The following is a 72,089-nucleotide window of genomic DNA, read 5'->3' as shown; positions in this document are numbered from 1 at the left end:
AATACAATCGGGGACGCCCAAATCTCAACATTTGGATCGACCTTAGAGATGGTCGCCCTTAGAGATGGACGACATTGGTTTTCGCTGATAATGGAAACTAAGGACGCCCATCTCAAAAACGTCCAAATCCAAGCCATTTGGTCGTGGGAGGAGCCAGCATTTGTAGTGCACTGGTCCCCCTGACATGCCAGGACACCAACTGGGCACCCTAGGGGGCACTGCAGTGGACTTCAGAAATTACTCCCAGGTGCATAGCTCCCTTACCTTGGGTGCTGAGCCCCCAACCCCCCCCCCCCCAGGTCTGCCTGCCTGAAGTACACTGCACCCACTACAACTGCTCCAGGGACCTGTATAGTGCTGCGATGGACATGAGTATGGCATTTGAGGCTGGCATAGAGGCTGGCAAAAAAGTATTTTTAACCTGTTTTTTATGGTGGGAGGTGGTTAGTAACCACTGGGGGAGTAAGGGGAGGTCATCCCTGATTCCCTCCGGTGGTTGTCTGCTCACTTCGGGCATCTTTTCATGGCTTGGTCATGAAAAAAAATGGACCAAGTAAAGACGGCCAAGTGCTCGTCAGGGACGCCCTTCTTTTTTCCATTATCAGCTGAGGATGCCCATCTCCTAATCACGCTCCAGTCCCGCCCCAGTCCCACCTTCGCTACCCTGCCAACACACCCCCGTGAACTTTGGTCGTCCCTGCGACGGAAAGCCATCGAGGGTGTCAAAAAATCGGCTTTCGATTATGTCGATTTGGGCGGCCTTGTGAGAAGGGCGCCCATCTCCTGATTTGTGTCGAAAGATGGGCGCCCTTCTCTTTCGAAAATGAGCTGGATGGGCATTAAGGGGACTCTTGAATCAGCGGACACCAATTTGAAATTTGGAGTCAGTGAGGCAGAGTAACTGGTGATTGTTCTTAGAGTCCCTGTGGCTGGTTTTTAAAGTAAAAAAGGGGAAGGTGGGTGGGGGAGAGATGGGATTAACAGAGCTGGGGGCTTTACTGTAATTGTTGGCGTGCACATGTGTCTCTATGTGCATGGAAAAGCTTGGGAAAGGGTATTGTTTGGTGAAGGGATTTCAGTTTAGGGATAGCCTAATCCTTTCTTGGCTATAGCACGGAGGCAAATTCAATTAAGACCTTCTCACAGGTCTCTCACTTAGCCATCTCTCTCCTCTTCAATCTGTTCAAAATTCTGCTGCACGACTAATATTCCGCCAGTGTCGTTATGCTCATATTAGCCCTCTCCTCAAGTCACTTCACTGGCTTCCTATCCGTTTTCGCAAACGGTTCAAACTCCTCTTATTGACCTATAAGTGCATTCACTCTGCAGCTCCTCAGTACCTCTCCACTCTCATCTCTCCCTACATTCCTCCCCGGGAACTCCGTTCACTGGGTAAATCTCTCTTATCTGCACCCTTCTCCTCCACCGCTAACTCCAGACTCCGTTCCTTTTATCTTGCTGCACCATATGCCTGGACTAGACTTCCTGAGCCGGTACGTCAAGCTCCATCTCTGGCCGTCTTCAAATCTAATCTAAAAGCCCACCTTTTTGATGCTGCTTTTAACTCCTAACCCTTATTCACTTTGTTCAGAACCCTTATTTTATCATCCTCACTTTAATATTCCCTTATCTCTTGTTTGTCCTGTTTGTCTGTCCTAATTAGATTGTAAGCTCTGTCGAGCGGGGACTGTCTCTTCATGTTCAAGCGTACAGCGCTGTGTACGTCTAGTAGCACTTTAGAAATGATAAGTAGTCCCTGTCCATCTTCAAATCTCTGCTAAAAGCCCATCTCTTCAATGTCGCCTTCGGCACCTAACCACTATTCAAGAAATCCAGACTACCCCAACTTGTCATTTCATCCTTTAGATTGTAAGCTCCTTTGAGCAGGGACAGCCCCCCCTTTTTTTGTTAAATTGTACAGCGCTGCGTAACCCTAGTAGCGCTATAGAAATGTCAAGTAGTAGTAGTAGTAGGATTACCTTCCTTTACTGTGCCCCTTTTCTCACTAGAGCTCTGCCGTTCTTGATGATTGACCAGCTTTATTTCATCTTGATCATTCTAACTGAACATCCCCATCCTTGCTATTCCAGCTGGCACCACTACTGTTTTAATTTTGTAACCAGCAGGATAAGCTAGACCATGTTACACAGTCAATCTAAACAGCAAGGTCAACATCCTTGGAGACTGGTCTTACCTGTGAATTTTGCATTAAAATAATGTGTCTTGTAAACATTTCACTTTGCAGTTATAGATTGAGTCCTTGAAGGTCTACTCAAATTAAACATATTGGTGTTTCAGCTGGGTCTTCCAAGGTTAAAAAAACAGACTGACAGTTCCTTTGCTTTTTTTTTTTTTGTAATACCATTGATTATTTCTGTGTTTTTCCTATTCTTTTTTAAGTGTTTTATGTGGCTAAAGCGAGATTTTAGAATCAGAGAAGTGAGCATTTTACATAGTAACATAGTAGATGACGGCAGAAAAAGACCTGCATGGTCCATCCAGTCTGCCCAACAGGATAAATTCATATGTGTATACCTTACCTTGATTTGTACCTGTCTTTTTCAGGGCACAGACCGTATAAGTCTGCCCAGCAGGATTCCCCACCTCCCAACCACCAGTCCCGCCTCCCATCACCGGCTCTGGCACAGACCGTATAAGTCTGCCCTCCACTATCCTCGCCTCCCAACCACCAACACCTCTTCCCCCCACCTGCTCCGCCACCCAATTTCGGCTAAGCTTCTGAGGATCCATTCCTTCTGCACAGGATTCCTTTATGCATATCCCACGCATGTTAGAATTCCGTTACCGTTTTCATCTCCACCACCTCCCGCGGGAGGGCATTCCAAGCGTCCACCACCCTCTCTGTGAAAAAATACTTCCTGATATCTTTCCTGAGTCTGCCCCCCTTCAATCTCATTTCATGTCCTCTCGTTCTACCGTCTTCCCATCTCCAGAAAAGGTTCGTTTGCGGATTAATACCTTTCAAATATTTGAACATCTGTATCATATCACCCCTGTTCCTCCTTTCCTCCAGGGTGTACATGTTCAGGTCAGCAAGTCTCTCTTCATACGTCTTGGATCGCAAATCCTGTACCATCCTCGTAGCTTTTCTTTGCACCGCTTCCATTTTTTTAACATCCTTCGCAAGGTACGGCCTCCAAAACTGAACACAATACTCCAGGTGGGGCCTCGCCAATGACTTGTACAGGGGCATCAACACTTCCTTTCTTCTGCTGATCACACCTCTCTCTATACAGCCTAGCAACCTTCTGGCTACGGCCACCGCCGTAGCATTTTAGACTAGCTCAGATGCTGCACATTTAGAAATGGGTACTGGCAGGGAATGGTCTCAGTACTACTTTGACTCAAGGACGAAATGACAATACCTACCTCAAAGCATTTTTCTTATCCATTGTAGAACTAAGTAACAGAGGCGAGATTAAAGATGACCTGTATTCCCCTATTCCTGAAATTGTGTTGGTCAGACCAATTAGCTGATGCTGCCTGTTCTCAGGTTGCCAACTGAACGATAAAGGTCATGTGCGGTGAAATTTTTGCGTTGTTTTATTGCTTTCCATGATTTCTTCTCAACTAAAAACAAGTGACGAAAACATAAACCCTAATGAAATCTTAACGGAAAACTTTTACAGAGGGTAGTTTTCAAATCTATTTCTGCAATGTTTTACCCATTTAAATGAAAACTACGTTCTCTGCACATAGCTAAGAATATGGACCAGTGGCTAGGTGGAGCCAGGGGGGCCTGGGTCCCCATAGAATTGGCCCTGGACCCCCCTGCCGACAACCCTCTCGACTCCCCTCCCACTGACAACCCTCGCCCGCCGCCGCCATCGGCTACCTTTGCTGGCGGGGGCCCCCAACCCCCGCCAGCTGAGGTCCTCTTCTACCGGCACAAGGCTTCGTTCTGCTTCTGTGAGTCTGACGTCCTGCCGATGGCGGGGGAGAGTTGGCCGCGGGAGGGGAGTCGAGAGGGTCGTCGGCGGGGGGGGGGGGGTCAAAGTTGGTGGTGGTAGCGGCGGCGGCGGTGGGGGGTCTAAAATGGCGGTTGGGGGGGTCTGCGGCACCAGGGGGGGGCTAAAATGTGCCCCCTCACCTCAGGCTCTGGACCCCCCTCCCGCTGCAGTTTGGCTACGCCCATGATATGGACATAGATAAATGTAGGTGTGTATGTTTGGCTAATGTAAGCAGTTGTAGAAGTATCCATAAGAAAACGACACAAAAAATGTCTGACAAAACTGGAAGGAAAGATGGCAAATCTTAATTATATATTATAAACACATATAACCTATCATAATCAAGACATCTGTTAATCTCATTGGTCTATATAAAATGTAACCTAGTTCTATATAAACTGCATGGAATCTACTACAGATGCCCATTGTTCCATATAACTTCTAACCTTATTCTATACAATCTGTAACCGATTTACTCCAGAATTATGTAAGTCACATTGAACCTACCAATAGGTGGGAAAATGTGGGATAGAAATGCATAAAAAAAATAAATTAAGATTTTCTCACCCTCAAGTTCTCCGCCTCCTTCTTTTTACTTTTCACCTACCTATCAACTTTCACTCTCCTCTCAGTCCTAACAGATGATTTTAGGAGTGGGCGGGCTGGCCTTCTCACTTACACTGGTCATGCCTGTCCCTTCATATACAAAGTATCAAGGAAGGCTCTCCACAGAGTGGATGAACACAAAATCCCACGGGGTACAGAAACAGAAAAACAAAGTGGGAAGTGGGCCAATGACTTTAGGACGCCGAGACTAAAATGATATAAAGTAGAATAAACTTTATTGTAGACTCGACACAGTACTGTGTTTCGGCCACAGGCCTGCCTCAGGAGTCTTAAGCGGTGTAAATAATTTTCTGAATCACTGTCTCGTCTTGGACGTTACCAAAACAAATTTTGTATCCCACACTAATCAAAGACTTTTGAAGCTACAAGCGTTTTCGTACTGCTACACCTTTGTTGGTGGGGCGGGGCGTGGTTATGAGATGGCCGGCTTCGCCCGATAATGCAAAAAAGATGGCCGGCTCTGACGAGCATTTCGCCGGCTTCACTTGGTCCATTTATTTTCAGGTCCAAGTCTCAAAAAAGTGCCCCAATTGACCAGATGACCACCAGAGGGAATCAGGGATCACCTCCCCTTACTCCCCCAGTGGTCACCAACCCCCTCCCACCCTAAAAAAATAAGAAAAAATGTTTTTTTGCCAGCCTGTATGCCAGCCTAAAATGTCATACCTGGCTCCTTGACAGCAGTATGCAGGTCCCTGGAGCAGTATTTAGTGGGTGTAGTGCACTTCAGGCAGGTGGACCCAGGCCCATCCCCCCTACCTGTTACACTTGTGGTGGTAAATGTTGAGCCCTCCAAAACCCCCCCAAACCCACTGTACCCACATTTAGGTGCCCCCCTTCACCCCTTACGGCTATGGTAGTGGTGTACAGTTGTGGGGAGTGAGTTTTGTGTGTGGGGGATTTGGGGGGCTCAGCACCCAACGTAAGGGAGGTTTACACCTGGGAGCAATTTTTGAAGTCCACTGCAGTGCCCCCTAGGGTGCCCGGTTGGTATCCTGGCATGTCAGGGGGGCCAGTTCACTGCAAATGCTGGCTCCTCCTATGACCAAATGCCTTGCATTTGGCCGGGTTTGAGATCGCTGGCATTAGTTTCCATTATCACCGGAAACTGATGCCGGCCATCTCTAAAGCCGGCCCAAATGCTGACATTTGGCCGGCTTCAACCGTATTATCGAAACAAAAGATAGCCGGCTATCTTTTTCGATAATACGGTTCGGCCACCGCTTTACAGCGCCGGTCATAAAGATGTCCGGCCATCTATTTGGCCGGCGCCATTCGATCAAGCCCCTCCACAACAAACAACATGTAACGTAAAGATGTTCCTGATTAGGTTTCTTGTTCCCTAACTCTTTAACCAGAGAGATTATCATTACAGAGGAGGATATACTTTAACCTCAATTGGCTCAAAAATTGGCATTATTTCAACCTTTATTTTACAACGACAAAACAGAGAATCATAGAAGGGCAAGACATAAAGAGGTTTGACTCCTGAGGAAGCTAACAATGAAACGGAGGCTCTCTGTTGAGCAAACCAAATTATACCATACTCGATTCAGCTAGTGCCCTTGAACCGGTTTGTTCTGGATAACAGATAATGGTTCATTTTGATATAGTAAACATTGATGTTGAAATAAGAAAAAAGAAGGTAAAATTTCAATTCAATTATGGAAGGTTTTTAAGACTGATGAGGAAGCTCGCCCGGCATCCATATTGGTAATCACACCATTGAGAGCTGAGCGTCTGAAGTCTATTCCTCCGTTAAGTAAATACATCAAATATAAACAGGAGGGGGTGACACTTGCGTAGTTCAGCGGATCCTAGTTCTAGGAGGGAAATTTTAGGCCAGTTTTGGATTTCTGATAACCCCATCCTGATTCAATGTGATTTTTGCAGCTTCTGCTACCCATTGAAATCCCATAAAACATCATGGGACTTACAACATTGATTTCAAATGGTAGCATCAGGGACTACAAATTAGGGGTGTGCAGCTTAAAAAGTTTTGTGTTGTGTTGTTTTTTTGTTCCATTTACAGGAATGTTCATTTTATTTTGGGGGGGGGGACAGGGCCGCCGAGAGGGGGGGGGGGGGGACAAAATTCCCCGGGCCCGGGCCTCCGGGGGGGGGGGGGGGGGGTCCAGCGCCACCCGCCCTCCGTCTCTCCCTGGCACTGAACTTAAGCGCCTCCCTCACCTTCGAAAGCACAGCAAGCAGCGGCAGACCACTCCTTCCTTCCGTGTCCCGCCCTCGCCTGATGTAACTTCCGCGAGGGCAGGGCACGAAAGGAAGGAGTGGTCTGCCGCTGCTTGCTGTGCTTTCGAAGGTGAGGGAGGCGCTTAAGGTCAGTGCAGAGGGCCCGGGGGTGGAGAGAGGGCCCGGCCCGGTGGCGGGTGGAGGGGGGGCCCAGTGACCTCGGGTGGGGGGGCCCCAGGGGCGGCCCTGGCCCAGTCTCTCGGCAGCCCTGGGGGAGGGAGGGTGGAGGGCATTTTTTCAGTTTGGGAACAAAGTCATTAAAAATGTGCACTCTTTTGGAACAAGCATACACTCTTCTGAAAGAGTGCACAGTCTTTGCAAATAGCGTACAGTCTTCATGAATAGGAAACGAATGCACCACTCATAACACATGAAAATATCCCCACAAAATCTCATGACTTTTTTCCCCTATTGTTTTTGTTTAAAAATAACATAGAACAGCATGGGGGATGCTGTTGACATTTCCTGTATTGTTTCAAATGAATGCGCATTCCTTCTAAAAATACAATACTGTTTTCGGAAAGAAGTTCAAAACTGGTCAAAAAGTCTTCCTACTGGAACTGAGGAACTTGGCAGCTCTGAATCTCCGTGGTTAACGAACAACAAAGTGAAGAAGTGAATCCAGAAAAAGAGATTATGTTTTTTTTGTTACAAAGGCATGAAACCTCTTCTAAAAATTTGGGTGTGGATTATAGAGTGAGAACTCCCTTGCTGTCCATAGTAAAATAAAGACAATGAGAAATTGTTTCAGGAATTCTTTCAGTCTCTCTGATCAGGGTCAGTTTTAGCAACCGTGTCCTGTACCAATCTGTCCGTCTACATATAGATTGATTTACAAGTCAACATGCTTTTGCGGGTCCTTTCCATTTGAAGACCATTATGTCCTCCAAGGGACTGTATACACGCTATACAAAAAATAAAAATAAAAAAACAACTTTAGCTGCTTTTAGTGACTAGAGTTTATAATTTTATTGCATTTTCTCAATTAACTTTATATATATAGTAGTGGAACCATTTCCTCAACAATGAAACGGGCCCTAGGAAGGCTGTCATGTAAGCTTTTTTTTTCTCTCTCCCCTGCCCTCCCCTCCGTCCAGCGATTCTCCTCTTCCCTGCCCTCCCATCCGTGTTCCGTGATTCTCTCCTCTACTGTCCTCCCATCCCATTGGTGTCCATCAATTCTCCTTTGCCCTGCCCTCCTCTTCCCTTCCTGCCTCCATTCCCTTGATGTCCCGTGAATCTCTCCTCCCCTCGATTTGTACCTGAACGTTCACTGGCTGGCTGGCGCTGGCTTCCGTTCTGTTCGTAACATCCCTCCTGACGTCAGTTTGCCTCCAGCGTTCCCTTCCCTCTCACTGTTACGCCCTCTGATGTCATTACGTCTTGACGCGAGGGCCGGACAGTGAGGGGGAATGGAACACTGGAGGCTGGCTGACATCAGGAGATGTTACGAACCCAGGCAGCCAGACATGGAATGTTGGAGGTGCAAATTATTATATAGGATAGCATGACAAGTTATTGATGGATCTCATCAATTAGAGGGACCCAGGTGTAGTGAGAAGGCCGAGGTCTACTGAGAGGCTCCCAGTGGAGATGGCACCCCTGGGCTCTGAATGATTGGCATGATATTTCACCTTTGGTGACTGCCTTTCCTTTGGGTTGAATCTCCCATTGCTGGCATCTAGGAGCACGAGTCCAAGGAGACATACTGAACACTGTGGAATCCTAGAGTAGAAAGCAGGGAGGAAAAGTCAATGTTACTCACCGAGAAGTCTTGGCTAGGAGCAAGGCTGGATCCTAGCACAAGCATTGGTACTAGAACAAGGATGCTTCAAAGCTCTCCACTGTGGTATCCCCTCATACCTTGCTGCTCTTGCCATTCCATATGCCTCTCCAAGACTTCTCCACTCCCTTAATGGCCACCATTTCCATATTCCATCAGCAAGAAATGTCACATTAGAATCAACCTGAATCAGTACAACTACATTCTACTGCACTTCCTCTTTTGAATGCCCTTCCTTCCCAAGTTCACCTGGAACTTTCCGATCCAAAATTGTAGACTGTTACCTCAAAACTTTCATATTTTTAATATCAAAGGCTTTTGGATATACAGTGATTACTAGTGATATAGTACTTTGAATCTCCTGACCCACCATGCCCTAATATCTTTCTTAATGTCTCCCTCCCCTCCCCATTTCCTCTCCTCCTGGTCTCTTTGTTGAATGAATACTTTCCTGTCTTTAATGATTTTCCTTTCTACTTTTCATATTAAAAAAAAATCTTTATTTTTGAAGTTTAAAAAAAGATACAAAAAGTAAATGTATGATTATAAGATATGAACAAGTACAATACAGTAAAATCGGTCAATTACCAAACACTTTTAAAAACTAAAATAAAAAACAATAAAATAAACCTATCAGTAGATTATCAAAAATAAAGTAAAACAGTAAATGTGCAAACCACCCTGTGATGCTTGCAGGAAGAGTGATGTATTAAGTTTTAAATAAACCATAAACCATAGTTCATAGTACAGAAAGGAAACAGTATGGAATTCAAACACAAGGTGGAGTAGTGCAGACCTAGTTCTGACAAAGAGGCCAAACAAAGACAAATAGAAATCCAACAGGAAGAAAGAGGCCTGTGAGAGGAAGTGGTACTACTACTACTACTACTATTTAGCATTTCTATAGCGCTACAAGGCTTAAGCAGCGCTGCACAAACATAGAAGAAAGACAGTCCCTGCTCAAAGAGCTTACAATCTAATAGACAAAAATAAAGTAAGCAAATCAAATCAATTAATGTGTACAGGAAGGAGGAGAGGAGGGTAGGTGGAGGCGAGTGGTTACAAGTGGTTACGAATCTTGCATGGAATCTTGTCACTCTTTAGGATTCCAGAATCTTGCTATTCTTTGGGGTTCTACATGGAATGTTGCTACTCTTTGAGATTCTGCATGGAATCTTGTCACTCTTTAGGATTCCAGAATCTTGCTATTCTTTGGGGTTCTACATGGAATGTTGATACTCCTTGAGATTACTACTACTACTACTATTTAGCATTTTTATAGCGCTACAAGGCATATGCAGCACTGCACAAACGTAGAAGAAAGACAGTCCCTGCTCAAAGAGCTTACAATCTAATAGACAAAAAAATAAAGTAAGCAAATCAAATCAATTAATGTGTACAGGAAGAAGGAGAGGAGGGTAGGTGGAGGCGAGTGGTTACAAGTGGTTACGAGTCAAAAGCAATGTTAAAGAGGTGGGCTTTCAGTCTAGATTTAAAGGTGGCCAAGGATGGGGCAAGACATAGGGGCTCAGGAAGTTTATTCCAGGCGTAGGGCGCAGCGAGACAGAAGGCGCGAAATCTGGAGTTGGCAGTAGTGGAGAAGGGAACAGATAAGAAGGATTTATCCATGGAGCGGAGTGCAAGGGAAGGGGTGTAGGGAAGGACGAGTGTGGAGAGATACTGGGGAGCAGCAGAGTGAGTACATTTATAGGTTAGTAGAAGAAGTTTGAACAGGATGCGAAAACGGATAGGGAGAAATGAAGCAGACCAAGGCAACCAGTCAGTGGAACCTGCTGACACCTACTGGCTGGAAATCAGAGATTTATCTAGGCAAGGTTCTTCCAGAAGCTAACCCGTGCAGCCTGGCGGTGAAACTTAACACTACCACAGGTACAAGTGATTATGTTTCATATGTATCTGAATTCATAATTTAATTTTAGTATCTAAAAAATTCTGAATATACAAAAGTAGTAAACTTTGTTTTCAAGTTAAGGTGTTTTATAGGCGGAGCGGGAATGGATCTGAGGAAACTTCGGATTTTAAATGTATTTTCTGGCTTAAATATTAGATGATGAGGGATAAAAGGATAGTTATAAGGAAAACAAAATTGTTCACAATGAATGGTGCAAAAGAGGGTGTGAACTGACTATTACATGAGTGTCTCTGATATTTCATTTTGTTGAGTTTATATTTTCATATCTTGAATACTGAGCCAAGTTTAGAGATGGGAGGAATAGACTAGGGCAGTGATGGCAAACCTTTCAGAGACCGAGTGCCCAAACAGCAACCCAAAATCTAATTATTTATCGCAAAGTGCCAACAGGGCAATTTAACCTGAATAACAGAACTTTAAAAGCATTTGGCATACTTTTGAATAATTAATGTGATTTTTGCTGTTGCATGCATGCTGATAACTCCCTTCCCCTCCATCCATGTGCATCTCCTTCCTGTCTTCCCTTCCTTCACCTCCCCTCCATCTGTCCAACAATTTCCCTCCCCTCCATCCACCCATGTCCAGCAACCCTCCTCTCTCCTGCCCTCCCCTCCATTCACCCATGTCCAGCAACCCTCCTCTCTCCCCTGCCCTCCCCCCATGTCCAGCAACCCTCCTCTCCTCTCCTCTCCCCTCCCCTCCTCCTCCCATCCATGCCCTGCACGTAAATCTTTTTTATTACCTCCGTCGAAGCGGCCGCGTCTTTGAAAGCCCTGCCCGTCTCTAGCCTTCCCTTCGTGAGTTCATTCCCTCAGAGTCAGTCCCGCCCTCGCGGAAATGATGTCAGAAGGCAGGACTGACTCTGAGGGAACGAACACACGAAGGGAAGGCTAGAGACGGGCAGGGCTTTCAAAGACACGGCCGCTTCGACTAAGGTAATCAACGCCGGCGGGGAGGACATGCGAGGGGATGTTGATACACATGTTGATATCACAAAGATCAACATGTGTAATTGCATAATCTTTTGAACTTTTAGTACTGTCTTATGTCTTTTGCTTTAACACCATCATGTAATTCACCACCATGTAACACAAACCCTCTGTAAACCTAATGTATATTCACTTCTATTTCCAGTACCCATGATGTATTGTGAGCCACATTGAGCCTGCAAAGAGGTGGGATAATGTGGGATACAAATGCAATAAATAATAATAATAATAATAATGTTGGGTGGGCAGGCCTGGAGAGAAAGTGGCTGGGCCTGGGCCTGTCCAGGGCCCGCCCGTGCGCGCGTGCCAACAGAGAGAGCTCTGCGTGCCCTCTCTGGCACGCGTGCCATAGGTTCGCCATCACTGGACTAGGGCTATGAATTGGTTTTGTTTCTCTATTAAATATTACGAGTTAAGGAAGAATGTGCAAGGAATACAACGGACATGAAGATTGGTCTATGTTTTGTACAACTATAGGGTTCTAGAGTGTAGACTAGTAGAGGGTACAGTGTTCTCGAGCATGATTTCCACATCTGAAAAGGCATTTATGGGATCTCAAGACCTTGTGTATATCATGTTCAGATAATTCTTCTTTTGCTCCATTAAAATGTATCATAACATTTAGGATTCTGCAGAGGGGCTATAAAATCAAACCTGTTTCTTCAGATCCAGATTAGTATTTCTTAAAGCTTAAAATCAATTCCAGACCTTCTATCTACGGAAAAGTTACAAAACAAATAACAAGGAAGGCAGCATTTTCCTTAGGAAGCAAAACAAATTAAGAAATAGAGCGGTATTTTTAGAAAGGATTCACAAATTGGCATTGAGGCATCCAGCTCAGGATGTGTCATGTTCTGCTAGTAGCCTGTTCAAAACATTTGTGCAGATTATGTGCAATGGGAGCATTCATTTTAGAACCATAACAACTAAAATGTCAGTGGGGTTGGCACCAGTGCCGTAGCGAGGGCAGCTGACACCCGGGGCGGGTCGTCGCTGCGCATCCCCCCCGGGTGCAGCACGGCACCCCCTCTGGAGCGCTCACATCCCCCCCCCCCGGAGCGCACATTCCCCCTCCCCCCTCTGGAGCGCATACTTACAGCGGAGAGCGGCGAGGGACGGGCGGGAGGGCCGATCCGCCCCGACTGCACGTTACTGGGAGCTGCATCGGCTCTGCTGGTTCCCTCCTCTCTCTGCCCCGGAACAGGAAGTAACCTGTTCCGGGGTAGAGAGAGCAGTGAACCAGCGGAGCCGGCACCCCCCCAGCAGCGTGCACCCGGGGCGGACCGCCCCACCGCCCCCTTCCTACGCCACTGGTTGGCACGGCAACATAAACGTGTATGTGTCATAGTTCAGGAAAGCTGAGCCCCTTGGGCTGCAGGCAAATTGGTGCTACCCAGTCAACCCAAAAGTTAGCTGGGCCCCGACCGGCAGCAGACAGGTCACCCAGGCAACGCACAGGACAAGGCACAGTAGGCAACCAGAGTCTAGACTAATTGAAACAGAAGAAAAGGCTGGAGTTTGAAGGCAGAACTAGAGCTTGGAGGCAGGGCTGTGACAGAACTGGAACTTGTAGTCAGGGATGGAGCTGGAAGGCAGGGCTGGAGCTTGAAGGCAGGACTGGAGTTAGAAGGCAGGGCTGGAGCTTGAAGACAGGGCTGGAGGACTGGAGTTTGAAAGCAGGGCTGGAACAAGGCAGGAAGCAGGACAGGAGCAGGACTGGAGACGAGGCAAGAACAAGTTGAGGCAGGGTTGGAGCCAACAGGAACAAACAGAGACAGGGCTGGAGAGAAGGCAGGAACAACTGAGGCAGGGCTGGAGTACAATACACACACTAGACACCACTAAGAGACCTGTGTTGCAGCAAAGCCTGAAGGTCCCTTGGTTCCTTATATGGGCCCTCACTAATGATGTCACGATTTCTGTTGCCCCAGAATGAGTCTTGGAACACACTGAAAGAGGCAGTAGGAGTACCAGAATGAGGCTAGAATACTGGAACATCAGAGTGAGGCTTGGATAATCTCTGGAATGAGGCTTGGAGCATAGTAAAACGGGGAAACTGGCAGCAAAGGTATCAGTGCAAGAGGGACTCAGTGCCAGTGAGACGGTTTGGAGAAGCCGCAGAGCCTGACCAGCGGAAGGAAAGGTGAATAAGATGTGGGGTCTATAAAATAATGAGTGGAGTGGAACAGGCAGACATGAATTGCTTGTTTACTCTTTCCAAAACTACAAGGACTAGGGCGCACACAATGAAGCTATAAAGTAGTAAATTTAAAACAAATTTATTTTTTCACTCAATGTGTAATTAAACTCTGAAATTCATTACCAGAGAATATGGTAAAAACAGCTTAGCGGAGTTTGAAAAAGGTTTGGATAGCTTCCTAGAAGAAAAGTCCATAAATCACTATTAAGATGGACTTGGGGAAAATCCACTGCTTATTTCTGGGATAAGCAGCATAAAATGTTTAGTTCTGTTTTGGGATCTTACCAGGTACTTGTAACCAGGATTGGTCACTATTGGAAACAGGATGCTGGGCTTGATGGACCTTCAGTCTGTCCCAGTATGGCAACATTTATGTAACATTATGTTATTGAACTTTTAAATTATTGAATTATTTATCACTTTTCTTTTTTAATCATTTATTTATAATTTTTCATTTTACAAGGGTCACTTGAAAACAGTAATACAGAGATGACCGCACATTATTAAGAAGAAAACAATCCCAACTAGATATATGGATTATATACAATCTTTCTCTTTCTTAGACCACAAAGTGAAGAAAAATAGGGAGAGTGAAATAAGACAAGGAGATCAATTAAACAGAAAAAAGAAAACGTGGTATTAACCTGATTATCCCCAGATATTACTCATCTAATACATTATTCCACATTGATCATCTGGTTGGCTTCCTCAAGACCAAATACGGTGTATAGTCAATTCATTTCATTGAGAACCTACTTATTGTCCAGGTTTTAGTTAGAAATAATATATCTGATTACATTCTCTCTTTTAAAAAAACAGAAATTATTTAACGATACATATATTCATCACTTTTCTAATTCCCTTTCCTGATGTGAATTGGAGTTTCTGTTTTGTTTTTTTTAGATCAGTGAAGTGATTGTGGGATATCCCAATTTTGAGGGGGGAACCTGAGATTTTATTATTACTATCACTGAGGTCTTTTTCTCCACTGAGAAGGGTGTCTGTGATGCTCTAAATATTTGGGGAAAGGTTTTTCACCACTCTTGTATGTTTTATTGTAAGCATCTAGATTCAAAGATAATGGAATTTTGTGGGGAGTGTTTTTTTGGTACACTGTCTTATCATATGTGTATGGCATGCTGATATTTATTCATTGTTTTGAATATAATATGTATGACATGGTATCTTCATTTTTACTTTTGGTGAACACATTGGGTCACATTTTAGAAGACTGGGTACCCGCTTGTGTGTTGAAGTATGCTCAAGGTATTGAAAAAATAGTTTTCTGGATTGGGCGAACATAAAAAATGCAACACTTGTAAGATTTGTGAAGTTATGTTAGAATGAAATGATGTTTTCACACATCCTGCCAACTTGGAGCATTTTAAATTGGAACATGAGATGTCCTGCACTTCAGAATATGTAGTGTATGCAGTCATGTGTCCTTGTTTGAAAATGTTTTAAATTTATTTATTAGGATTTATTTACTGTCTTTTTAAAAAGGAATTCACTCAAGGCGGTATAAAGTAAGAATAGATCAATCATGAGCAATAGGCAATTACAGCAGTAAAAATATTCAAATAACAATACAAAGTATGGCATAGTATACTACTTACAATGTCAACGCAATACACAATAGAACATTTTAATTGATAGTGAAGGGTAAAGCAAAGATGGAGCATATAGATAGGTAAGAGCAGTGGCGTAGCAAGGGGGGGGCGGTCCACCCCCCGGGTGTCAGCTCAAGGGGGGTGCTCCCTGCCAGCTCCCCCCCCCGAATGCAGCACGATGACACCCCCCCTCGGCACATCTACACCCCCAGACCCAGTGCCTACCCTCAGCTCCATCCAACCAGCTCTTACACCCTACCTTTAAAGAAATCTCAGAAGCCTTGGCGAGGCACAGCGCCTCACGCCTGCATGTAAAAGAAGTGTGGATCGTCTCATCGGGCCTTCCCTCACTCTGTCTGTCCCACCCTCCGCTGACGCAACTTCCTATTTCCGCAAGGGCAGGACAGACAGAGTGAGGGAAGGCCCGATAAGACGATCCACACTTCTTTTACATGCAGGCGCGAGGCGCTGTGCCTCGCCTCGCCACGGCTTCCGAGATTTCTTTAAAGGTAGGGTGCGGGAGCTGGTTGGACGGAGTTGAGGAGGGTAGGCACTGGGTCGGGGGGGGGGGGGGGGTATTGATGTGCCGAGGGTGAGGGGATGTCATCATGCTGCACCCGGGGGGGGGGTTGCAACGGCGAACCGCCCCGGGGGCAGCCCCCCTTGCTACGCCACTGGGTAAGAGAGTAAGAAGAGTTAGAAAGTAAGGTGACTAATTTAAAGAAAGTTGCACACGAGGTCAGAGAGATGGTTAAATATTATCTCTGCTAGGGTAGGAGTGAATAAACATGCTGGACAGACTTCCCAACAATTGAAGGTCAGGATGGGTGAACATAGAAGTTGCTTGAATCAGATTTGCCTTGAGGAACATATTGTTCAACTGATAAAGGACACATGTTTACTGATTTGAGATGTTGTGGGGTTGATCACATACCTGCCTTTGATCGGGGGTAATAGAAGACTGATACTCCTTTAATGGGAACAGAACTGGATTTTCAAACTATGATCAGAAGAGCCAGAGGGTTTAAATGCTAGGACAGAGTGGCCGCATTTATTTATTTACAGTGAGGAGTTATTTTAATATTATATATATATCTTTATTATTGATTTTTTTTTGTAATGACACTTCTGTTTACTACTGTGAAGTCAAACACATTTGTTTGTGAGCTACATAATTTGAGTCCAATTGGGGAAATGACATCATCCACTGTCTTTAAAATGGAAGTGGTTTACCGGTGGCCACGTTTGAGAGAGCAGAAGGATATGGACTTGAACGCTGAGGTAACGGTGAGTAAACCTTTTTGATCCTGAATTTTTTGGTTTAAGTGCAAATACATACAATTTTGTGTTTAGAAACTGAGTAACTGCTTATTTTAGGTTGGATAGACCAGAACACCCTGAAGCAGCTTTTTTTGTGAAACGCTGGTGACAGTCGGTGGGACCCTACAAATACCCTATTGAAATGCTCTTATTCATAATAAGATATTAAGCAAAACACGCTTCAAAAATGCCAAACCCCTCCGAGAAACGTTGCATTGGCTTCCAATCAAAGAACGGATCATCTTCAAAATCTGCACCTTAGTCCACAAAATCATATACGGCGTTGTCCCTGCATACATGACAGACCTCATAGACTTACCAATAAGAAACAAATTCAGATCATCAAGATCCTACCTAAACCTACACTACCCAAATTGCAAAGGACTGAAATACAAAACAACTTACGCAGCCGGCTTCTCTTACATAAGCGCACAACTATGGAATGGGCTCCCAAAAGCTGTGAAAACAATCCGCGACCACTTGAACTTCAGGAAATCACTACAAACCAACCTCTTCAAAAAGGCCTACCCCAACGACCCCACGTAACCCTCCTCACCTACCAACACAGCATGACTATGATCGAACAGGACATCACGCAATCTTCATCCATTCCGACCCTCCACTTATACCTCATACGATCACTATACAACTTTGTATTTGCTATCCACCGACTGGGCAAACACCTTTGACGGTACTATGTAAGCCACATTGAGCCTACAAATAGGTGGGAAAATGTGGGGTACAAATGCAATAAATAAGTAAGTAAATAATTTATTCACTTTCTGGAAACATCATTGAAAGTTTAGAAGCCTAAGGGGGTCTTTTACAAAGGTGCACTACTGTTTATAGTGCATACTAGTGATTAGCACGTGTTAAATGCTAGAGAAGCCCATAGAAATATATAAGCATCTCAAAGTGTTTAGCACACACTTATTTTTAACATGCACTAAAACGCTAGCACACTTTTGTAAAAGGGACCCTAAATTTTTGACGTTATTAGTTTTTGATTATAAAACAATTTTAAATATTTGATTGTAAAATGTTTTTGAATATTTGTAGCAGGGGCATAGCCAGACTGGCAGGACGGGGGTCCAGAGCCCGAGGTGAGGGAGCACATTTTAGCCCCCCCTGGCACCGCCGACACCTCACGCCATTGCCGACACCCCCCCCCATTGCTGACCCGCCTGCCATTGCGGACCCCCCCCCCCGCCATTGCCAACACCAACTTTGACCCCCCCCCACCGCCGACCCTCTCGACCCCCCTCCTGCCACCAACCCTCCCCCACCGTCGCCGTCGCCTACCTTTGCTGGCGGGGGACCCCAACCCCCGCCAGCCGAGGTCCTCTTCTTCCTTCGTTCTGTTTCTGAGTCTGACGTCCTGCACGTTCTACTACGTGCAGGACGTCAGACTCACAGAAACAGAACGTGCAGGACGTCAGACTCAGAAACAGAACGAAGGAGGAAGAGGACCTCGGCTGGCGGGGGTTGGGGTCCCCTGCCAGCAAAGGTAGGCAACGGTGGGTTGGCGGCGGGAGGGGGGTTGAGAGGGTCATCGGCAGGGGGGTCCAGGGCCAAATCTATGGGGGCCCAGGTCCCCGTGGCCCCATGTAGCTACACCCCTGATTTATAGAAGGTTTTTATGCCTATGAGGCTTCCCCACTTGAGGTCTGTGAGAACATTTAAGGCTCCGGACTGGGGTCTGAGACTTTTCCTTCCGCTTTGCAAGATTTATATATTTTGAAGGTTCATTTACAGTGGTTGTTTTTGGTTCTGATTTGAAAGCCACTGTTGTTTCTGGGATCAGTAGCATGGAATCTTGATACTCTTTGGGATTCTGGCTAGTGATTGTGACCTGGATTGGCCACTGTTAGAAGCAGGATACTGAGCTAGATGGACCATCAGTCTGACCCAGTATGGCTATTCTTATATTCTTAAATGAAACCTTCAGCAAGGATGCTGATGGTATAGAGATCAAGGTGTGAAATGGAGGAGTGTGCACAATGGGATTCAGAGAAACATTCAGTTCTGCCTTCAAAGTACCATCAGTAGTGAAGACAATCCACCTCAGCCTCCTCATGCTTAGGCTCACTAGTGAAAATTACATCTATGGGACTGTATACTAGGGATGGGTTGGTGTTTACAATAGCATAGGACTGGTGCAATTAGTAAGGGTAATTCAAGCAGCAAAGCAGTTCTTGAAGACAAAATTCCAACATATGAGGCACAGGAAGAGACCGAATTCTGGCAACCTGTGACTAGGACATCTGGTGGTTCATTCATATCCTTGACAGGAAACAAGTTGGCCATCAGCAGAAAGTATGGATCATAGAGCTGGGAATATCAACTAGCTAGTCCTGAAGGCCCATAGGGGCCTCTGCTCAGAGGAGGAATGATTGCCCATTGGAGCTTTACACCAGGGAGTAGGAACTTTTCTTTTATGCATCAGTACAGTATGACATATATTTAGTTATTTAGATTTTGCTCACACCTTTTTCAGTAGTAGCTCAAGATGAGTTACATTCAGGAACACTGGATATTGCTCTGTCCCAGGAGGGCTCACAATCTAAGTTTGTACCTGAGGCAATGGGAGGTTAAAGGACTTGCCCAAGATCACAAGAGGTAGCAATGGGATTTGAATCTAGCAGAGCTACAGAAATCTTAAGCATTAGTAGAAGCAGGGCTTTTTTTGAGGGGGTACTTGGGGGTACTGAGTACCGGCACCTTTTCCATTGTCTGCTAAAATTAACCCATGGTCTCCAAGTTTTAATGAAAGAGCTCAGGCTCTACACACAAATTCTGTCTTGTCATAGATTCTGTGACTGGCTGCAAGGGGCCTGGCTATTGTACGGTGGGTCCCTCAGTGATCACCCTACCCCTAAAGGGTGGCCTGGCATTTGAGAACCAGCACCTTTTTCGTTAGAAAAAGCACATTGAGTAGAAGTAGTAGTAGAAGTAGTAGTCTGACCCTGCCAGAGAGGTCCAACTGCTTATTAATTCTATCACTGAAGCCTAATCTAGATAGCTTCCATACTAGGCCTCGGAGGTACCCTCTCCAGCCTAGAAACATGAGCAATTGTGTTTTCATTTCCAATAGCCACAGAGTAAGGAAAACCATTTTGTAAACAACCAAAGGATGCAGCTAACATCAACAAATACCAAGTGATTTGTCTCTGTTCAGTGTCAAGTGTTGTTCAGTAAAATTAAGCCTTGGCATGGTTCCCTGTGCTACTTGAGAACATTTGCTTTTGACTACAGAAAAATAAAATCTCTTCACAAACTGTTGATTGCAGTCTGTGAGCTGGAGAGCTTCTGAGAATCTTCAAATGATAAAGCGTCCGAGTCCAAAGAGCAGCATGAAAACATTCTATTTTAAGAAGACGTTGACATCAATAGCTTATAATTACATATGTATCCTTCTCAATTAAATTTATACTGTCTATCCATTCATTGTCTAATTGTGTATACACAGCATAAAAAGGTTCTGTACAACTTTAAGGCCATGGAAATATAAATGTGTATTTTTGTTTCTGTTGTGGTGGTATTTTTGCTTTAAACAAACATTTCTGACACAAAGCATTTGTCAGATGACTGATGGTTTCCGGGTTGCTGCTTTGTACTCCATTAGTTACAATGGAAAATATTAACGTGCTTTCTTGACGTTTTTTTCTGCCAAAAATGTTCAGGCATTTCTCTGCAGCAGGAATGGTTGTTTCAACTATGACTTGGCTTAGACGCCAGTTCAGAATAGGGAATCGTTTCTTTCCAAACTGGCTCTGAATCCAATTCACTTTGAAATCCACGCTTCATTGAGTAGGCTGAATTCACCTGGGTCAGTGTGAGCGAGGCTATTCAAAATATCAATCTGAGAGAGCCAGGGCAGGATTAAGGCATACAAAGCAAGCCAGAGGAAAACAATACAAACCCAAAAGGGCAAAAGAGAAGTGAAGAAGGCCGCAGATAGAACTATAACATGGAGCCAATCATGGGATGAGGCAGCGTTTATAGAGGGACCTGACACAGCCAATGTTTCGGCAAACGCCTATGTCAGGGGTCTGTCAATGGTCCTTATTCTGGTCAGTTTTTTAAAGTGGGTGGGTCTGTTGGGGCAAGCAGCCCAGACTAGAGGATCAGAGAGAGTTTTTCATCTCTTCCTCAGCTCTGGAGATTGTAGGACAACAGGAAGCAACTGGGATGTGAGCAGACAAAAACTTCAGTATCACTTGAGCTACTATCTCTTTGGGGAGCTGGGAAAAAGATGTCCATGTCCTGTCTGATGGTGATCCCTCTGGGGGATCATCTAGTTTGTCTAGGTTTCAAGGTTTCAAGGTTGGTATCTTCCTATGGTAGATTTTTTCGTAGGTTGATTATCTTCAAAATATTTGGCTAGTTCATTTGCTGGTGGAAGGTCTTCATTCATTGTTATTGTTTGGTTGTCAAGTAAGCTGATTACAAGCTTGTATAATTTCCTCATGTCTTTATAGTCAGGGCCTATTTGTTTCTTGTAGAATTTTCTTTTTGCTTGTCTTATTTTGTATTTGTACCTCTTTTGTGTTTCCCTCCATGTGGTTATTGTAGATTCATTTAAATTTTTTCTCCATGCTCATTCTTGTCTTCTACATTGGACTTTTTTCGTTCTTTTAGTTCCTCATTGTACCATTGGATTATGTTGCGTTTTTAAGAGGTTTTGTTTCGTATGGGTGCTATTTCACCTAGGATGGAAGTGCATCTTTTATCCCACTCTTTGAGGAATTCGGTGGAGTCTGTTGGTGTCGACCATTGATTTTCATATATGGAGTGCCAAAATGTTGTTATGTCGACTTTCCCTCTTGTTTTGTATGTGGTTTGAATTTTTGTTTTATGATTTCCAATTTCTTTCCAGTACAGGGTTATTTCTAGTTTGAAGTGGTCGAACCAGGGGACTTCCAACCATCTCTGGTTTTGGATAGAGAAGTTCTGGTCTGTAGGAAATCTGTATGCTAGAAGGTTTAGTGTGTGGCCTTTTACGTGGGTTGAGTCCACTGGTGGACATTGGAATTCCCATATTTGCAAGCTTCTTTCACTGCTCTTTTGCACTGCAGGATTAAGACACAGGCCAACTGGCCACATGCCTATGGCCAAAACGTTTAGGAGCAACCCTCTTAGCTGCACTAATTCAATAGTACCAAGGACAGACTTTTTCTCTGACAAATCAGCTGCTGGCAGAAAGAAGAGTGTAAGGAAGAAACAGAGGCAGCCATGTGCTCCGAGGTTTATCTAGTCTCCTTATCCACTGTGCTTTTGCCCTTGTCAATAGTAGGAGTTGGCGAGAAGCACTTGTTACCTGCTGCTTCCTCCTCTGAACTCATTATTTATATTGTGATGGGTGGTGGTAGTGGTGGTGGGGGGAATGTGCCTGTTTACCTAGGACCTGCCAAACAGTTAATCCTGCCCCGCAGTCAGTGGAGATGTAACAGGCCAGGGATTCAGGATACAAGTTTCTTGTGTTCTGAATAGGGAAGTAGTTTCAGTTCATTTGGTTTTCAAAGTGAAATGAAAGAAAACAAAGAAAATATACTTAATTTTTGTTTTGCTTCCTTTTTAAAAGAGAACATTGGCAAGTACAGTCAACTCCAGGGCCACCTCTTTTCTGAAAAATCCTGCTGCTGCACCCCTCTCCATCATCCAAAAGTCCTCGGGCTCGGCTTGGCGCCACACCATCTGCAAAGCTTCCCACAGCGTCTGTGGTTTTCCGGGAGGCAAAAGCAATCTCCACTCGTTCCTGTCTCACTGCTGCTGTTATGTAAAGTGGCCCAGCCAACCCGAAGCTGATTCCATTATACTGTATGTAGAATTATCTGTGCAACAAATAAAGGTCAGGAGCACAGGAGCCCCAAGAAGAACATGGTTGGAGGTGGGAGGGGGGGCAGGACCCAGGGCTCTTATGGGTCCATTTACTAAAGCACAATCAATTTTATTTTTCACTTACTGTGAGTTAACAGCAAGAATGATCACATGGTGAGTGCAAAGACTGCATGGTAATTGATGGGTCGTGTCCAGCATGACCTCTGCAGTTACCACACGGAAATATTCTTTACTGCGCATTAAAACTGTTTACAATTAGAGCGGATGAACTTAACAGCTCCTCTTGAGGAGGCGTGAGGTGTACCTGATGTTTCTGCAGAACTAAGGATTAGCGTACAGTAAATACGATGTGCTAATTACAATTTGCAGTCCCCGCCCATTCTACTACTACTACTACTACTAGCATTTATATAGCGCTACCAGACGCACGCAGCGCTGAACATTTGACATAGAGAGACAGTCCCTGCTCAAAGAGCTTACAATCTAGGTAAAACAGACAGACAAGACATTACAGGCAAGGGAATTACAGGGTAAAGAGGAACAGGGGAGGAGGAGGGCAAATGAGTAGCGGCTAGGAGCCAACCAACCCAGTTCCTATTCCTTAACACAGCATACAGTTCGGGCCAGATTCACAGTACATTTTGCCCAAAGTTAGGTGCCAAAAAGCTCTGAGCTAAGATAGTATTCTGCAAAGGGGGCTCCCCCTTTGCAGAATACTAGCTTAGAGCGGATCTGATGACTAAGGTTGGGCACTGGGTTTCTACCTGCTGAAACCTGGTGTAAAGCTGTCGTCCAGCTTAGGCATGGTTATGATATTATTCTAAAACATTGTGCCTAACTTCTGGAAATGCCTCCGATCTCCCCATGCTCCTCCTAAAGCTATATCCCTTTTGAGTTGCGTTGTATGAAATTTAGGCATGGATGTTTTAGAATAGCAACTAGGGTAGATGTGTACGCAAATTAAAATTGTTGCCATTTAACTCCAATTGCTGACCATTGACGCCTTGTTAACTAATTAATTTGCATGTGCATCTGTCTTGGTGCAACCTATATAGAATCCGGAGGTTAATGTGCAGATTACATAAGTACATAAGTGTTGCCATACTGAGACAGACCGAAGGTCCATCAAGCCCAGCATCCTGTTTCCAACAGTGGCCAATCCAGGTCACAAGTACCTGGCAAGATCCCAAAAATGTACAAAACATTTTATACTGCTTATCCCAGAAATAAGCAGTGGATTTTCCCAAATCCATTTTAATAATGGCTTATGAACTTTTCTTCTAGGAAGCTTTCCAAACCTTTTTTAAACCCCGCTAAGCTAACTGCTTTTACCACATTCTCTGGCAAAGAATTCCAGAGTTTAATTACACGTTGAGTGAAGAAATATTTTCTCCTATTCATTTTAAATTTACTACTTTGTAGCTTCATTGCTTGCCCCCTAGTCCTAGTAGTTTTGGAAAGAGTAAACAAGCGATTCACGTGCACATGCATGACTGCTTACATTATAACATTGATATCATAACAACACATGCTAATTCATGCGTTGACTGCTTAGTGCTCTTTAGTAAAAGGGCCTCTTACATAGCTGGCATTGAGCTTGGGGTTTGGAAGGGGGAAGGGACTTTAAATTCTGGTAGCAGCAGCAGAGAGAGGGAGAAAAAAGACGTGTCCAAGAGAGACCTATCGGTGTACTCAATACATCTCTATATACACCATCCATGACCCTGAATAAGAGCCTAGAGTTTGATTAATTTTTCCTATAAATAGCATTTTGAATGCCATTCGTTCAGAAGGGCTACGTATGGCAGAAAATATATGAATAGTGAAATATAAACTAATTTGTGTTTTATATGATAGAGCCTGAACAACAGAAGTTTTCAATCTTGTGGGATAGAAAATCAACGGTGTTTGGTATTTTTACTTATTTATTTGAAAACTTTTATATATTGTCCTAACAAAAATCAAAATGGTATACAATGAGGGGCAAAATCGAACGGGGCGCCCAAGTTTTCCTGAGGGCGTCCTCGCAGGACGTCCTCGCGAAGGGGCAGGGAAACCTGTATTATCAAAACAAGATGGGTGTCCATCTTTCATTTCGCTAGTATGGTCAGGGATGCCCAAATCTCAACATTTAGGTCGTCCCTTGAGATGGTCGTCCTTAGAGATGGTCATCTCCGGTTTTCAGCGGTAATGGAAACCGAGGATGCCCATCTCAGAAACAACCAAATCCAAGCCATTTGGTTGTGGGAGAAGCCAGCATTCGTAGTGCACTTCACAAATTGCTCCCAGGTACATAGCTCCATTACTGTGCGTGCTGAGCACCCCAAAACCCACTCCCCACCACTGTACACCACTATCATAGACCTTACGTGTGAAGGAGGGCACCTATACATGGGTACAGTGGGTTTGTGGTGCGTTTTGGAGAGCTCGCTGTTCCCTCCACAAATGTAACAGGTAGGGGGGGGGGTATGGGCCTGGGTCCTTCTGTCTGAAGTGCACTGCAGTACCCACTAAAACTGCACTAGGGACCTGCATGCGCTGTCATGGACCTCAGTATGACATCTGAGGCTGGCATAGAGGCTGGCATGACATATTTTGAAAGATGTTTTTTGAGGGTGGGAGGGGGTTAGTGACCACTGGGGGAGTAACGGGAGGTCATTCCCGATTCCCTCTGGTGGTCATCTGGTCATTTCAGGCACCTTTTTGTGCCTTAGTCGGAAGAAAAACAGGTCCGGGTGAAAACCTCCAAGTGTTCGTCAGGGACGTCCTTGTTTTTTTCGATTATGGGTGAAAGACGTCCAAGTGTTAGGCAAGCCCAAGTCCTGCCTTCGCTATGCCTCCGATATGCCCCCTTGAACTTTGGCTGTCCTTGCAATGGAGTGCAGTTGGAGACGTCCTAAATTGGGCTTCAATTATACCAATTTGGACGTCTCTGGAAGAAAGACGTCCGTCTCCCGATTTATGTCGAAAGATGGATGTCCTTCTCTTTTGAAAATGAGCCCAATAGTCTCATTCTCTGTGCACTGCTTCTCAGAAGAAGACTAGGAAGCAAACAGCTTAGTTGTTTTCTTCTTATTGATGAGGTCTTGGCTAGAGGCATGATGACAAAGTCTTACAAAAATCAGCTCATTGTTTCCTAGAAGAGACATGAATTGATCAAGCCATCCAACTGTTTGCTTGAGAGGGCCATGTTAGTCTATAATAATAACAAGGGCAGCATTAAATTATAAGGGACCCTTTTACTATGCCGCATAAGCGTCTACATGCACCCAACATGTGCCAAAATGGAGTTACCGCATGGCTACTGCGTGGCTCTTGTGGTAATTTCATTTTTGGTGTGCGTCCGATACGCGCGTCTGGAAAATAATTTTTATTTTCTGCCGCACTTATTAGATGCATGCCAAGTGGCATTTGGTGCGCATAGGTCATTACCACCTGGTTACTGCGTGAGACTTTACTGCTAGGTCAATGGTGGAGGTAAGGTCTCAGACCCAAAATGGATGAGCGGCAATTTTCATTTTTCTGCACGTCCATTTTCAGCAAAAATTTTAAAAAGGCATTTTTTGTAGGAGCACTGAAAAATGATTCTGCATGCTCCCAAAACCCGCGTCTACATACCGCAGGCCATTTTTCAGCACGCCTGTGTAAAAGGACCCCTAAGTGAATTAAAGCTGCACCCCATGCCCCTCAAAACAAAAAAGCTATAAAAGTTTTTAAATGACTTGATTCCATTCTATATCTAAACCAACTAATACTGATCCCTCTAAATTGATTATGATAATCATATTATCGCTATTGGTCATTATATCTTACCTGTTTTTATTTTGTGTTATGTAAATCATTGTACAGACCTATCTACCTAATTTCTTACACAGTAATATGTTAAATTAGACCAAACCTCTTACCCTGTTTATGATTATACCTTTTGCAACATAATGTAAGCCACATTGGGCCTGCAAATAGGTGGGAAAATGTGGGGTACAAATGCAGCAAATAAATAAATAAAATTGGATGTGGCCTAGTGGTTAGGGTGGTGGACTTTGGTCCTGGGGAACTGAGTTTGATTCCCACTTCAGGCACAGGCAGCTCCTTGTGACTCTGGGCAAGTCACTTAACCCTCCATTGCCCCATGTAAGCTGCATTGAACCTGCCATGAGTGGGAAAGCACGGGGTACAAATGTAACAAAAATAAAATAGATACTATTGGAGATTCTACATGGAATGTTGCTACTATTGGAGGTTCTACATGGAATGTTGCTATTCCACTAGCAACATTCCATGTAGAAGGCTGCGCAGGCTTCTGTTTCTGTGAGTCTGACGCCCTGCACGTATGTGTAGGACGTCAGACTCACAGAAGCAGAAGCCTGCGCGGCCACATTGGTGATCTGCAAGGGCCGACTTCTACATGGAATGTTGCTAGTGGAATAGCAACATTCCATGTAGAATCTCCAATAGTAGCAACAGTGGAGGAGTGGCCTAGTGGTTAGGGTGGTGGACTTTGGTCCTGAGGAACTGAGTTTGATTCCCACTTCAGGCACAGGCAGCTCCTTGTGACTCTGGGCAAGTCACTTAGCCCTCCATTGCCCCATGTAAGCTGCATTGAACCTGCCATGAGTGGGAAAGCACAGGGTACAAATGTAATAAAAATAAAATATTACCCAAATATTTAAATTTCTGCTTGCACAAAGCCAGATCTGTCTGAAGTGTTTTGCACAGTTTTGCAATATTCTATTAAACATCGCTATTCTCTCTTGCTAATGTCCTGATTTGTTGATTAACTATGAACTGTACTTGAAAAGGCAGGCTTATGTTTGCTTCCCTCCAAACCTTCATAAAAGTTATGACCCTTTAAATGAAACTGACCTTTTTACATCACATAAAACACTTTTTGGCTCCAGACACTGCATATTCCAAATGAGTTTTCCTTTATAGAAGCTAAGGCTTCTGTGAGAAAGCAATGTAACTTATATCAGCAAGATATTTCAAATCTAAGAGAGCAAAACTTTGAAAATATAATAAAGTCTGAGGCAGCAGCTACCAGACCTTCAAGTAACATGAAATTATCACTTTAGTTTCAATAAGACAAAGATTCTTTGGGATGACGCTTAGTGAGGCTGTAGAATAATGAATAAGAATGCCAGGCATTTCTGCGATTTAGGACTTCCAGTACATGCAAACAGCCATCTATAGGGGGTAATTCTTTAAAATAGGTGTTAACATTTACTACTACTACTACTTAACATTTCTAGAGCGCTGCTAGGGTTACGCAGCGCTGTACAATTTAACAAAGAGAGACAGTCCCTGCTCAAAGAGCTTACAATCTAATAGACAAGTGAACAGTCGGTCTGATAGGGGCAGTCAAATTGGGGCAGTCTGGATTCACTGAACGGTAAGGGTTAGGTGCCGAACGCAGCATTGAAGAGGTGGGCTTTAAGCAAAGACAAGTATAGCAAGTATAGGACAGTTGAGCCATTGTGACATCACTGATGAGGTTGGCTCTTAGACATTGGTGGAATGAGGCATTATGACATCACAGTATGAGCTCTGGTTACCAAAGACTGAACCTCTTCACACTAAGGGGGGAAAGTGAGCCAAGTACTACTACTACTACTACTTAACATTTCTAGAGCGCTACTAGGGTTACGCAGCGCTGTACAATTTAACAAAGAGAGACAGTCCCTGCTCAAAGAGCTTACAATCTAATAGACAAGTGAACGGTCGGTCTGATAGGGGCAGTCAAATTGGGGCAGTCTGGATTCACTGAACGGTAAGGGTTAGGTGCCGAACGCAGCATTGAAGAGGTGGGCTTTAAGCAAAGACAAGTATAGCAAGTATAGGACAGTTGAGCCATTGTGACATCACTGATGAGGTTGGCTCTTAGACATTGGTGGAATGAGGCATTATGACATCACAGTATGAGCTCTGGTTACCAAAGACTGAACCTCTTCACACTAAGGGGGGAAAGTGAGCCAAGTACTACTACTACTACTACTTAACATTTCTAGAGCGCTACTAGGGTTACGCAGCGCTGTACAATTTAACAAAGAGAGACAGTCCCTGTTCAAAGAGCTTACAATCTAATAGACAAGTGAACGGTCGGTCCGATAGGGGCAGTCAAATTGGGGCAGTCTGGATTCACTGAACGGTAAGGGTTAGGTGCTGAACGCAGCATTGAAGAGGTGGGCTTTAAGCAAAGACTTGAAGACGGGCAGGGAGGGGGCTTGGCGTAAGGGCTCAGGAAGGTTGTTCGAAGCATAGGGTGAGGCGAGGCAGAATGAGCGGAGCCTGGAGTTGGCGGTGGTGGAGAAGGGTACTGAGAGGAGGGATTTATCCTGTGAACGGAGGTTACGGGCGGGAACGTAAGGGAAATGAGGGTAGAAAGATAGTGAGGGGCAGCAGACTGAGTGCATTTGTAGGTAAGAAGGAGAAGTTTGAATTGAATGCGGTATCTGATCGGAAGCCAGTGAAGTGACTTGAGGAGCGGGGTGATATGAGTTTATCGGTTCTTGCGGAATATGAGACGTGCAGCAGAGTTCTGAACAGATTGAAGGGGGGATAGATGGCTAAGTGGGAGGCCGGTGAGGAGTAAGTTGCACTAGTCCAGGCGAGAGGTAATGAGCGTGGACGAGAGTTCGGGTGGTGTGTTCAGAGAGGAAAGGGCGAATTTTGCTGATGTTAAAGAGGAAGAAGCGACAGGTCTTGGCTATCTGCTGGATATGCACAGAGAAGGAGAGAGAGGAGTCAAAGATGACATTTAAATGCCAATCACATGCATACATGTTTAGAATGCCATATATGTGCATATGCGTGTGCATACACAAGTAAATTTTACATAACCTCCTGGATTCTGTAAAGGTTGTCCAAATTCGAGCATGATCCTGAAATGGGCGCACAACTTAATTAGTTAACGAGCCAATTACCTTGAATAATTGGATGCTAATAGTCAATTATTGACTGTCACAAAGTCAGGGAAGGTGAGACCTTGGTCCGCCGCTGGAAAATAATTCTTTGAATATGTGTCAAGCATTTTTGTTGCAAGTTGTCTACGTAACCATTTCCAAGGACATCAGGGAATACAAATAGCATAGTAGCATAGAAACGTAGTAGATGATGACAGACAAAGACGTGTATGGTTCATCCAGTCTGCCCAATAAGATAAATGCGTAGCATATGCTATGATGTGCTATAACATATGTATACGATCTTGATCTGTTTTGCCACTTTTGGTGCACAAACCATAGAAGTCTGCCCAGCGTTGGCCTTGTTCCACAAGTACTGGAGATACTGGAGTTGCCATCAAAGTCGTACTCCAGCCCATCCAGATCTGTCCAGCCATAATTGGGGCACAGACAATAGAAGTCTGCCCAGCATTGGCCTTGTTTCCCAACTGCTGGAACTATTTGAGTTGCCATTGAAGTCCCACTCCAGATCAGTCTAGCTGTACTCCCAATAACTGGAATTGCCTTCTAAGCACTGCTAATTTTGTTTTGCTTCGATTATCTTTCTATAGGAATGCTTTGCGTTTATCCTATGCATGGATGAATTCTGTTACCATTTTAATCTCCACCACCTCTGGCAGGAGGGCATTCCAGACATCTCCAAGAAAAAATACTTCCTGTTGTTACTCCTAAGTCAAACCACCTGCAACCTCAACGCATGTCTTCTAGTTCTACTGTTTTCCTGTCTCTAAAAAAGGTTTGCTTGTATACTAATACCTTTCAAATATTTAAATGTCTGTATCATATCACCCCCTATTCCTCCTTTTCATACATCTTCTGATGCAAACTGCATACCATTCTTGTTGCATTTCTCTGTGAGCCACTTCAAGTCATTCCACGTCCTTAGCAATATATGGCCTTCAAAGCTGAACACAATATCCCAAGTAGGACCTCACTAATGACTAGTTCAGTGGCATCAACAGCTCCTTTCTTCTACTGGTTATACCTCTCTGTACAGCCTAGATGTGGCCAGTCCATAGGCGCCGACTACGTGGGTGCTGTGGGTGCTCAAGCACCCCCAATAATTTGGCAGTGGCACATGACGACAGCGGCGTGACCGCTCCCTCCCTGCACCATCCGTCCTGACTCCCGACTCCTTGCCCTGCTGGCTGCACCGCTGTCTGTGCTGTCCGTCCGCCCACTCGCTCCGCCTCCTACCTGGCTCCTTCCTTCAATGCTCCGGACTGACTCTCGGTGTGCAGACACTGCCTTCGTTTGCCGTCGGAAGCTTTCCCTCTGGCTCTGCTCTGCTCTGTTTCCGGTCCCGCATAGGCGGGATGATCAATCAATCATCATCATGCTGCAACAGAGAGGCAGAGCACAGAGGAGCTTCCGGTCCCGGAGCGGAGCCGCCGTCGCGACGCCGAGGAAGCCCGAACTTAGGCAGTGGTGGGGTGGATCGGTGGCACCGCGTGTGACGGCGTGATCATGTCCTCAGTCCTGTCCCTCCCGAGTCCCGGACCGGCTCCCGCTCCAGTCCCTGATGCTCCTTGCCATGGCCCGCCCTGCACAGCTTCATTGTTCAACTTCCGGGCCCATGTGCAGCAGTTTCCTGTCCCGCTTAGGCGGAAATCGCGGGATGCTGCAGCCTGCAGGCAGCAGAGGGAGAGCTCGGGAGCGCAAAGGCAGCTGCTGTGTGGTCAGTGGTGTGCTTATCAGCGGTCCGGATTGAAGGGCAGAGACTGAAAGTGAGCCAGAGAGGACAAGGTACAGGGAAAGGTGCCAGCCCAGCCCCAGACGACGTAGGTAAGGTTATTTATTTAGGTGTGTAGACATATAAATCTGCATTACAGTGTGTTAAGCCTAAAGCTTAATGTAGTTCAGTAGAATGGCCCCCTGGTCTAGTTAACTTGTACGAAGGTGGTTATTGGTGAATTTATTATAAAAGAGTAATAGTGTGAGCATTTGAACCCAATAATTTCATAGAACCCATATCCCTGTGGTGCTGGTGAGGCTGGAAATCGCAGTGCTTTCTCAGGAGGGAGCCTGGAGCTGGGAGGGAGGGGGGCTGCAATGCAGAGGGAGGGGGAGGAGAGGGGGCGGGGGTGCGGTGGGGAATTTCAGCACCCCCAATCATTTTGAAAAGTTGGCTCCTATGGTGGCCACCACTTTGTCACATTGTTTCACCACCTTGAGATCCTCGGCCATTGTTAGACCAAGGTCCTTCTCATGAAATGTGCTTATCAATCTCTCACCTCATGTTTCTTGCATGTCCTTTGCATTTCTGCAGCCCAAGTGTATCACTCTGCACTTCTTCACATTACATTTTAATTGCCAGACCTTCAACCCTTCTTCTAAATTTTGGCAATCACTTCTCATGTTTTCCAGTGTGTCCACTCTGTTGGCAATCTTCATGCAATCTACATTAAGGCAAACTTTTCCTTCTATCCCTTCAGCAAAATATATGAGATAGAATTGGCTCCAATACCAATCCCCAAGACATTCCACTACTCACCTTCCTTTCTTCCGAGAGGATTCCATTTACCACCACCCTCTGTCATCTTTTGGTTATCCAGTTTCCAATCCAGTTCACTACTTTGAGTCTTAAATTCAACCCACTCAGCTTATCCATGACTTTCCTGTGAGGAACTGTAGCAAAGGCTTTGCTGAAATCCAAGTAGATTATATCTAGTGTGTGTCTTTTATCCAGTTTTCTTGTCAACCAGTCAAATAAATCAATCAGATTCATTTGGAAGGTTTTTCTTATGGTAAACCATGTTGCGTTGTATCTTGCAACCCGTTGGAGTCTAGAAAGTTCATTATCCTTTCCTTCACCACCAACTCCATTATTTTTCCTATCATCTATGTGAGGCTTATTGGCCTATAGTTTCCCACTTCTTCCCTGTCCCTGCTTTTGTGAAGAGGGAACACATTGCTTATCTCCAATCCTATGGAACCTCTCTAATCTCTAAAGGTCTATCAAATAAATCCTTAAGAGGTCCCTTAGTATTCTGGGATGTATCCTATCTGGCCCCATCGCTTTGTTCACTTTCAGATTTTCAAGTTGTTTATAAACACTTCTTTTTCATGTATGGTACAATATCCACTCCATTCCCAGATATACTCTTGGTATCCGACCACAGCATTTATACCAGATCTATACCAGGCCAACACAATGGAATGCCCTCACAGTATCTTTGCATTCAGTTGGTTCTATTTCTATGTTTAAAACTGAGCTGAAGGCACATTTTTTTAAATCTGTTTTTTAGGACATGAAATTGACTATTTTGCATACAGGTTCTTCGTCATTTGTGGCTCTATTGAATTACAACAACTTTGCAGTCTAGGACTAGAGGGCATGAGTTGAAGCTACAGTGTGGTAAATTTAAAACGAATCGGAGAAAATTTTTCTTCACCCAACGTGTAATTAGACTCTGGAATTCGTTGCCGGAGAACGTGGTACGGGCGGTTAGCTTGACGGAGTTTAAAAAGGGGTTAGATAGATTCCTAAAGGACAAGTCCATAGACCGCTATTAAATGGACTTGGAAAAATTCCACATTTTAGGTATAACTTGTCTGGAATGTTTTTACGTTTGGGGAGCGTGCCAGGTGCCCTTGACCTGGATTGGCCACTGTCGGTGACAGGATGCTGGGCTAGATGGACCTTTGGTCTTTCCCAGTATGGCACTACTTATGTACTTATGTCCTTTTTGCATATTTGTATTTCTTTTCTTTCTTTTGTTTTTTAGTTGAACTTTGTAAACCGCTTTGATGGCTTGTCTTTAGGCGATTAATCAAATAAATGTAACCTTGGACCTTGACATTCCTTCTACAGGATTTTCCTCTGTGAACAGTCTAGGACCCTGATGGCGAACCTATGACACGCGTGTCAGCACTGACACGCATAGCCATTTTCGATGACACGCGGCACCGCCGCAGTGTGGTCTGCCCTCCCTCCTCGCTCCCGGAAACTAACCTTAAAGCCTCCTTTCATGTCGCAGCAAGCAGCAGCAGGGCAGGCCACTCCTTCCTTCCATGTCCCGCCCTCGCCTGACATAACGTCCGCAAGGGCGGAGCACAGAAGGAAGGAGGAGAGGTCTGCCCTGCTGCTGCTTGCTGCGACGTGAAAGGAGGCTTTAAGGTTAGTTCCGGGCCCGGTAGCAGGTGGAGGGGGGCCCCGGCAACCTCGGGTGGGGGGGGGCCCGGGGGCGGTCCTAGTAGCAGTGATTTTTCTCGAAGTGACACACCACCCGAGTTATGCTCGTTTTTTTGGCGAATTTTGACACACCAAGCTCAAAAGGTTGCCCATCACTGGTCTAGGACATCCTCATCAATCTCCATATAGCAGGTCTCAGCATCTTGCACTTACAATTCCATTTCTAGCCTTCCTGCTTTCCTCAATATTTCTGAAAAAGGTCTTGTCACCTCTCTTTACATTTTTAGCCATTTTAATTCTGCCTGTGTTTTTGTTTGCTGAATTTCCCTCTTTGCTTTGAATTTTATCCAGTAATCTTTTGTGTGGTCCTCTTGTTGCGTTCGTCCGTATTTCTTGGACACTTGCTTCTTTTGCCTTTGTTTTTTCAGCCACTTGTTTGGAGAACCAGATTGGTTTCCTGTTTCTCTTGTTTTTGTTTACTTTCTTATATAAAGATCTGTTACCATATTTATAACTGCTGTCAGCTTGGACGTCTGAACTGTACCCAAGCCAATCTTGATTGATTTGTTTTTCCTGCTTTTGTTTCTTTTTCCTATGAATTCCTCAGTAAATGAACTTTTTATTTGAAGAGCCAAAGTTGTGTGAGCTTGGCTATTTTTTTTCTTCTGCCTTTACTGATTCAAATTTGGTATGGCGAGGTCCACAAGGCTAGGACCTTGGAAGAGTGCGTTCCCTATTCAACAATGGCCCAGAAATATGCAGTACAATTTATTTACCTATACCTCCATCAACTTTCAGTTCCACTTGGAAGAGGTAACTAGGGGTAACAGTCATATAAAAATGTCGCACTAAGGCAGTACTTTTCAACCTTCTCCTAGAGGCGCTCCTAGCTAGTTGAGTTTGACGATCACCACAATGAATACGCATGGTCCCTTTTCAGTTTCAAATGGCACAAAAAATAAGTTGTTTACTTCTGTTAACACTTACCAATTGTCATTCTGTGACATTCATTGATATCTTCCAAACAATGGATCAGGATGTTTACATCGTTTCATGATCAGGTGATGGTTTCCACAACCTGAAATTTCTAAAAAAAATTGCTGTAAAGCGGCAGAATCTTTGAGCAGAGATGTATTTGCAGATGACTTAGCACTAGTAGCATATTTCATTGAGGACATACAAATTGTCATAGATCAGTTTACCCAGGCAGCCAAATGCTTCGGGCTTCATCAAAAAAAGTCTATAAAAGAAGGTCATGAATCAACTACTTCTATTTAAGGTCTATGTCAAGCCTACAGTTTTCAAGAATACGCTGTTGAACACAGCTTAAAAATTCGCTTATCTCAGTCTTTCCAACCACCAGTGTTGACTATGAGATTATAGAATGCATTGCAAAAGCCAGTTCCTCCTTTGGCAGATTCTATCAACATCTCTCAGATAAGAGTACTCCTTAAGACCAAAGTATACAAGGTAGTAAGATTGTCCATTCTACTGTTTGTGAGTACTAGAAGCTATGCTGTAGACAAATCAGGTATCTTGAGCAATTCCATCAGTACTCCTTAGCTTGGGTACAGTACAAATTCTAGGGTCCTAAGCAGTAGAGACTAGGCATGGGCTGTCATTAACCAGGTAGAAGATTACATCGCAGTAGTGAAACAGTCGCACTGACCACGGACCCTGAAGCAGGATCTGAAACCTTGGCCATTGTCGGCCGTGGAAAGTAAATACGATTGTGCTGCTGTAAAGATAAGTTTCTATTTACCAAGCAATTTAAAATATCAGAAATAACAAATCTGTTTATTTACATTAAAGAAAATATAAGAACTTCAGGAGGTTTTTATGGCAATGATGAGAGTGTATGCTCCGCAAAATTGATAACAGCTGTGCTGTATATAGCGGAGACACTGCACTACATTTGAGGCTTTCTCTCCTAGGTTTTGTAGACCGTAAATGAATAATATCACGCTAACATAAAATTAAAAGGATCTATGTAATTGATTTGCTGTCATTAACAATAACAGGACAAACTTCAGCAAAAGCTCACAAAAAGTCACACCTCAGAGGTGAAGAGATTATTAGTTCTACTAACTTATAAACAATGAAAATATCTTTTAAATAGAGAGGGGAAAAAAGGAGATAAGGAGGGCTAAGAAGGACTTTGAAAAAAAGTTAGCATTAGAGCGAAAACACATAGCAAAGGTTTTTTTAGGTATATTGAAAGCAGAAAGCCGGCTAAAGAATCGGTAGGGCCGCTGGACGACTGTGGTGTTAAAGGGACGATCAGGGAAGACAAAGCCGTAGCGGAGAAAATGAATGAATTCTTTGTTTCGGTCTTCACCGAGGAGGATTTGGGAGGGATACCGGTGCCGGAAAAGGTATTTGAAGCGGACGAGTCGGAAAGACTAAATGATTTCTCTGTAAACTTGGAGGATGTAATGGGGCAGTTTTGCAAACTGAAAAGTAGTAAATCACCGGGACCGGATGGTATACATCCCAGAGTATTAATAGAGCTGAAAAATGAACTTGTGGAGCTACTGTTAGTAATATGCAATTTATCCCTAAAAACAGGTGTGGTACCGGAAGATTGGAGGGTGGCCAATGTAACGCCGATTTTTAAAAAGGGGTTCAGAGGAGATCCGGGAAATTATAGACCGGTGAGTCTGATGTCGGTGCCGGGAAAAATGGTGGAGGCTATTATTAAGAATAAAATTACAGAGCACATACAAAAACATGGGCTACTGAGACAAAGTCAGCACGGATTTAGTGAAGGGAAGTCTTGCCTCACAAATCTACTGCATTTTTTCGAGGGGGTGAACAAACATGTGGACAAAGGGGAGCCGGTGGATATTGTATATCTGGATTTTCAGAAGGCGTTTGACAAAGTGCCTCATGAAAGACTCCAAAAGAAACTGGAGAGTCATGGGATTGGAGGCAGTGTATTATTGTGGATTAAGAGCTGGTTAAGGGATAGGAAGCAGAGAGTAGGGTTGAATGGTCAGTATTCTCGATGGAGAAGGGTAGTTAGTGAGGTCCCTCAGGGGTCTGTGCTGGGACCGCTGCTTTTTAACATATTTATAAATGACCTTGAGATGGGAGTAACTAGTGAGGTAATTAAATTCGCAGATGACACAAAGTTATCCAGGGTCATCACGTCGCAGGAGGAGTGTGAAAGATTACAAAAAGACCTCGTGAGACTGGGGGATTGGGCATCCAAATGGCAGATGAAGTTCAATGTTGACAAGTGCAAAGTGATGCATGTGGGAAGGAGGAACCCGAATTACAGCTATGTGCCCCCTTGTGTCTTCAACCATTCTTCCACTCATGTGCCCCCCTGTGTCTTCACCCATTCTCTCTCTCCATCTGCACCCCTGTGCCTTCATCCATTCACTCTCTCTCTCTTCCTCCCTCCATTTGCCCCCTGTGCCTTCACCCATTTTCTCTCTCTCTCTTGAATGTGCCTCCCCTCCTGTGTTTTTCCTCAATTCCCTCCTCCCACCTGCATTCTCTCTCAATTCCCCCACCGTCCTACCCTCCCGCTTTCTCCCTCAAACACCCGCCCATCATTTCTCCCAGACCACTTTTGGTTCGCCCTTCCCCTCCTGGTTTACCTTGCCTTGCAGTAAGTCTTTGCCCTACAGTGATAGCGTATAAAAACACAGCCTCAGCCTGCACCGGACCTTACCTTCTGACCTGGAGCCTGTGACAAAACAGTGGATTTTTAAGCCAGTAAAACTATATTATTTCTTGAAGTATATTTCTCCAGTTTGGCCAGCAGGTGGTGCATGTTTATGTTTAAAGCTGTTACAGAGAACTAACTATTCCTTCTTTAGTTAACACACATAAGCGGTAACCTACATTGATGTGGCCAGCTACTTTTAAAACTTGTTGTTCTGGGCTCTGGTTGGCCTAGGAGCTCAATTCATTTAGGATGTACTAGCCTTTTCTCCAGTCTTAGCCTGTGATCAGTTATATTTGATACCTGGTGAGCAGCTATATGTCCTGATATGCCCAGGTACTATTTAGATAGTAAACAAATGTTTAGTTAGTTTTATAATTGATCTATATTCAATTACCTGTTATTGTTTTGATTGCACCTTTTCTGTTCATTGTTCTAAATTTTCATGATAATAAACATTTTTAGTTTATTGCCTCTGCTTATCTGGACTAACTAAGAATCCTGGTGATTTGTGTGTTGGGTCTGTGAGTTCTTTCCAGGAACTGTGGGATCACTGGGAGTGTGGCCCCAATAACCTAGAATTTGAGAGCCAGAGACTTCTCCAGAGGCGGTTGAGACCTAGTTGGTGGGAGGAGGGTGCTGGTGTACAGCACAAGTGGCAGGTGCAGGCGGACCTGAGCTGTGCTAGGGATAGACCCTCTAAGTGGCCACGGGGTAGCCCCAGGCAGATGGCTAGGTGTTTCATGACAGCGCCCCTTTCTGAAAACAGGAAGTTGTGTCAGAAGGGGGCGGGACAGGTCAGAAGGAAAGGCCCAGAGAAGGCCGAGGCAGCATTCTATATGCTGCTACTGCAGGGTGAAGACACTGCAAGACAAGGTAAATATGGAGAAGAGTGGAGAGGAGAGGAGCGGAGAGCCATCAGCAGTTCAGGATGAGAGGAAGACATGCTGGACTGAGCATGTGGGTGGGGGAGGTCGAGAGGGAGGGCAGTTAATCATTAATTGTGATTAACGTGGAGTCCTAAAATAAATACAAACATTTTAAAAAAATCAGAAGAAATGGTTTTTCATTCATTCATTCATTTCATGCCTGGATTTAAAAATGAAGACCATATTGAGATTTAATAGGAAAAGGAAGTTTGCAGGGAGATTATTTGCTAAAGAAAAAGTTTATATTCCATTAGAAAACATAAGACCAAGAAATGTTAATAGATGATGGCTAGAAATTTTCCCGCTTTTTGTAGTATAATTCCCGTTATTAAAAGATTAGTTACAGATCCATCAACAGCATTTAAATAGAACCACTTTCAATTAGCAGCCTTTTGTACCTCATCATTAGAGGAGTAGCGGTGGCCGGTATAATTTAACTGAACAAAATGAAACACTTGAGAAAAACACACAAATCATGCTGAATGGTAACTGTATTTAATCTTATTCTGCATGAAAATTGCAGTGAAAATGTTATCAAATGGGGTTTGAGATCACTGCAGGAAACAGTGAAAATAGGCAGACAAAATTGGCTTCATTGTTACTAAAAAATCAACTAGGATGTCATTTTCCAGCTTAATTTGAAGTCTTCTTAATCTTTCTGAGGAGTTAGTCATTTACATACAAATTTTGGTATATTGAAACAGTACACAAAAAATAGGTGTCATCATCCTATTTATACATGAAATCTAGAGGAAGAGAGGGAGAATTTTAACCAGGTTCGGTCAGCCGGGTATTGTCCAGTGGTTGGGTCCAACTCATTAAGGAAGATTTCGATGTTAGTGTTGTCCTGAGGTAGCGTGTTGCGTAGGTTTGCAATTTTTTCATTGAAATACTTAGCACGTTTGTCTGCGGATGGGATGTCTGTATTCAATGTAGTGACCAAGTTGGTGTCTAGGAGTTTGTTCACGAGTTGGTATAGTTTCTTCGTGTCTTTGTAATCTGTCCCTATTTTAGTTTTATAGTATGATCTTTTGGTCTGTCTTATTGCGTATTTTCTTTGTGATTGTTTCCATGTGTTGAGTGTGTGTTCGTCTTTTGTTTTTCTCCATGCTTGTTCGAGTTTCCTGGATTGTGTTTTTAGCTTTTTCAGTTCATCATTGAACCATGGTATCGAGTTATGCTTACGTGAAGTTCTTGTTCGTAAGGGTGCTATTTCATCTAGTATGCATTTGCATCTTTTATCCCATTCCACGAGGTAATATATGGAGTCTGTTTGTGCTGCCCATTCATTGTTGTATATTTGTTGCCAGAATGTTTTCGTGTCTACTTGACCTCTTGTGCTGTAGGATGTGTGTTCTTGTATTTGGTGTAATCTCTTCTTCCACCAGTGTAGGGATAAATTTAATTTGTAGTAATCAGTCCAGGGTGTTTCAGTCCAGTTAATATCTGTTATTATTAGGTTCTGGTCTGTTGAAAGTTTGTGTGAGATAAGATCAAGTGTGTGCCCTTTGACGTGGGTTGCTTGCATTTGTGGCCATTTGAGGAATAGGCCACATAGGTGGAGGAATTCCTTACATTCTCGTGCGTTGATTGAGTTTGATAATGAAGTCCAAAGCCTTAACCCTTTCATCTATGCAAACAATGTCACAATATACATTCCTTACAAACGTGATCTGACAGAAATCACCAACGAAATCAAGCTCAGCTTGAATATCATGGACTCATGGGCAAACGCATTTCAACCAAAACTCAACACAGAAAAAACACACTGTCTCATCCTCTCATCCCAATACAATATGAACAAATCCACAAACATAAACACCCCAGATTATACCCTCCCTATCTCAGACAGCCTGAAAATTCTCGGTGTTACAATCGACCGTAACCTCACACTAGAGAACCAAGTGAAATCTACAACAAAGAAAATGTTCCACTCAATGTGGAAACTCAAACGCGTGAAACCATTCTTCCCAAGGGAAACATTTTGCAACTTGATACAATCAAAGGTACTAAGCCATGTAGACTACTGCAACGGAATTTATGCGGGGTACAAAGAAAAAATTATAAAGAAACTTCAGACAGCTCAAACACGGCAGCCAGGCTATTCGAAAGCACCAAACTCCTCCAAGAAAAACTGCACTAGCTCCCAATCAAAAAACGTATTGCTTTCAAAATCTGCACCCTGGTTCATAAAATTATCTACGGTGAAGCACCGGGATACATGACAGACCTCATAGACCTACCAACCAGAAACACAACAGGATCAACACGAACATACCTAAATCTCCACTACCCAAGCTGCAAAGGACTCGAATACAAATTAACCTATGCATCCAGCTTTTCCTACATAAGCACACAACTATGGAATGCATTACCAAAAGCTGTGAAAATAACTTATGATCACCTAAACTTCCGGAAATCATTAAAAACTAACCTGTTCAAAAATGCATACCCTACCAACCCAACTTAAATGCCTTTACCCTGCAACACAATTAAACCAAAGCTCGTAATGGACATATAATAACTCTTCCTCTCTACGATTCTCTTCCTCTCTATGATTCTTTTCCTCTCTACGATTCCCTAATGTGTCTGTACACATGAACCTTATTCTACCACAACATTACTGTATTTGTTCATACCAGAATTAGCGAACGCCTTTACGGTACTATCCGCCTTATTTTCGAAAGAGAAAGACGCCCATATTTCGACCCAAATCGGGAGATGGGCGTCTTTCTCCCGTGGGCGCCCAAATCAGTATAATCGAAAGCCGATTTTGGGCGTCTTCAACTGCAATGATGGGGGCGTGTCGGAGGCGTGGTGAAGGTGGGACTGGGGCGTGTTTATCGGCCGAGGAGAGATGGGTGTCCTCGGCCGATAATCGAAAAAAGAAAGGCGTTTTTAGCACGAATTTAGGTCACTTTTTTTTTTCACGAACAAGTCCCAAAAAAGTGCCTTAAATGACCAAATGACCACCAGAGGGAATCGGGAATGACCACCCCTGACTCCCCCAGTGGTCACTAACCCCCTTCCACCCAAAAAACCCAACTTTAAAACCTTTTTTTTTCCAGCCTGTATGCCAGCCTCAAATGTCATACCCAGCTCCATCACAGCAGTATGCAGTTCCCTGGAGCAGTTTTAGTGAGTGCATGCACTTCAGGCAGGCAGACCCAGGCCCATCCCCCCTACCTGTTACACTTGTGCCGGTAAATGGGAGCCCTCTAAACCGCCCCCAAAACCCACTGTACCCACATCTAGGTGCCCCCCTTCAGCCATAAGTGCTATGGTAATGGTGTAGAGTTGTGGACAGTGGGTTTTGGGGGGAATTGGGGGGGCTCAGCACAAAAGGGAAGGGTGCTATGCACCTGGGAGCTCTTTTACTGTTTTTTGTTAATTTGTAAAAGTGCCCCCCTAGGGTGCCCGGTTGGTGTCCTGGCATGTGAGTGGGACCAGTGCACTATGAATCCTGGCCCCTCCCACGAACAAATGCCTTGGAGTTGTTCGTTTTTGAGCTGGGCGCCTTCATTTTCCATTATCGCTGAAAAACGAAACCGCCCAGCTCAAATCCGCACAAATCCGATGTATTTGGCTGGCACAAACCGTATTATCAGGAAAAAAAGATGGGCGGCCATTTTTTTTGAAAATACGGTTTGTCCCGCCCCTTCACGTACCCGTTCTCGGAGATAGACGCCCATGGAGATGGGCATTCGTGTTCGATTATGCCCCTCTATGTAAGCCACATTGAGCCTGCAAATAGGTGGGAAAATGTGGCATACAGTGGTGGAAATAAGTATTTGATCCCTTGCTGATTTTGTAAGTTTGCCCACTGACAAAGACATGAGCAGCCCATAATTGAAGGGTAGGTTATTGGTAACAGTGAGAGATAGCACATCACAAATTAAATCCGGAAAATCACATTGTGGAAAGTATATGAATTTATTTGCATTCTGCAGAGGGAAATAAGTATTTGATCCCCCACCAACCAGTAAGAGATCTGGCCCCTACAGACCAGGTAGATGCTCCAAATCAACTCGTTACCTGCATGACAGACAGCTGTCGGCAATGGTCACCTGTATGAAAGACACCTGTCTACAGACTCAGTGAATCAGTCAGACTCTAACCTCTACAAAATGGCCAAGAGCAAGGAGCTGTCTAAGGATGTCAGGGACAAGATCATACACCTGCACAAGGCTGGAATGGGCTACAAAACCATCAGTAAGACGCTGGGCGAGAAGGAGACAACTGTTGGTGCCATAGTAAGAAAATGGAAGAAGTACAAAATGACTGTCAATCGACAAAGATCTGGGGCTCCACGCAAAATCTCACCTCGTGGGGTATCCTTGATCATGAGGAAGATTAGAAATCAGCCTACAACTACAAGGGGGGAACTTGTCAATGATCTCAAGGCAGCTGGGACCACTGTCACCACGAAAACCATTGGTAACACATTACGACATAACGGATTGCAATCCTGCAGTGCCCGCAAGGTCCCCCTGCTCCGGAAGGCACATGTGACGGCCCGTCTGAAGTTTGCCAGTGAACACCTGGATGATGCCGAGAGTGATTGGGAGAAGGTGCTGTGGTCAGATGAGACAAAAATTGAGCTCTTTGGCATGAACTCAACTCGCCGTGTTTGGAGGAAGAGAAATGCTGCCTATGACCCAAAGAACACCGTCCCCACTGTCAAGCATGGAGGTGGAAATGTTATGTTTTGGGGTGTTTCTCTGCTAAGGGCACAGGACTACTTCACCGCATCAATGGGAGAATGGATGGGGCCATGTACCGTACAATTCTGAGTGACAACCTCCTTCCCTCCGCCAGGGCCTTAAAAATGGGTCGTGGCTGGGTCTTCCAGCACGACAATGACCCAAAACATACAGCCAAGGCAACAAAGGAGTGGCTCAGGAAGAAGCACATTAGGGTCATGGAGTGGCCTAGCCAGTCACCAGACCTTAATCCCATTGAAAACTTATGGAGGGAGCTGAAGCTGCGAGTTGCCAAGCGACAGCCCAGAACTCTTAATGATTTAGAGATGATCTGCAAAGAGGAGTGGACCAAAATTCCTCCTGACATGTGTGCAAACCTCATCATCAACTACAGAAGACGTCTGACCGCTGTGCTTGCCAACAAGGGTTTTGCCACCAAGTATTAGGTCTTGTTTGCCAGAGGGATTAAATACTTATTTCCCTCTGCAGAATGCAAATAAATTCATATACTTTCCACAATGTGATTTTCCGGATTTAATTTGTGATGTGCTATCTCTCACTGTTACCAATAACCTACCCTTCAATTATGGGCTGCTCATGTCTTTGTCAGTGGGCAAACTTACAAAATCAGCAAGGGATCAAATACTTATTTCCACCACTGTACAAATGTAACAAATAAATAAATATAAGTAAAAGTTCTAAAGCGATATTAAAAAGTAATGGGAAAAGAGGACATCCTTGTCTGGTACCCCTATGTAAAATAATAGGTCTGGAAAGGGAGTCATTCTTTTTTTACCTAGAAGAGGGGACAGTATATAATAACTTTATCCATTGTATAAAAGTATCATTACAACCAATCCATTTAAGAGGATTAAATAAATGTGTCCACTCAACCATAGCAAAAGCTTTTTCTGCGTGGAGGGACATGGCAATAGCTGGTTTGTTATAAAAATGAGCAAGGTCAATAATTGATTGAAAAGTACGAGCATTATCACCTGTATATCTACCTTTCATAAAACCCGCTTGATTAGGTGAATTATATAACTTAAAATGTATTCAAGATGAGAAGATAATACTTCGGCAAGAATTTTACAATCAAGATCCAAAAGAGAAATGGGTCATAACATACGTACTGCCAAAGTGGGACAGATTGAAAGTTCATCAAGCCCAGCATCCTGTTTCCAACAGTGGTCAATCCAGGTCACAATTACCTGGCAAGACCTGAAATAAGCAATGGATTTTCCCCAAGTCCACCTTAATAATGGCTCATGGACTTTGTGAAGGAGAGGACCTGGGGGTAGATAAGATGGAAGTGGAAGAGGAAGAAGGGAGGTGGCTCACGAGCAGACGTAGGCAGAACAGAGCCTTGCCTCCATTCCATCCCCAGAGCGCGAGAGAAGTAGTAATGTCCCCTAGAAAAGGGTGGAGAGAAAAGGACTACATTACCCAGCATCCCCCGAGAGAGAGCAGAGAAAGGTTCGTGACCCCTATAAAATGGAGGAGAGGAAGAGACTACATTTCCCAGCAACCTCGGGGAAAAGCCTGGTACAGAGATTACCTTCCCCAGCAGGAACAGGGGGAGAACTCTAACAAGGAAAGGATGGTGCCCCTGCAGGGTAATCAAAGGAAAGAGGAACAGCTGCAAAGTGGGTGGGACAGGGAGCCCCTGGAGTATCAAGAAGCTGGGCAGAGAGAAAGAGAGGAGAGCGAGGAAGAGCCTATGGACCTCTCAGCCTGGGCTCACTCCTTAGGTAACAAAATAAGAGAGCAGGTAACCTCATGGTATGGTAGCTGGGCTAAGAGAGGAAAGAGGAAAGGTCATGTGGGAGAATGGGTCAGTGCTTAGAGAGAGTGACCCAGATGGGTGGGGCCTTTTCATTTTCCAGAGTTCAGGCTGTGATTGAACTGTGAGTTTAAAGAGTTCTGGTTGAAGAGGGATGAGAGATTTTCTCGGAGTGGGCTGAGCCCCAGCAGGAGGAAGGTGGAATGTGAACTATGGCTAAAAAGCCTAAAAGAAGCTGAAGGGGTTTGAGCTGTGTGCTGAAGCCTCAATAACTGTGTTTGTTTGTTTTTTTGGAACTGCTTGCAGTGTTTTGCCCCCTCCCAAGGGAGAGAAAGGGAGAGGGGGGGGAGAAAGAAGACCCAGGGCTATAAAACTGTCTAAAAGGAGCCCAGCTGGGTGCTGGAAGCCTGGGAGTTAAAAGTTGTTTTTTTTTTCTTGCTGTGTTTGTACCCCTGAGAGGAGCAACAGGGGGAATTGGGAGGTTTTTTTTTTTTGTTGCTTCAAGTATTTTGTCTTTTTGAACTGCTGGACTGTTGGATCCCAAGCAAAATAAAGAACTTGTTAGTTTTGCTTTGAAGTTGATTTCTTTGAACCCTGCCCTGTGGACTGCAGTGAACCAGGAGGTTGAGTAGCAAGGGTGAAGGGGAGATCCCGAGGACCCTCAGGCGGAGGGGAGGATCATTTACAACTTTTAGGAAGTTATCCAAACCTTTTTAAAGCCCCACTAAGCTAACTGCTTTTACTACATTCTCTGGCAACAAATTCCAGAGTTTAATTCTACACTGAGGATGCTGCCTTTAACTCCTAACCATTACTCACTTGTTCAGTACCCATGTTTTATTATTCCCACCTTAGTAATTCCCTTATTCCTTATTTATCTTGTTTGTCTGTCCTAATTAGCTTGTAAGCTGTATTGAGCAGGGACTATCTCTTCATGTTCAGTGTACAGTGCTGTGTATGTCTAGTAATGCTATAGAAATGATAAGTAGTAGTACTAGTAAATAAGCAGTGGATTTTCCCCAAGTCCATTTTAATAATGGCTTATGGACTTTTAGGAAAGTATCCAAATCTTTTTTAAACCCTTCTAACCTAACTGCTTTTACTACATTCTCTGGCAAAGAATTCCAGAGTTTAATTACACGTTGAGTGAAGAAATATTTTCTCTGATACATTTTAAATTTACTACTTTGTAGCTTCATTGCATGCCCCCTAGTCTGAGTATTTTTGGAAAGAGTAAAATAGCGATTCACGTCTTCCCATTCCACTCCACTAATATTTTTATAGACTTCTATCATATCTCCCCTCAGCTGTCTTTTTCTCCAAGCTGAAGAGACCTAGCCACATTAGCCTTTCCTTATAGGGAAGTCGTCCCATCCCCTTTATCATTTTCTTCACCCTTCTTGGTACTTTTTCTAATTCCACTATATCTTATTTAAGGTGCGGTGACCAGAATTGCACACAATATTTGAGGTGCGGTCACACCATGGAGCAATACAAAGGCATTATAACATCCTCATTTTTGTTTTCCATTCCTTTTCATAATAATAATACCTATCATTCTATTTGCTTTCTTAGCCACTGCTGCACACTGAGCAGAAGGTTTCAATGTATCATCAACGACGACACCTAGATCCCTTTCTTGGTCAGTGACTCCTAATGTGGAACCTTGCAACACATACTCTTGTAAAATGTTCTTTATAAGTCATATCTCTATAGATTTTTCCAGAAATGTATTATGAATCTCCAGTGAAATCCAATTATACTTAACCAAAATACTTGAGTCACGAAAATATGTGTCTTTATCATGAGATGAACTATGCCATGTTCAAGTAAAGCGTCATTACAGTATGTGTCATTACTAGACTGCACAAATATATTTGGCAGAAAATTTATTCTCAATCTTCTTAGGAACCTTCAAAACAGTGGCGTAGCCACAGGTGGGCTTGGGTGGGCCAGGGCCCACCCATTTATGGCTCAGGCCCACCCAACAGTAGCACATGTTTAGTGATAACTGGAGGGAATCCCAAGCTCCGCCAGCTGAAGATTTTCCCCTGATGGTAACGAAAATGCTACTCTCCACGACACCGGCACCTGCGCATGCTCAGTTTTCAGTGCATGACTGCTGCCAAGGTGGAAAGAAGCGTTTTCCCACCAGCTGAGATATTTTTTTTTTTTTGGGGGGGGGGGGGGGGGAGGGGGTAGAACACTTGGTGCCCACCCAATTCTTGCCTAGGCCCACCCAAAATCTGTTGTCTGGCTACGCCCCTGCTTCAAAACCTAAGCATTTAACCATATAAGGGTCCTAGAAGCAATTAAACTCCCTCAGCTTTATCCATAAAGCACCATCATACTCATTATAATCCTTTCCGTTTTCGCCTCAGCGGTGCTCATATCCAACCCTCATTCAATGTTGGAAATGCATAATTGCACCAAGTTCTTCATAGGCGATTAATATCGCAATGATTTCATCAACTTTTTAAATTTAAATATCTTAAATATATTATAATTTCCTCCTTAGGACAGATAATCGGACCCGGGGTTCTGAAATGTCCCATGAGTAAACATTGCAAGGTTGGCACTGAAAACGGCAAAGGGGGAAGTCCTTGACACAGCCTAGCTGGCGAAACACGCATGTCGGACATTTCAGAACCCCCGGTCCGATGATCTGTTAAGATAAGTACTCTAAGGAGGAAATTATAATACATTTAAAATATTTAAATTAAAAAAGTTGATGAAATCATTGCGATATTAATCGCCTATGAAGAACTTGGTGCAATTATGCATTTCCAACATTGAATGAGGGTTGGATAGGAGCACCGCTGAAGCGCAAACGGAAAGGATTATAATGAGTATGGTGGTGCTTTATGGATAAAGCTGAGGGAGTTTAATTTCATCTAGGACCCTTATATGGTTAAATTACTAGACTGCATACATCTAACAGCTCTATGAAATGGCAGGCAGTCACTGTTACATTAAACAATAATAATTTGTGAAACTTTCTTAGACATATCGAAAATGCCCCTCCACTTCACTCAAATAAGCTAATGAGACGATGAATTGGACCAACGGAAGGTTCTGAAAAGGAGGATGTGAAGTCAACCCACTGAAAGTGACTAATGGTAGACAGACAAGATCTCTGAACAAACTTTCCTCCTTCAAGTTTCCTTGTATTTTTCCGTTGGACTGTTTATTGACATATCATCATCGTCATCAGAAGGCCTTAGGACACATGGAACATGGGTCCAGCATCTATGTTTCTTATAAAAGATGAGAACCAGAAAGGTTTTTTTTTTTAATTGCTGTGAACCTGCGTGATAGTAAGTAGATGAGGGATGAAAGTCTTACTGAGTGACTTCCTTACGCCCAAAGAATAGCAATGAGCCCTCATTTCTGTGTTTCTGGCCTAGGCTTTGTTCTTATCTTAGAGTAACAGCTAGGTGAGCATGGTTTAGCTAAGCAAACATTCAGTAAGCTTGAGAAGTTGGTGTTCTCTTTAGGCTCAGTAGAACAGATTCTGCTAATGATTAACTTGTTTTGTAAGTTCATTTAAAAGAAATTATGAGTTTTACTGATCCGGCCAGGCTTTCTGTTATAAAACAAAATGTACTTTTGTATCAAATAATTTTACATTGTGATTCCTTCCAATTGATGCCTAAAGTTCTTAATTAACCCAGAAAAGATTTCTCTCATTGTTACATCCCTGTGGGTAAAGCATATTCTTGTAAAGAGTTAGAACACATATTTTAGTACACATTACCCATTAACACCCTAAAAATAGGATGGACAAATCAAGATCAGGTATACTTATATTGTACAACCTCATACCTTATGTAATGAGTTTATCTTCTTGGGCAAACTGGATAAACCGTACAGGTCTTTATCTGCTGTTATCTAATATGTTGCTATATAGAAGCTCATTTTTGAAACAGAAAAAAGTCCAAAAAGTAGCAGCAGATGGATGTTTTTCTTGCAAAAATGTCCAAATCGCGATTTTTAAAAGACATGTTTTAGACGTTTTTCTATATAGTTCATCTGCAGTGCATCCAAATCATAAGGGAGCATGTCGGGAGTAGGTTTTCTGGAAGATACCGTATGTTAGACAATTGCCCGACACAGGCTGTGTTTCGCCCTAAAAAAGGGCTGCGTCAGGGGCTATAATAAACAGCAAACATATCAAATTATAGAATCTAAACATTATAAAAAAGAAAAATATTTATCTGTAAAATATACAATAAATATGTTAAACATCAATATGAATAATAAAATGTACATGTAAAACATAGACATGAATTATAAACATTGAGAGTCATAAGTACATAAGTACATAAGTACATAAGTAGTGCCATACTGGGAAAGACCAAAGGTCCATCTAGCCCAGCATCCTGTCACCGACAGTGGCCAATCCAGGTCAAGGGCACCTGGCACGCTCCCCAAACGTAAAAACATTCCAGACAAGTTATACCTAAAAATGCGGAATTTTTCCAAGTCCATTTAATAGCGGTCTATGGACTTGTCCTTTAGGAATCTATCTAACCCCTTTTTAAACTCCGTCAAGCTAACCGCCCGTACCACGTTCTCCGGCAACGAATTCCAGAGTCTAATTACACGTTGGGTGAAGAAAAAATGTTCTCCGATTCGTTTTAAATTTACCACACTGTAGCTTCAACTCATGCCCTCTAGTCCTAGTATTTTTGGATAGCGTGAACAGTCGCTTCACATCCACCCGATCCATTCCACTCATTATTTTATACACTTCTATCATATCTCCCCTCAGCCGTCTCTTCTCCAAGCTGAAAAGCCCTAGCCTTCTCAGCCTCTCTTCATAGGAAAGTCGTCCCATCCCCACTATCATTTTCGTCGCCCTTCGCTGTACCTTTTCCAATTCTACTATATCTTTTTTGAGATACGGAGACCAGTACTGAACACAATACTCCAGGTGCGGTCGCACCATGGAGCGATACAACGGCATTATAACATCCGCACACCTGGACTCCATACCCTTCCTAATAACACCCAACATTCTATTCGCTTTCCTAGCCGCAGCAGCACACTGAGCAGAAGGTTTCAGCGTATCATCGACGACGACACCCAGATCCCTTTCTTGATCCGTAACTCCTAACGCGGAACCTTTGATTCAAAAATAATAATATAAACATTTAAAAATAAAGTAAAATAAACATAAAAAATATAAAATTACAGATATATATTTTTCTTTTTTATAATGTTTAGATTCTATAATTTGATATGTTTGTTGTTTATTATAGCCCCTGACGCAGCCCTTTTTTGGGGCGAAACACGGCCTGTGTCGGGCAATTGTCTAACATACGGTATCTTTAATAAAATATTTTGGATATAATACTGATCTGCTGGCTTATTCTCCACGTTGGATTTTGCGCATCATTTGCCTTGCTGTTTTCTGGGAGTAGGTTTTACGCATTTCCAGAACTTGAATTTTTTTCTGCCATAATGGAACAGGTCAAAAATGTCCAGGGCTAAAAGTTGGATGTTTTGATCTAGAACTGTTTCAATCACAACTAAGTCATAAAAAGGTGCCCTAAACGATCAGATGACCACTGGAAGGATTAAGGCACGACCCCCCCCTTACTCCCTCAGTGGTCACTGATCCCCTGTCATCCCCCAAATATGTGAAAGAAACAGAACATATCAGCCTTTATGACAGCATCAGATGTTATGAACTGTGTTATTACAGCAGCAACCAGGTCCCTGGAGTAGCCTAGTGTCGGTGCAATGGGCTGTAGAGAAGTGGACCCACACCCATATCCAATTCTAACTGTCACACTTGTGGTGGCAAGTGTGAGCCCTCCAAAACCCACCAAAAACCTACTGTACCCAAATATAGGTGACATCTGCATCTGAGGGTTATTGTAGTGGTGAACAGTTGGATACAGTAGGTTTTTGGTGGGTTTTGGGGGGCTCACCATCAAACATATAAACGGCGAGTGACCGTACTCACTCGCAAATGCGCAGTAGAGACCTTCTCTGCCCCGCCCCCGCGTCAATACGTGATGACGGGGGGCGGAACACAGAGGGTCTGTACTGCGCATTTCTGAGGGAGGGACACCGCCGTCTAACGCTCCCCCCACCCGAGTCGCCGCCGCCACCCACCTTCTACCCGGTCGGGCCCTCGCTCCACTATTGAAACAGCGAGGGTCCGGGAACGCAGCACTGAGCTCTGCTGAGCTGCCGATGTCGCCCTTCCTTCTTCTTCTCTGCCTTTGTCCGGCCCTCGACGACGTTACGTCACACGAGGGCGGGACAGGCAGAGAAGAAGAACGAAGGCCGACGTCGGCAGCTCAGCAGAGCTCAGTGCTGCGTTCCCGGACCCTCGCTGTTTCAATAGCGGAGCGAGGGCCCGGCCGGGTGGAAGGTGGGTGGTGACGGCTCGGGGGGGGGGGGGGGGAGGCAGCGGCAAACTCGGGGGCGGGGGCGGGCCCTTCAACCCCCCCCCTTCCTATAATAGCCCGTTTTTACGGGCTCAAAGGCTAGTACAATATAAGGGGGTAATGGTGAGATATGTACCTGGGACTTTTAATGTGAAGTCCACTGCTGCACCCCCGGAGTGTCCTACTGCTCTGCTGGGATGTCTGTGTGGCCAGTCTGCTAAGAATGCTGCCCCCCCCCCCCCCATACGTCCCAATGGCTTTTTGTTTGTGTGTTTTTCCCTTGGATATTTTTTTTTCTAAAAATGGTCACAAAAGAAAAAATGTACTGAGCCCAAAATGTCTAAAAATATCTAGAAAATTGCCATTTTTGAATTAAAAGGATAGACTTTTTCAGGTTCGAAAGTAGCAGAAACATCTATTTGCATGAGTGGTTTTAATGATGTGTTTTGGTATTTATTAAAGGGACTCCCAGCTGTTTAGCACTTTGGATGCTTCACTTACACAGTATCTCACTGCAGAAATATCTGTTGACTTTTGATGTGAATTATTAGCAGTAAGAGACAGAGAAGCAATCCAAAGGTTTTTATGACTCCCGAAGCAGGCGTTCCATGCTGAACCACTGCTCCGTGTCGAGCCCTTTCCAGTTTGATACTTCAATAAACATTTGACCCTTGATCCCACCTCTGGATTCTCTTCTTGGGCTTTTCCATCCCTACTTTGTTCTCCTTGGTTTTATACATAGTCTGGAATCCAGGTACCCCAAAACTCTGCGGCACATTGTTCTGCATGGAGATGGACATCAACCAAGACATTCACTTGGGGGTAAATATTCGCAATGATTGAACCGAGCAATAGAGGTTTCTGTGCGGCGGCAAGTCCCAGATTTTCAGTGGCACAGGACCTGCACAATGCCACTGAAAATCTGATAAGATGACCACCATAGCACTTGCTGGTTAGTGCGAGGGTAGTCGAGGGTGGAGTCAAAGAGTTGCTGGGAGTTATGTGGGCACTGGAGATATTGATATCCAGCAGATAGCCAAGACCTGTCGCTTCTTTCTCTATAACATCAGCAAAATTCGCCCTTTCCTCTGAGCACACCACCCGAACTCTCGTCCACTCTCTCATTACCTCTCTCCTTGACTACTGCAACCCAGTGGCGTAGGAAGGGGGGGGAGGGAGGGGCGGTCCGCCCCGGGTGCACGCGCTCGGGGGGTGCCGGCCCCGCTGGTTCCCTGCTCCCTCTGCACTTCCGGGGCAGAAAGAGCAGGGAACCAGCGGGGCTGACGCAGCTCCGAGTGACGTGCACCCGGGGCGGATCGGCCCTCCCGCAGGTAAGAATGCGGTCCGGGGGGGGGGGGGGGGGTGCGCAGCAGCGACCCACCCCGGGTGCCACTAGCCCTCGCTACGGCACTGCTGCAACCTACTCCTCACTGGCCTCCCACGTAGCCATCTATCCCCCCCTTCAATCCGTTCAGAACTCTGCTGCCCGTCTTATCTTCCGCCTGGACCGATATGCTCATATCACCCCTCTCCTCGAGTCACTTCACTGGCTTCCGATCAGGTACCGCATCCTGTTCAAGCTTCTCCTACTAACCTACAAATGCACTCAATCTGCAGCCCCTCACTGCCTCTCTACCCTCATCTCCCCTTACGCTCCTACCCAAAACGTCCGCTCACAGGACAAATCCCTCCTCTCTGCACCCTTCTCCACCACCGCCAATTCCAGGCTCCGCCCTTTCTGCCTCGCCTCTTCCTATGCTTGGAATAAACTTCCTGAGCCCATACGCCAAGCCCCCTCCCTGCCCATCTTCAAATCCTTGCTCAAAGCCCACCTCTTCAATGTCGCCTTCGGCACCTAACCATTATACCTCTATTCAGGAAATCTTGACTGCCCCAACTTGACATTTCATCCTTTAGATTGTAAGCTCCTTTGAGCAGGGACTGTCCTTCTTTGCTAAACTGTACAGCGCTGCGTAACCCTAGTAGCGCTTTAGAAATGTTAAGTAGTAGTAGTATATTGAGTTGTGGTGTTCATATATCAAACTGGTCATGAAGGCCTGCACAAAAGGCAGTCGTAACTTTCCACAGTTAGCTGTACCCACATAACTTTCAGGTGGCGCTAAAAACAAAAATATTCAGTCCCGGGGCCCAGACAGGGTCTAAATTAGCCAGTGGCTGTTAGCGTTTAAAGAAACACTGACTGTCATTGACTGATTATGATTTTTGAGAATTCTGGAGTTTCCACAAAGAGCTCTGGGGAGAAGAGGCCAAAGGGAATTCCCATATTCTTACGACTTTCTCAAGAACCTCAAGAAATGGTTGTTTGGATTTGACATGTCCTGCATTTGAACTCTGTATTTCTTTGAAGATTTGGACGGTGCAGTGCTCCAGGTTATTTTTCTACTTTTTCTATGCTGCTTCGCTGCTTTGGATTTCAGTAAACTTTATTTTCAGGTCTGGAACAAAATTCAGTGCGTGAAGTATTTTTGTGAAGCGAACAGTGGGTGATCCCCTAGGACACGTATATTCATTGACTGTCCTCAGAGGTTGCAGACAGGTTTGGCTCTCAGGATACCATGAGACAGATCTGTGTATGTACTACCTTTCTTGTATGCAAATCTATCTCATGCAAGGAGGAGATGCAGGAGGAATCAGGCTTCCTGGCTAAGATGCCGATGATCAGTTCCCCCTGCAGTTCCTGAACAGTGCTGTAAAATTACCACTGGAACAGCACGGGAAAAGACCTCCCTTTTGATCAATGCTAATAACATGGAAATATATTAGCATTATCATAGGGCGCAATCCTCCTGCAGAAGAGGTTTAACCGTTCCAGGCCTTTCTCCCCTACATGGAAGTTAAGCCCCATCCAGCGCATCCCAGGATGCATCGGACAGGGCAGGATGCCACAATTTTGAGGTGGCACCTGGAGAGGAAAGAGGGCGTGCTAGTCTCTCCTCCTCCTCCTACTTTAAGATATGAGGGGAAGGAGAGGGGAGGGGGGGTCACATCATATCAAGAGTCTTGCTCGATCATCATGGTATCTTCGGTGAGGAGGAGGGTTCACATTAAGGGTCCCACTGGACCACCAGGGTATTTTGGTGGATGGGAGGGGAGATATGTGCTTGGGGGAGTGAGGGGGTCTGGGGGTTCCGGACCTCCAGACCTTGTGTTAGCTGGGGTGGGTCAGTAGTGGGTGAGGGGTCCGGGAGTCTACTGGACCTCCAGGCCCTTACATGTGGGGGGGGGGGGGGGGGCTGGAAGTGCATGTAAATATATGCTTAAGGGTCTCTCTATTCCTTCCCAATGCCCTGGCAAACCCTAATGCCAGCTTCAAGCTGGGGTAGTTTACCCAGGAGCAGTGCCCTTGTTTGGTGTGCTGCCCTCTGAGCATTGGGGTGGAATAGTAATGACCCTGTTTATCATGCATTTGCATGCAATTATCATTCAGAGCTGGTGAGCTCATTGTTTCATGCGCTGGCTGGCTCTGAACATCCCGCAGGAACAAATGCAGACGCTAATCTGTGCTAATGGCCTCCAGTGCCCGCATTTGCTTGTAAGCACATAAGCATCTGACCATTGTGCACTCATGAGTCCATGATTGCTCAGTGAAGTAAACTCTGCAGTGCAGCACCATATGCAAATTTCAACATTTGTCAGTCTACTACTTTCTACAAAGTTCTAGGTGACTTATAATAATATTTGAAAGAGGTTGGAACATTCACCAGGAAATTATATATGAAGTACATATTAGCAACATCAGTGACAGCACACTTCCTCCTATGGGAATTAACATTCTTTAGTTAATGCATTTGCCTTAAGTAAAGAAATGTGGATCTATTTTTGAAGTGTTCATAATGTTGCATCCTCGCTCTTTCTGTTTTTCTTATCCCTTCCTCATGTCACTGCTGGCCTGGGAAAATGTCTCTTTATATTTAGAGACTGGACACTGAAATAACCGGGAGTCTGGCTAGACACTTGCCCCTGGGGACAATCTCCTAACAAGAGAGGTCCCTGATTTTTTTTTATCCAAAACCTTGTCACCTCTCGCTTGGATTATTGGAATTTGCTTCTCACTGGGCTTCCGCTCAGCCATCTCTCTCCTCTCCAGTCTGTCCAAAATTCTGCGGCACGACTTATTTTCCGCCAAAATCGTTTTACCCACACTAGCCCACTCCTCAAGTCACTTCACTGGCTCCCTGTCCGCTTCCGCGTACAGTTCAAACTTCTCTTACTGACCTTTAAATGCATCCATTCTGCAGCCCCCCATTACCTCTCCACTCTCATTCTCTCCCTACATTCCTTCCCGTGAACTCCGCTCACTGGACAAATCTCCCTTGTCGTCCCCCTTCTCCTCCACTGCTAACTCCAGGCTACTTTCCTTTTCCCTCGCGGCACCTTATGCCTGGAATAGACTTCCTGAGCCTGTACGTCTTGCTCCATCTTTACCTGTCTTCAAATCTATGTTGAAAACCCACCTTTTCACCACTGCTTTTGGCTCCTAGCCACTACTCAATTTGCCCTCCCCTTGTTCCTTCTCACCCAGTGCTTCCCTCGCCCTTAATTGTCTTGTCTGTATTTTTAGATTGTAAGCTCTATTGAGCAGGGACTGTCTATCTGTGTCAGGTGTTCAGCGCTGCGTGCGTCTGGTAGTGCTATACAAATGCTAATAATAATAATAATAATTTTTATAACAGTGGACCTTCATGTCCCTGTTTTATCTATCTATCTATCTATCTATCTATCTATCTATCTATCTATCTATCTATCTAATAAAACAAAAGACAAACCAGACAACAACCCAATAGCCAAGATATAAACCTAAGTGTTTCTTGACAACTGTTAAAGCCTCAGCTTATGAAATACTTACACACAAGGAGTTCAGAGCTAAGCAGTTTACAGACTAACCCCCCCCCCCCCCCCCCCCCCCCGTTTACAAAGCCACGCTAGCTGCTGCCAGTGCGGTAATGCCAAAACAGCCCATACATAACTACATAAGTGTATAAGTATTGCCATACTGGGACAGACCGAAGGTCCATCAAGCCCAGCATCCTGTTTGCAGCAGTGGCCAATCCAGGTCACAAGTACCTAGCAAGATCCCCCCAAAAGTACAATACATTTTATGCTGCTTATTCTAGAAATAAGCAGTGGATTTTCTCCAAGTCCATTTTAATAATGGTCTATGGACTTTTCCTTTAGGAAGCCATCAAACCTTTTTAAACCCCTGCTAAGCTAACTGCTCCTCTCTCTTAAGAAGTTGCAATAGACAAACCCTCCCTTCTAACATTTGCAAGCACTCTATCGATCACAAAATAATGTAGATCTTCAAAAGAATGTTTGTAATCACTGCAGTGAACTATTGAAAGAGCTGAACATGATTATAGTGAAGTGTGTTACATAGTAACATAGTAGATGACGGCAGAAAAAGACCTGCACGGTCCATCCAGTCTGCCCAACAAGACAACTCATGTGTGCTACTTTTGTGTATACCTTACTTTGATTTGTATCTGTGCTCTTCAGGGCACAGACCGTATAAGTCTGCCCAGCACTATCCCCGCCTCCCAACCACCAGCCCCGCCTCCCAACCACCGGCTCTGGCACAGACCGTATAAGTCTGCCCAGCACTATCTCCGCCTCCCACCACTGGCTCTGGCACAGACCGTATAAGTCTGCCCAGTGCTATCCCTGCCTCCCAACCTCCAGTCCCGCCTCCCACCACTGGCTCTGGCACAGACCGTATAAGTCTGCCCTGCACTATCCCCGCCTCCCAACCTCCAGCCCCGCCTCCCACTACCGGCTCTGCTATCCAATCTCGGTTAAGCTCCTGAGGATCCTTTCCTTCTGAACAGGATTCCTTTATGTTTATCCCACGCATGTTTGAATTCCGTTACCGTTTTCCTCTCCACCACCTCCCGCGGGAGGGCATTCCAAGCATCCACCACTCTCTCCTTGAAGAAATACTTCCTGACATTTTTCTTGAGTCTGTCCCCCTTCAATCTCATTTCATGTGTTGCTTGTATTGATAGCTTTGCAGGTGCAGGACTTTTTGAAAAGGCATCCTGGGCACTTGCCCATTTCCCTGGTTTCCAATATTGTTACATCCCAAACAAATAAACTGAACTAGATCCAATGGACCTGAAGGGATCTTAGATGATTTATTCCATTCAATATATTTGCTTGTGAACAATGAAAAGGTTGTTTCTGATCCAGTTCCGAAGATCAAACGCTGCCAGAATTTTCCCCTGACGCAGTCAGAGGAAGAAAAGCTAGATATGCCAGCTCTTTTTGTTTTTCTATAGCTTGCTCAGCTGGTCATTTCGTCCTTCTTCTGCCCTTATGAACATTTTTCAAGATTTTTAAGAAAAGTAATATTTTCTTATGAACTAGAATTAATTATAATAGAACAGCTTTTTTTAAAAAAAGAATGAAAGTTTGTTATTTTTTTAATTTATTTTTTGTTGTTGTTTACATTTGTACCCCGCACTTTCCCATTCATGGCAGACAGGCACAATGCAGCTTATATGGGGCAATGGAGGGTTAAGTGACTTGCCCAGAGTCACAAGGAGCTGCCTGTGCCTGAAGTGGGAATCAAACTCAGTTCCTCAGGACCAAAGTCCACCACCCTAACTACTAGGCCACTCCTCCACTGCTGCTACTATTTGAGATTCTACATGGAATGTTGCTATTCCAACATTCCATGTAGAAGTCGGCCCTTGCAGATCACCAATGTGGCCGCGCAGGCTTCTACATGGAATGTTGCTAGTGGAATAGCAACATTCCATGTAGATTCTCCAATAATAGCAACATTCCATGTAGAATCTCCAATAGTATCTATTTTATTTTTGTTACATTTGTACCCCGCGCTTTCCCACTCATGGCAGGCTCAATGCGTCTTACATGGGGCAATGGAGGGTTAAGTGACTTGCCCCGAGTCACAAGGAGCTGCCTGTGCCTGAAGTGGGAATTGACCTCAGTTCTCCAGGACCAGAGTCCACCACCCTAACCACTAGGCCACTCCATCTCACTTTTTTCTATTTTTTGCTGAAGTCTTTTTCTTTCACTTATTATTGTTTCCAACCCAGTAGAAGTGGAAACTAATTATACAAAAATACAAAAGGGGTTCAGAATGTCTGTCCTGTTTGTCTGGGGGCAAAATAACTCTCCAAAAATGTAACGGACAGTGATTTATTGTATTTATTTATTTATTTTATTTGTGACATATCCCACATTATCCCAAACAAGTTTGAGTTCGATGTGGCTTACAATAAACAGTATAGAATACATAACCAAGAATAATGCATAAGAAAGTAATTTGTTGTAAGTATCCAATTTTACAATACAGTATCATAAACATACTGGGGTAACTATTTTAATATTTAGAAAATCTATTATGAATGAGAAATTGTACATGAAACAAAGAGAACGTTAACGGTAAATAGAGTAATAACCAATTCAGGTAATAGTTAATTGTTTGTTATATGGCTGTTCTTTGTGAGGGTTTGTTTGAATAGGAGCGATTTCAGGATTTTGGCATGGAGAAAAATCAATAAAAAGACACACCAAGTTTGAAATTGGTGTAAATCGGAATGGGTGTTCCGGAGAAATAGGTTCCCCCAAAAGATGACCCGATGCATTTCTAAGGGAGAAGACGGTTTAGCTTCTGTAGCATAGAAAATTTAATGGAACGGAATGAAGCTTGGCATATGGGGGGGGGGGGGGGGGGGGGGGGGAACGATAGAAGAACAAATGCAAATCAAAAAATAGATCAAATCAAACTGAGACTCCAAAAGATGGTCCAATTCAATTCTGTGGGAAAAGGAGATAGGAATCCAGTTTCTGTAGCATAGAACGTTAAAGCAGTTAGGAAACTCCACTTTTCAAACTTCTTTGCCTCATTCTCTACTCTCCTAAACTCCCAAACTGCCCCATCCCAAAAGCTATACCCCCATAGCCCAAAAACTACCCTTTAAACTGGCCCAGCACTTATAAAACTATTCTACCTCCAAACTTATGCCAAGCAACTGTCACTCCACCCCACCCCACCTAGTGCTCTATACCCATAAAGCACGCCCTGCATTTTCTGCAATACCCCAAAACTGCTCCATCCCTGTGAACTGCCGAACTCCATAAACTACCCCTTCTACTCCTACCCCACCACATCTCAACCTGTCCTTAAACCCAAATCCTATGCCCCCGAAACTGCTACAACTCCAACTACCTCTCTTTCAACCGCCCCACCCCCTGAAATGGCTTCACTAACCCCAAATTACTTCCACTCCCAGAAAGTACCCCACCAATTGCCCCATCCCAAAACCTACCCCTTGCGACTGCCCTATCACCCAAACACTGAACCATAACCAAAACTATCCACTGCAATTCTCCCCTACCTGCCTGCAATTTGACCCCCCAAAAGAGAAACTAGTTTTAACCATTTCAGAGACAAGTATCAATAGAAATCAAACAAAATAAAACATGGAAAAGAAAATAAGATGATACCTTTTTTATTGGACATAACTTAATACATTTCTTGATTAGCTTTCGAAGGTTGTCCTTCTTTTCCGATCTGACGAAGAAGGGCAACCTTCGAAAGCTAATCAAGAAATGTATTAAGTTATGTCCAATAAAAAAGGTATCATCTTATTTTCTTTTCCATGTTTTATTTTGTTTGATTTCTATTGATAACCTTTAAGAGTGGACTAACACGGCTACCTCTCTCCTCTACTTAAGAGACAAGTATCAAAGCCATGTTTCGGCACTAGGCCTTCATCTGTGATACTGATACACTTCGATTGCCTTGTGAGGCAATCTTCTTAATATTTTTTTTTGTAGTCCACTTAACAAGGCTATTTCTGCTCATCAGACACACAACTCTGTCTTAGCAGTACTGACTCATGAGGCAGGCCTAATGCCAAAACACAGCCATGTTAAGTCTTCTGTGCCACAGATTGATGTTGTTTGTCATTACAGACTTTCTCATAAGAACATAAGTGTTGCCATACAGGGACTGTTTCCAACAGTGGCCAATCCAGGTCACAAATACCTGGCAAGATCCCAAAACAGTACAATACATTTTATGCTGCTTATTCTAGAAAAAAGCAGTGGATTTCCCCCACTTTTGGGGACTGGTCTTTGATAGTCATCTTCCCTTCAAGGATCAAATAAACTCAGTTCTTAGACTACTACTACTATTTATCATTTCTATAGCGCTACAAGGCATACGCAGCGCTGTACACCATACACAAAAAAGACAGTCCCTGCTCAAAGAGCTTACAATCTAGAGTTTCCTTCTTTACATTACATCGTATTCGGACTATCCATTTTTTTTTCTCTTTCGCCTCTGTTCACTCTTTACTTCTTTGTTTAGTTATTACACATTTGGATTATTGTAATTTCCTCTATGCTGACCTGCCTCTTTGAAATGCTTACAACCTGTTCAGTCTACTGCCTCCAGTCTGCTCCATAGGTCAACACCAATCAATCATGTTTACTCCTTTGTTGCGTGGTGAATACTGGCTGCTGTCAGGATTGCAGGAGGTCAAAATTATTGCTGGACATACTTATATTAATATGAAATCAGTTTGACATATTAAACCAGCTTCTGACCTTTGAAAAACTCCCCATTCCCCTTCAGGAACCATTGAGGATGAAATGGACCAAATGGTGCTCAGAGAGGCCTGATAGCCCTTTGGTTTCTCAATTACTCCTGATTAACATACCTTTTGTTCCATATGGGAGCAGGGCTTCAAAGCAACCAAAGCCAGACATAGAGGCTCCATCACTAGGGATTTCAAACAGGACAACCTGTGAAAGTTGTCACCTTTCCTGACTTCAGAAAGTATCTGGAGTTCTGTAAAGGAAATAACTGGGAAAGAGAGAAGTTTTTGATCTCTCTCTGCTCCTGTTCCCTCTCAGTTCTTATTAGGTATAAAGCAGAGCTCACGAGGGCACTACGGCTCTCTCTCTGTCTTTCTCTGTGCAGCAGAGCACAGAGCTCAGCTTGGGGTCTACTGCTCCCCCTCTCTCTCTCTCTCTGTCCCGGGCACTTCTCTGTGTTCAGGGCACTACGTCTCCCTCTTTCGTTCTCCCTGCAGCAGAGGGGACTCTGCTGGGCTGTCTTTGTTTCTTCTTCTTCTTTCTCTGCACACCTCCATCTTTAGCCACCAGAGCACCTGGCTCTGCTCCCCCCCTTCTCAGACAGCCCTAGTCCAAGGTTTCTTTCTTCCTCTGAACAAACACCCTATCCTTTCTTTCTCCCTCCCTCTAAACACACACCCCAAGACAGCTTGTACCCTTTTTCCTGTACTAAGTGCTGTGAGCCAATACATATATGCAAATATAATATACTTTATATATCCAAATCCGTGTGGATTGCGTATTCTTTGGGAACCCACTGCCTCTGTGAAGTGGACCCCGGGACCAACCCTAGACAACGATAGCTGACAGCTGCCACTTGTCTCACACATTTAACTGATGGCGCGATTTAAAAAAGGTTTGGATGGCTTCGTAAAGGAAAAGTCCATAGACCATTATTAAAATGAACTTGGGGGAAAATCCACTGCTTATTTCTAGGATAAGCAGCATAAAATGTTTTGTACTTTTTTTAGGATCTTGCCAGGTATTTGTGACCTGGATTGTCCACTGTTGGAAACAGGATGCTGGGCTTGATGGACCTTTGGTCTGTCCCAGTATGGCAATACTTATGTACTTATGTAGTGATTAATTGAAAACCCAGTGGGAGCTGGTTGAAGCGTTTAGGGTTCTTGTCACAGTTGATGCGTTTTTGATGCGTTTAAGGCTCCTAGCACGTGAAAACTCATTGGGTTACTGCCTTCCGGATTCACGGTACCTTTTTCACGGGTACTTGAATCCCTTGATGGGTGCACTCCCTGATTTTGGGCTCTACCAGTGAGCGTGTATTGTGGCTCCTGGCACCGGTGATGCGTGTATTTTGGTTCCTGGTGGTTGATGAAGCGTTTAGTGGGCTCTTGACTAGAGTGGTTGATGAGGTGTACAGAGGGTTTGTTCTTCTAAGATCTTTTTAACCGCCTCCCTGAATTCCAGTGACACCCCTTCCCATGGGTAACTGCGTTGGGGAGGCATCAGAAGGCTCAGTTCAAATCTTATTCCCATGACCACAGCTTTCTGTCTCTTTGGATCTAAATGAATCTTTGGCTATTTATGTTCAGTGAGAAATCTTACTTGTGTGTGTGTGTTAGTTTGCAAAACAGATAGAAGATAGAGAATAAATTGAAGCAAGGACAGAAACAGTGTAGTTAAAGAAATAGTCTTTTTATTCTTACTAAATCAGACTTTAATCAGATACATTCATCAGACAAATTCTGGATTCAGCTGACCGGAGCTCTGCGTCCTAGATGCGTTGGGGAGATCCTCCGAAATATGCTTGGGTGACCAGTCCTTATATACCATCTGGTCCCCATACAAGTCTATTGAGAGGGACTTTTTCTCTAATCTTGCTCAATCTCTCTGAATCATACCCGGTCAGGTGCCCATGTTTCCGTTTTAGCTATTGCAAGTTATTGTGCAATTTCCCTGTCCTCTCCTTTCCGTTTCAGCTATTGCAAATTATTGTGTAACTTCCTTTCCTGTCAACAACTTGTTCTTATGAAGATATCTAAATATGGATATATCAATTTCATAACATCTTGTGATCTGGGTGCCAACTTATTAAAGACAGACTCCGTGTTATGAACCAAACTTCTTATCATTTCTGTCTTTAATTTCTACATCATGTGTGTTACACTCAATTTGGAAGTTGCACCAGGTTTCATTAGAACTCACCAAACAGTCCTGCTCTTGCAGGCTCTCTGCTATAAGGCCATCAGCTGGTTATCATGCCTAATCAGTGCTCTTCAGCTGTTTAAAGCTATGTAGCTTGGCCCACCACTATTCCAGTGGATAGGTCTCAAACTAGAACGCATATTAACCTGCAGGAAAAGCAAGTCCTTGCTCAGCCAGTCATAGATTTTTAAACCTAGCTGGTATTTTTACAGCCTGAGTCCTAAAATCTGGCCTTCCACCCTTCCGGTGGGCATCCAGTGAGGGCCTCTTGCTGTAGTATAATTATACAGTAGTTAACTACTCACACTGTTTTTTAAATCACAACTACATAATGCGCCTGATTATCTATCTCATCTCTTAAGTCCCTATGTACCTCCTCATTCCCATCGTTCCATGAGCGCTGGTTTACTTCAGATTCTACCCCCATCTAGAATTAGACTTGACATTACTTGCGCCACCGCCATCAGTTACGTGGGTCCAAAACTTTGGAACTCTATTCCTGCCTATATGAGATCCAAGACATCTTTTACTAAATTCAAAATTGCCATTAAAACCTACCTTTTCTCTTTGATATATCCTCCTCATCCTTGTTTGTTTTTGTGCCTGAATGTACATGTCCTCCCCTCCCCTGGCACAGCATGATTATCATTAGTATTTTGTAAACCACTCAGAAGTCAGTTCCTGGTATGGGCGGTATATCAAATGTTTGTAAATAAAATAAATAAATAATAATGGCTTATGGACTTTTAGGAAAGTATCCAAACCTTTTTTAAACCCCGCTAAGCTAACTGCTTTTACCACATTCTTTGGCAACGAATTCCAGAGTTTAATTACATGTTGAATGAAAAAATATTTTCTCCGATTCGTTTTAAGTTTACTACTTTGTAGCTTCATTGCATGCCCCTAGTCCTAGTATTTTTGGAAACAGTAAACAAACGATTCACGTCTACCCATTCCAGTCCACTCATTATTTTATAGACCTCTATCATATCTCCCGTCAACCATCTCTTCTCTAAGCTGAAGTGCCCTAGTCGCTTCAGCCTTTCCTCATAGGGAAGTTGTCCCATCCCCTTTATCATTTTTATTGCCCTTCTTCGTACCTTTTCTAATTCCTTAAATAAAAATGACTCTTAATCCACATATAATATGAGCAAAACCCCAAACCAAAGTAGATATATATACTGATACCAAATCACCTACTTAATAATAATAATAATAACAAAATAAAGAAAGGGAAAAGGCCTCAGAAGTCCGTGGTAATACATTATCCAATGGACCGGTCTGTAGAGTGCTCATTTACAGCTATACGTGCTAGACCCCAATCTATCATCGGCCATAAAAACCTTTTCAAAAAAATATTAACTTTGCCTGTGATTAATTAAACATATTCATAATCTGTAACATGAAATTTAATGTAGCAGAGCCAAATTAAACCACCCAAAATGTATTGAAATAATTTGATGTAATTCTCATTTTTCTTGATGTAGTCTACACCACACCTCGGATACTGGGTGCAATTCTGGTCACCGCATCTCAAAAAAGATATACTGGAATTAGAAAAGGTACAGAGAAGGGTGACTAAAATGATTAATGGGACGGAACTCTTGTCATATGAGGAAAGACTTAAGAGGTTAGGACTCTTCTGCTTAGAAAAGAGATGGCTGAGAGGGTTTATGATAGAGGTCTATAAAATACTGAGTGGAGTAGAACAGGTGTATGTGAATCACTTGTTTGCGCTGGAGTGGAGGAGTGGCCTATTGGTTAGTGCAGCAGACTCTGACCCTGGGGAACTGGGTTGAATTCCCACTGCAGCTCCTTGTGACTCTGGGCAAGTCACTTAACCCTCCATTGCCTCAGGTACAAATAAGTACCTGTATATACCATGTAAACCACTTTGAATGTAGTTACAAAAAAAAAACAACAACCCCACAGAAAGGTTGTATATCAAGCCCCATTCTCCTTTCCAAAAATACTAAGGTTAGGAGGCACGCAATAAAGAGAAATGGGACTTACATTTACTAAGTAGTAAATTTAAAACAAATCAGAGAAAGTATTTCTTCACTCAACGTATAATTCAACTCTGGAATTCATTGCCAGAGAATGTGGTAAAAGCAGTTAGCTTAGCAGGGTTTAAAAAAAAAGTTTGGATATTTTCCTAAAAGAAACATCCATAAGCCGTCACTAAGATGGACTTGGGAAAACCCACTGCTTATTTGTAGGATAAGCAGCACAAAATCTGTTTTACTGTTTTGGGATCTTGCCAGGTACTGGAAACAGGATACTGGGCTTGATGGACCTTCGGTCTGTCCCAGTATGGCAATGCTTATGTTCTTATATTATGTTCTTACATACACTAAAAACCGATGCCTGACTCCCTTCAAGCAATCATTACAAATGAACAGATGTTGTTTTCAAAACTAATTTGAGCTTAGCAAAGAGGTCTTATTTTCCTTTGATTTCTTTTCACAATCCACTTGCACACTTTCATAACCTGATTAAAGGGGCATTTTTTTGTTCCCAGCAGCTTGTCAGTCTTATCCTTAATTCCTTCACCCCCTAGGAAGCAACTGTAGGTTGTCTGCAGAAAAATAAAACCATTCTCTGGGGTATTGCTTCATGTAGGCACTGCTTCCTTAGTCAAGATTAACACTGAATATGCTGCAGTAATCTACCTGAATTTGTATGTGTAAAACCTTCACTGCTGCATGTAATAAAAAGAAATCGAAATGACCCCCCCCAATTCAAGGCTTACTTGAAATCCAATGCCGTCAGCCAGTGAGTACAGGTGTAACCAAGGTGCCAAGGCTTACTTGTTTCAGCCTGGATAAATCTACTACTCTAATATTCTAAAATAAAAAAAAATGGAGATTACTTAAACTCAGCCTATCAGGTGCTACTAAGTACTATCTAAAAAGAAACAAAAGGGGTGTGCCCAACCCCATTTCCTCCAATGACCTCCTTACCACAGTCTGTGAGGGCAAGCCTAAAATCTGGTGGCCCTGGGGTGGACAGCAGAGGAGCTCAGGAAGGGCAATCGACCTCTGCACCTCCTGTCCTTAGCCATGTCTCTGTGGCTCCTATACTGAGGAGTGGCCTAGTGGTTAGCGTGGTGGACTTTGGTCCTGGGGAACTGGGTTCAAGTCCCACTACAAACACAGGCAGCTCCTTGTGACTCTGGGCAAGTCACTTAACCCTCAATTGCCCCATGTAAGCCACATTGAGCCTGCCATGAGTGGGAAAGCACGGGGCACAAATGTAAGACAAATAAATATTGGAGATTCTAGATGGAATGTTGCTACTATTGAGAGTTTGTTGCTACTATTTGACATTCTACATGGAATGTTGCTACTATTTGACATTCTACATGGAATGTTAATGTTGCTATTCCACTAGCAACATTCCATGTAGAAGCCTGCACTTGCAGATCAGCAACGCGGCTGCGCAGGCTTCTGTTTCTGTGAGTCTGACGTCCTGCACATTCGTGCAGGACGTCAGACTCACAGAAACAGAAGCCTGCGCGGCAAGGGCAGGCTTCTACATGGAATGTTGCTAATGGAGGAGTAGCCTAGTGGTTAGTGCAGTGGACTTTGATTCTGGGGAACTGAGTTCAATTCCCACTGCAGCTCCTTTTGACTCTGGGCAAGTCACTTAACCCTCCATTGCCCCAGGTACAAATAAATACCTGTATATAATATGTAAGCCGCATTGAGCCTGCTATGAGTGGGAAAGCACGGGGTACAAATGTAACAAAAAAACAAAACAAAACAAAACATTGTCCAGTTGGTTAAGATGATCTTGGAGAAAAGCAGCAGGGACAGCAGGATATTTCCTTATTGGATATGTGGAGATTGGTTACAAGGGTGGAGAATATGCTGAACCGGTCCTGTAACTCAGCTGTGCCAGTTGTCTCAACTGTCGAACTAATTCAAGGAAGTGGATGTTAGATGGACATGTTTGGGTCTAAAGAAGAATCAAAAATTAATTTGTAGAAGTTTAATTTAATGGGAATTAATATCAAAACGGGGAAGCAGGAAAGCTTCTGCTGGTGGGGCCTGGGGACTCCCACCAGTCAAACCAGCAGACTTTGGGGGGCCCAGACCAAAATTGGGGGGGGGGGGGGCCCAGGTCCCCAAGGCTCCCCATGGCTATGCCACTGCCATTTGAGCTTGCCCAGCACCGGTCTTAATTCTTCACATCTTGACTCACCCTCTAAGCGCCATTTGATAAATGCAATACTTTAAGTTTTGTTTTTTATACCATTCATTTTCTAATTAGAGATCCTCTGTTTCTCCACCACCTTCCTCAGGAGAGCATTCCAGGCATCAACCACCCTCTCCATGAAAAAGAATTTCCTGACATTACTCTTAAGTCTACAATCCCACAACCTCAATTCATGTCCTCTAGTTTTACCATTTTGCCTTCTCTGGAAAATATATGTTTCTATATTAATACCCTTCAAGTATTAAAATGTCTGTATCATATTTCCCCTAGCCCTCCTCACCTCTAGGATATACATACTCAAGTCTTCCAGTCTCTTCTCATACGTCGTTTGGCTCAGGCCCCATATCATTTTTGTCGCCTTCCTCCAGACTGCTGCCAGTCTTTTTACATCCTTAACAAGATACAGCCTCCAAAACTAAACACAGTGCTCCAGGTGGTGCCTCATCAATGAATTGTACAAGGGCATCAACACCTCATTTCTTCTGCTGGTTACATTCAAGACCGTGGCGTACCGAGGAGGCAGTGGGGGTGGTCCAGCCAGGGTACATGCTGCAGGGCTGTCGGCTCCACTGGTTCTCTGTTCCCTCTGCCCCAGAACAGGAAGTAACAGCAGAGGGAACAGGGAACCAACGGAGCCGACGGCCGCACAGCTGCTCCCAGCACCCCAGCAGGTGACATGAATGCACCGGGGGGGGGGGGGCTTGGAGGCGATGTGCCAGGAGGGGGACAGTGATGCGCCGGGGGGGGGGGGGCGCTGAACCCGGTGGGGGTGCTGCACCTGGGGGGGGGGGGGGACGACAGACGATGCTGCACCTGGGGGGACCGCAGTGGTGATGCGCCCCGGTCGGCAGCCGACCAAGGAACGCCACTGATTCAAGATGGGATCATGTTGGGTGAGGTAAGACTAATGCAGTTCATGAATCACAACACAGAGCCACCACTTTTAGGGGCCTTTTTACTAAACTGCATTAGGCACAAGCGTGTCTAATACAGGAAAATAGCCTAATGCAGGACATGGAGCAGAGGAGTAGCCTAATGGTTAGTACAGCGGCCTGAGAACCTGCGGAACTGGGTTAGTTTCCTGCTGCAGTTCCTTGTGACTCTGGGCAAGTCACTTAGGGGTCTGTTTACTAAGGTGCGCTGAAAAATGGCTTGCGGTAGTGTAGTCACGGCTTTTGGGCGCGTGCCGATCCATTTTTCAGTGCGCCTGTAGAAAAGGCCTTTCTTAAATTTTTGCTGAAAATGGACGTGTGACAAAATCAAAATTGCCGTGCGTCTATTCTGGGTCTGCGACCTTACCGCCAGCCATTGACCTAGCGGACAAAATTCCCCGGCCCCCCCCCCACCCGCCCTCCGTCGTCGACCGTCTGCCCCCTGCATTGAAATCGCAGCCTCACCTCCGTGAAAGCAGCGCTGCGGGCAGCAGAACGCCTCCCTTCGGCTCTCCTTCCCTCCCTGTGTCCCGCCCTCGTCTGACGTAATTTCCATGAGGGTGGGACACAAGGAGGGAAGAAGGGCCGAAGGGAGGTATTCTGCTGCCCGCAGCGCTGCTTTCATGGAGGTGAGGCTGCGATTTCAATGCAGGGGTCCCGGCCCGGTGGCGGATGGAGGGGGGGAGCAGCGGCAGCGGCGACCTTGGGGGGTGGAGGGGGAGCGGCGGCAGCAACCTTGGGGAGGCGGGGCCCCGGGGGCGGCCTTGCCCCGGGCCCGGCCCAGTCTCTCGGCGGCCCTGGTTCCAACAGTGGCCAATCCAGGTCACAAGTACCTGCCAGAAACCCAATTGTAACCACAGAAAGACAGTATATGAAATCCCAATCCTCTTTCCCTTTTCTTTCCTTAGGATCAATTCCCACATACTAAAGTGTTCTGTGCTAGTTCTGCCATTCGCAAAGTGCGCCATATATTTTGGGAGGGGACATGTCAGGGGCGGAGAATGGGCATGGATGTGCTAATCAGATAGCTTGTTCTTAATGCAGGACCCTTAGCACCTCCTAAATAGGAGACGTTAATTGCTTCAGCATTCATTTTTTTTGAAATGACCACGTGCTAAAGCTAACATTAGCACACGGCCTGAAAAAGGCATAACTTACTGCCGAGCTAAAAATTGCCTTAGCATGTGGGAAAGTCCTGGGTGAGGGCATGTTAAGCCCATTTTTTTAGTGCAACTTAGTAAAGGACCCCTTTGGGACCAGTGGCCAAAATGGCAGTATATAAATTTTAATATAAAATAGTGGCGTGATGTGGTAGTTAGAGGTAATAAATAGAAATAAATAAAAACAGAGAAAAGAAAATAAGATGATGCATTTTTCTTCACTCAGCGTGTAATTAAACTCTGGAATTCGTTGCCAGAAAATGTGGTAAAGGCGGTTAGCTTAGCGGAGTTTTAAAAAGGTTTGGACGGCTTCCTAAAGGAAAAGTCCATAGACCGTTATTAAATGGACTTGGGGAAAATCCACTATTTCTAGGATAAGTAGTATAAAATGTTTTGTACATTTTTGGGATCTTGTTGGGTATTTGTGACCTGGATTGGCCACTGTTGGAAACAGGATGCTGGGCTCGATGGACCTTTGGTCTTTCCCAGTATGGCAATACTTATGTACTTATGTACTTATGACTTACTAACAGACAGAAAAAAGCACAACTGGGCCTTCAAGACTGGGACAACAGGAGTCCTTTACTGAGATAAGACCCAACACGGGCCGTGTTTCGGTGTTCACAACGCCTGCCTCAGGGGTCCGAGGAAAATGCAGTAGCTCCTGTAGAATGCTGTCAGTCAAAGTAACTGATGGCGTTCTACAGGAGCTACTGCATTTTCCTTGGTGAGGAATTATACATTAAACCTAAAATCTGCTCCTACGGAGCTCCCTACCTTGATTCTACACTTGGATCCCTGAGGCAGGCGTTGTGCACGCCGAAACATGGCCTGTGTCGGGTCTTCCTATATAATAATTTGCACCTCCAACGTTCCATCACTGTCTGGCTGCCTGGGTTCGTAACATCTCATGACGTCAGCCAGCCTCCAGCGTTCCATTCCCCTTCACTGCCCCGCCCTCGCGTCAAAACATAATGACGTCAGAGGGCGGAACAGTGAGAGGGAAGGGAACGCTGGAGGCGAGCTGACGTCAGGATGTTACCAACGGAAGGGAAGCCAACCAGAAAACAATGAGGTAGAAAGGAAGAGAGAATCGCGGCACATCGAGGGGAGGGCAGGGCAGGGCAGGGCAGAATGGATGGACATGGATGGGATGGGAGGAGAGGACAGGAGAGAAGAGAATCGTGGGACACGGATGGGAGAGCAGGGAAGAGGGGTATCGCTGGAGGGGAGGCGATGGGTTGGGATGGGAGGGGAGGGAAGAATCGCTGGACATGGAGGGGAGGGCAGGGCAGGGGAGAGACAAAAAATCGCTTACAAGAGAGCCTTTCTAGGGCCCGTTTCATTGTTGAGGAAACAGGCTGGGTTCCACTAGTATCTCAATAAAGGACTCCTGTTGTCCCAGTCTTGAAGGCCCAGTGGTGCTTTTTTCTGTCTGCTATTTTGAGTATACTGTTTCACCCTCTCTGGTTGCCTTGTGTATATTGGACTAACTAATACATTTTTTGATTAGCTTTCGAAGGTATCTGAAGAAGAAGGGTTACCTTTGAAAGCTAATCAAAAAAATGTATTAAGTTAGTCCAAAACAAGGTACCATCTTATTTTCTTTTCTATGTATTGATTTATTTCTATTTATTACAAATAAATAATAGGAAATGAAGTAAAAGCCAACATAAATTCCATTTGTGCAGAACATCACAACTGCCAACCTATCCAATCCAGGTCACAAGTACCTGCCAGAAACCCAATTGTAACCACAGAAAGACAGTATATGAAATCCCAATCCTCTTTCCCTTTTCTTTCCTTAGGATCAATTCCCACATACTAAAGTGTTCTGTGCTAGTTCTGCCATTCGCAAAGTGCGCCATATATTTTGGGAGGGGACATGTCAGGGGCGGAGAATGGGCATGGATGTGCTAATCAGATAGCTTGTTCTTAATGCAGGACCCTTAGCACCTCCTAAATAGGAGACGTTAATTGCTTCAGCATTCATTTTTTTGAAATGACCACGTGCTAAAGCTAACATTAGCACACGGCCTGAAAAAGGCATAACTTACTGCCGAGCTAAAAATTGCCTTAGCATGTGGGAAAGTCCTGGGTGAGGGCATGTTAAGCCCATTTTTTTAGTGCAACTTAGTAAAGGACCCCTTTGGGACCAGTGGCCAAAATGGCAGTATATAAATTTTAATATAAAATAGTGGCGTGATGTGGTAGTTAGAGGTAATAAATAGAAATAAATAAAAACAGAGAAAAGAAAATAAGATGATGCATTTTTCTTCACTCAGCGTGTAATTAAACTCTGGAATTCGTTGCCAGAAAATGTGGTAAAGGCGGTTAGCTTAGCGGAGTTTTAAAAAGGTTTGGACGGCTTCCTAAAGGAAAAGTCCATAGACCGTTATTAAATGGACTTGGGGAAAATCCACTATTTCTAGGATAAGTAGTATAAAATGTTTTGTACATTTTTGGGATCTTGTTGGGTATTTGTGACCTGGATTGGCCACTGTTGGAAACAGGATGCTGGGCTCGATGGACCTTTGGTCTTTCCCAGTATGGCAATACTTATGTACTTATGTACTTATGACTTACTAACAGACAGAAAAAAGCACAACTGGGCCTTCAAGACTGGGACAACAGGAGTCCTTTACTGAGATAAGACCCAACACGGGCCGTGTTTCGGTGTTCACAACGCCTGCCTCAGGGGTCCGAGGAAAATGCAGTAGCTCCTGTAGAATGCTGTCAGTCAAAGTAACTGATGGCGTTCTACAGGAGCTACTGCATTTTCCTTGGTGAGGAATTATACATTAAACCTAAAATCTGCTCCTACGGAGCTCCCTACCTTGATTCTACACTTGGATCCCTGAGGCAGG

The sequence above is a fragment of the Microcaecilia unicolor genome, chromosome 5 (genome assembly GCF_901765095.1).
Source record: "Microcaecilia unicolor chromosome 5, aMicUni1.1, whole genome shotgun sequence".
Lineage (NCBI taxonomy): Eukaryota > Metazoa > Chordata > Amphibia > Gymnophiona > Siphonopidae > Microcaecilia > Microcaecilia unicolor.
Note: the sequence above shows the minus strand (reverse complement) of the source record.